At 45.8% G+C, this 72,089-nt stretch overlaps 1 protein-coding gene across 1 annotated transcript; it reads right to left on the reverse strand.

The window, feature by feature from the left end:
* Positions 1–28,033: 28,033 nt before the first annotated feature.
* On the reverse strand, positions 28,034–29,512 carry LOC127333271 (thiamine thiazole synthase, chloroplastic). Its single transcript, XM_051359648.2, has 2 exons — positions 28,557–29,512; positions 28,034–28,459 (listed from the first exon to the last, which is right to left on the reverse strand). The coding sequence occupies exons 1-2, from the start codon at positions 29,439–29,441 to the stop codon at positions 28,289–28,291; spliced, it is 1,056 nt and encodes a 351-aa protein (XP_051215608.1). The 5' UTR covers positions 29,442–29,512; the 3' UTR covers positions 28,034–28,288.
* Between the last annotated feature and the right edge of the window lie 42,577 nt (positions 29,513–72,089).

Consider the following 72,089-nt stretch of genomic DNA (forward strand, 5'->3'; position numbering starts at 1 on the left):
GAAGAAAGAGTCGTACCATTTGGGAGAGATCGGCGCTGCTCTCGGCTCTGGTCAGTAATTCCTGATGGTATCCATGGAAGGAGTTCACCGACGCCTGGATCATGGCCCATCGCGTCGACATTGCCTTTTGGCTCCTCTTCATTATCACTTTGTTGTAGTCGCCCTTGATGAGCTTGCGCTCATCGAACTCGGCCTTTATTCTCGCCCAATACTTCCCGTGTTTTGAGAACCAACCTGAGGTTGGGTGGTTAGGAGGGTGGTTGTACCCCCAGCCCACCAGAGTTCAAACCCCAGGTTTGACATCTGTGTGTCTCATAAAGGCGGAATATTCATTCAGTGGGAGGCGACGTTCCCGTCGACAGCGAGGCGCCTGTGGTGACTTCGTCAATTTCAAGATCTAATCCGCCGACTCAGTCTTCCGGAGGTGCTCATAGGGGTAGGGTGTGCGTGTGTGCGTTCATAGGGCTGAGTGTATGCGCGTGTATGTGAGCGTCTGCGTTTGTACTGTGTTTCTCAAAAAAAATACTTCCCGTGTTTTTGGTTGGCGCCGATGATGGAGTCATGGCTCACCGTCGCCCATGACTCGCACAGACAATGATCCCCCAAAGCCGTCCACTTGGGGCCTCGTGTGCCCGACGCCTTCTTCTTCTTTTTCTTCTTCACGCCGTCCGCGTCGACCTCCACGAGATCATCATCACCGGCACCCTCCTCGTCTTCTTCCTCGCCGCCCTCTTCGTCCTCCTCGTCGTCCTCGTCCTCCACCCCCTCCTCTTCATCGTCCTCCTCGTCGTCCTCGTCCTCCACCCCCTCCTCTTCATCGTCCTCCTCTTCCTCAGCACCCTCAGCACCGGCGCCGTCGAATTCGAGCGCCCCCCTGCGGCCAGTGAAAGGGTCGCCGTCCGCACTGGGTCCTGGCTCGCGCTGCTCGTACGCCGGGGAGTAGAGGTTGTTGGGGTTGAAGCCGCCATGCGGCAGCGCATCCTGGTAGTGCGGCGACAAGTTAGGCGTCACGCACCCGGGAGTGCCGGAGGGGGCGTCGTTGTAGAAGGCGGATGACGACGGAGAGAAGACTCCCGGAACGTACACCGGCATGTTTGTACTATATGGGCTCGTGTTGGTGGCGGCGAGACACCCGGCCATTAAGTGCTGGTGCTGGCGCGCCGCCAGAGCCTTCTTCTCCTGCTCCGCCGCCCTCCGCCCTTTCCGCTCCGCCGTCGACATCAGACAGTCTTCATGCCACTGATCATCGGTCAATCCTTCCGGCCTCTTCTTCGGGGCCGGCGCCTTCCGCGGCTTCGCGAACGGCGCTTTCGCCCCTTTCGTCGCATTGCCCAGCGGCTTCTTGGCCGCTTTCTTGGTCATCTTCTTGGGGGCTACCGGCGGCGTCATGGAATGGGGAGAAGGTAGCGGCGGCGGGTGGACGGCGGGAGGGAGAAACGAATCAGTGGGGAAAGGAGAAATGAATCGGCGGCGGGGAAAGGAGAAATGAATCGGCGGCGGGGGAGGCCAGAAATGCGCGGCGGGATAGGCGCGATATGGCGGGAGGGGCGGGATTTGGCGGGAGTGGGAGACGATTTTTCACTGAGCCGCTGACGCGCCGGGCCCGCGTCGGTTCGCCTCGCTTTTCGGTGTGTCCGGCGTCCCCGGTGCGTCCCCTGTGGGACGGGGACGGGCTCGGGGCGCCGGACACCGTATCGGGCCGCGCCGGACAAAAATGGGCTTTGGGGGACGCGGCTGGAAAGCATTTTTTATCCGGCGCGCCCCAAATCCCTTTGGGGGACGCGGCTGGAGATGCTCTTAGTGCGCCGGAGCGGTGCGTCGCTTGAAGCAAACCCGAATGTGCCGACCCATTAGTTTGTTCGATCAACAAAATAGTACTATAAATTTTTATTTCGTCTTGGTACAACAAGTGAGCCACATCGCAGTAGTGTCAACTCCTCCCTTCTATCCGAGACTAGGGATCAAACCCCGGCACCTACATGGATGCACACACTTTTAAAAATCTTAAACATAATTCAAAACCGAGCAAAAATTTAAAAAAATTTCAAAACATAGAAATTAAATCGGAGCAAATTTCAGAACTGACCAAAACTTAAAAAATTGCTCCAACTAAAAAAATATTCGAATTTAAAATTTGCTCAAATTGTAAATTTGTTTGAATTTGAAATTTTCCCAAATTTGAAATTTTCTCGACTGTGAAATTTTCCCGAATTTGAAATTTTCTTGAATTAGAAAAATATTTTCAAAAACTGAAAAAGGAAAACCTGAAAAACCGAAAAAAATGAAAAAAAACGCAGAAAAAACAAAAAACGAAAGACAGAGCAAAGATGGGCCTTGGTCCGCTCGCTTTCCCACGGTGGCGGGCGCTAATCCGCCCTGCTAAGTAGCGGGAAATAAGAGTATTTCGGGAGCTCGTATGCGCCGAGCTGGTCGGTGGGGGCGAACGCACTGCACACCCCACGCGCGCCCCGACATGGCTTACTGGGCCCGGCCCAACAGAAACAGGTAGGATTTTCTTTTTTTCGTTTCTTTTCTGTTTGTTAATTTTTTACTATTTGAATATTTTTGAAAAATAAAAAATTATCAAAATCTGAATACTTCAAAATTTAAAATTGAGCATCTCTGCTTTGAATAATTTTTAAAAGATTTTCGCTTTTTAAAATAAACTTTTGAACAATTTTCAAATTGGAACAAATTTTTAATTTGAACAATTTTAAGTTTTAACAATTTTCTAATTTGGACAATTTTAAGTTTAAACTATTGTCTAATATGAATAATTTTTTAATTCGAACAATTTTCTACTTTGAACAATTTTCGATGTGAACACATTTTAAATTTGAACAAATTTTACATTTGAACATTTTTTAAATTTAAACAAATTTTAAATTTGAACATTTTAAAATTTTAAACAATTTTTGAATTTGAACAAATTTCATATTTGAACGATTTTCAAATTTGAACGGTTTTCAAATTTGAACGGTTTTCAGATTTGAACGGTTTTCAAATTTTGAACACTTTTGAATTTAAACATTTTCTCAATTTGAACAATTTTTAAAAATTAAATTTTTCGTATCTGAACAAATATAAACAAAACCGAAAACAGAAAAAAGAAAAGAAACCAGAAAAGAAAAAAGAAAAAGCAAAAACGAACTGCACAGGCTAAACAGACCTAAATGGGCCTGGCCCATACCCGACCAGAGGGTGTGCGGTGGCCGGGAGCCACCGACCTGGTCGGTGTATAGGTTTTGCCATTATTTCCGGCACATACCTAGCGGCCAGCCCCGCACATACCTGGTCTGTATTGGGCCAGACGCATTATTTGTTATTTTGGTTGCTTTTCTTTCCGTTTTCTATATGGTTTTTTGTCAATTTTTTCGCCCACCTTTTCATTTTCTTTCACCGTAATTTGTTTAGATTTTGGAAAGTTCTCATTTTTAAAAAACATATAAAATTTAAACGTTCAGATTTTAAAAGTATTTAGATTTTTAAAATGCCAAAAAGAAATAGAAAAGAATCAACAAAAAAGAAAAAGAAAAAATCGAAATAAGGAAGAGAAAAAGGTTGTGTGGCCCAACACACCTACTTCGGGTCGCCCAAACGTGGTGCAAAATTGGCCAGCCCCTCTTATATTTTATTTCCCTTTTTGTTTTTTCCATATTTTGTTATATTTTTTATTTCTATTCATTTCCTTTTTCATTATAGTTTATTTGATATTCATTTATTTATTGTCATGTTTTATTGTTGGTTTTCCAAAAAATAAAGATAATTGGGGTGCAAATGAATATTTTAAAAATTATTTGTTATTATTTGCACGTTATTTAACTTAGAAGAATAATTTCTGAAACTCGGGAACAAAAATTTTAACTATACAATTCTGTTAAAAAACTGGTGATTATTTGTATCATGTTGAATAGCTTTTAGAATTATACGAACTTTTATGGACTCGTTCGATCAAAATTTTATAGCTCCAATAATTTGTTTAAACTTCATTAACATTTTTTTCTCAAGTTTATAAGTTTTTTTAAAAAAATATACGACTTATGATAGAAGAACTAGTACAATCTGTCGCACTTGAGCGGTTTGTCTAGAAAATCTTTCACATGACGAGACCTAAACAGATGCCAGCTTCGTGTAGATGCGCTTGTATATATCGTTGTTCGACTTATAATGAGCGTGTCCTAATTTTGTGTAAGTTGGGCCATCTGGTCATGCACTGCAATCCTTTTTTTTGAACAACCAAATATATTTCTATAACTGAGTCAGCAGGCCGCCTCATTAAAAACCTTCCAGTCCCCTTAGGTACCCTGGAAGGAAAAGAGTGCGTCAAGTACCTGCTGCTCCTTAACAAGATTACATCAGAGAATGGTTACATCATCCACCAGCTGTGGATAGAGAAAAAGGGGAGGATCATCTATCCAAAAACTATACTCAGAATCAACTACTGATCTAGCTATAGCATCTGCTGCTTTGTTCACCTCCCTAGCACAATGGTTTAGACGTGTCGAAGCAAACCCTGCCACGATCTCCCGACACTCATCCAGATACGGCATACCTGCAATTCTATACTGATCTGGCTCCTTTATCGCATCCACCACCTCCTCAGAATCAGTCTCAATATACAAATGATTGCACCCAATTCTCTCCGCTAGGCGCAGCCCATCACGTAATGCTTGGGCTTCCGCCGTCACCACATCCAAGACCCCTTCAATCTGAGCTCTACAGGCCGCTAAAAATTGACCAGAGGAATCCCTAATTATGCACCCTGTAGACGCTACTCTTGAATCCAGATCCACCGCTGCATCTGTATTTACCTTTACATAACCTGCCGGCGGTTTAGTCCATCCCTGCTTCATAGTCCCATGTCTGTTGATCTTTGTTCTGGCACAGTTAGCCACCATGGCTTTTATTGAGAGCGCCGATCTGCTAGCTAGCGGTACAGTGCCCCCAAATTTCTTTTCCCTCCGTCTCCACCAAATAAACCACCCCGCAGTTGCTATTATTTCATGTACTGGTAGGGTTCCTAGACTAGGCACTTGATATTTCCTCGTCAGAATATGTTCCAACACTGTCGACCCCGATCGATCAACTCGAGCCGCCTCACGTACTACGTGCTCCAGCCCCTGTGCTTGCCAGACTTCTCGTGCTTTATCACATGTGAAAAGCATATGCTTTATATCTTCTGCCGCAATCTCACACAATGGGCACTGTCCCGATGATTCAATATGTCTATTAGCCAAAATGCACATACAGGGAATGATCCCATGTAGCGCCCTCCACGTGAATATCTTCACTTTTGCCGGCACACTTAGCTTCCAGACTTTTCCCCACACAGGATTTATCATAGAGCTACTTTGTTGATCATTCCTCCTTGACCGACTCCCATATTGATGTTGCCACTCCAAATGATAGGCTGACTTTACTGTAAACATACCGTTCTTGTTATAGTACCAAGCCACCATATCCTCTGACTCCCAATTCGATAATGGGATCGCCACTATTCTTCTTACATCACTGATGATAAAATTGTCTTCCAGTAATTGCACATCCCATGTACCCGTAATAGGGTTTATCAGGTCCTCCACCTTTGTCAATAGCACACCTCCCCTTGGAGTAAAAATCTTCCTTGTTGGACTATTTGGTAACCAGGGATCAGACCAAATATTGATATTAGATCCATTCCCTATCCGCCAAATAAATCCCCTCTTAAAAGTCTCCATACCCGCCATTAAACTTTGCCATGTAAATGAGGCTCCCTTCTTCCTCGTGGCCTGCATCACATCGCCACTAGGATAATATTTTGCACTCAAAACCTGTGCACAAAGAGAGGTTGGATCATTAGCTAATCTCCAAATTTGCTTTGACAACATTGCAAGATTGAAGCAGTGCAGGTCCCTAAATCCCATGCCACCCTCCTTTTTTGGAGTGCACATCTTCCACCATGAGTACCAGTGCATACTCTTCTTTCCATCCTTTTCACCCCACCAGAACCTAGCAATGGCTGCCGAGATCGCCTTGATGATTCCTTTTGGAATTTTAAACACTGACATTGCATAGGTTGGTATAGCTTGAGCAATTGCCTTCAGTAGAATTTCCTTACCTCCTACAGAGAGATTCTTTTCATTCCACCCACTAATAATTTTACATATGCGGTCTACTAGGTATTCGAAGCAATCGGATCTTTCCAACCCCACATGAGATGGTAATCCCAAGTATTTTTCCGTGAGAGCTTCAGAATCAATATTCATAGCTGTACAAACAGCCTCCTTATTCTGTACTGATGTATTTGTGCTAAAAAATATGCTTGACTTCGGATCACTCACCAACTGTCCCGAACTAGCTAAGTAGGTATTCAACACATTTCGAAGAGAGGTTGCATTAGCCATGTCAGCCTTCATCAAGATCAGAGAATCATCGGCAAAGAGTAAGTGAGATACCGATGGTGCCCCCCGGCACACTCTGACACCCTGTAAGCGACCAGCCTCTTCTTCATATGTCAACAGACTTGAGAGTCCCTCAGCACAAAGCAAAAAAAGATACGGCGAGAGCGGATCCCCTTGCCGCAAGCCCCTTGTCGGTGTAAAACTTTCTGTTTCATCCGAGTTAAACCACACTCGATAATTGACTGTCGAAACACATGACATGATCAGATCCACCCATTGACTAGCAAAACCCAGCCTCATCATCATATCTCTCAAAAAACCCCACTCCACTCTATCATAAGCCTTGTGCATGTCAAGCTTGACTGCACAAAAACATGTTTTGCCTTGCTTTCTTCCTTTTATAGCATGAACACATTCATAAGCAACCAACACGTTGTCTGTAATCATCCTTCCTGGCACAAAAGCACTTTGCTCAATACTGATTATTTCTGGTAGAATAACTTTCAATCTGTTGGCCAAGACCTTTGAGATGATCTTATAGAGGACATTGCACAAACTGATAGGCCTAAATTGGGTTATCAGTTCTGGTTCATTCACCTTCGGAATCAAAACAATAGCCGTTTCGTTCCAACTGACTGGTACCGTTCCTGCATTCAGCGCCGCCAAGACCTCGGTTGTCACTGAATTGCCAATTACAGCCCAGAACTTTTTAAAAAAGATCGCGTGCATCCCATCCGTACCCGGGGCCTTGAAATCCCCAATCGCAAATAAAGCTTTTTTAACTTCTTCCTCTGTAAAGGGAGCCGTCAGACGATCATTCATCTCCATTGTTACCCGTGGCTTCACCTTCTGTAACAAGTTTACATCGGTTGCATCTACTTCTGATGAAAAAAGACCGGAGAAATAATTAGCAATAATTTCTTTCAGTTGATTATTTTCCTCCCTCAGGACTCCCTGTGAATCCTTAAGCTTCATAATCAGATTACGCTTCTTCCTTGCACGAGCATAGTTGTGGAAGTAGGTCGTATTTCGATCGCCATTGGCCATCCAATTAACCCTACTCCTTTGCATCTTATAAATCTCCTCCTGCTCTAAAACTTTCTCAATCTCCTCAGTTAATTCTTCCTGGCGTCTCACATTTTCTTCCGACATCTCTCTGCGCAACACCTCTTCTAATTGTCTTGCCAGAGTTCGTAATTTCACTCTTGGCTTTTTGAGAATGGTTTGGTCCCACGTATGGAGAGCGTTCTGAACATTTTCTATCGCTGTAGCCACTCCCCCCTCACCATTAAGCAACCCCGTCTCCCAAGCCGATTGCACTACTTCACTGACCCCATCCTCTTTCAGCCATTTGCCTTCAAAACGTTTTCTTTTAATTCTTCCCGAATTTGCAGCATTACGATAAAAATCCGTGTCCATCAGGATCGGTCTATGGTCCGACCGTAACATGTCGAGATTTGCAAGGCTCGCATAGGGATGCAACTGAGCCCATGCTTCATTCGCACACGCTCTATCCAGTCTTTCCCTTATACCAGGACCCTGCCTGGTTCTTTTTCTTCTCCACGTGAAAATATCTCCTGTATACCCCAAATCTTCAAGAGCACAATCTGTGAGGGCTTCTCGGAACGCTTGCATGAACTGAAGCGGTCGAGGATTCCCCCCTCCTTCTCATGACTGTACAGAATCTCATTCCAATCCCCAATCACCATCCATCTCGAGTTTATCTGACCATGGAGCTCTCTAAGGCGCTCCCATGTTTTGTACTTTTCACTCCAAGATGGTTCACCATAAATTCCAGTCAGTCTCCAGTTTGTTGCTGCATCATTACCATTAATCATCACATCAATATAGTTTGGTCTAATCGCTCTTAACTGAACATCTATTTCCCTTTTCCAAAACATTATCAGGCCTCCACTTCTCCCATCACTCTCCGCAACCAACGCCCCAAACATCCTCATTTGGACTCTCAATTTCTCCGCTCCCACCTTGTCGAGATGAGTTTCAGAGAGGAACACAATGTCTGGGTCACACCGCCCCTGGACCTCCAGGAGCGCACGAACTGCCGGGCCACACCTTGCACCCCGGCAGTTGTATGCTAATGTTTTCATTGCGTCTGGCGGCACCCCTCGAGGGAGCCCGCCAATATCTCGTTTGGGTTTAACTCACCATTATTGGTTTTCTTTGCTCTTTTGTTACCTTGACTATCGACAGATGTTGTATCACTCTCCTCCTCTTCCATTATCCCCAGAGAACTACCATCCGTCAGCCTCAGCAGCCCATCTTTACCTAAGTCTTGGCCATCCATATTAAGCCTCTTCCGTACTCCTATCTCTCCTACCTTATCAAGCACCATGTCTGCTACTTTGTTAGGACTCGTCCCTGTATCCTTCAATTCTTCACTCTCCTCGTCTGATCGCCCATTACCTCGGTAGAATACCGAGCCCCTGCTCCTACCAGACCCCCTACCTCTGTTCCCCCGTCCACCACGAGCAGCACCATAGTCACCTCTCCCTGACGGCCGTGGTGGATCAGCATAGAGCCACTCTCTGAACTTGTGATCTTTCTCCTCATAAACCCCACGCCCACACTCCTTAAACTCATGACCAAGCAATCCACAAACTGAGCAGAAACCAGCCAGCTTCTCATATCTGAGGGCAAAAACTTGACGTTTTCCGTCCCTAATAAACGACACAAACCTAAGCAATGGTTTGCGCACATCATATCGGATCCTTACACGCACATAATTACCCCAGTTCCCAGTGATCTTTACTTCCATAGCCTTCTCCCCCGCCTTCTCTATTAATTGCCTCACCACCTTTTTCTTACAGTAAGCCTCTGGCAGTTCATGTATTTGTGTCCAGATAGGCATGAAGAACAGCTCAATATCTTCAGCTCTCGAAAATCCATCATATGGTTCTAGTATCACAGCTTGATTTCGAAATATCCAGGGTCCTCGCTCCATTATCCTCTCCCAATCACCTAAACATTGCACTTGGACAACAAACAGATTTTGCCCAATCGCCCTAAACCTGACCTCCTGTGCCAGATTCCACGCCGCTCTCATCTCGCCATAAAACGCCGCCTGGCTAAAACCTCGCTCCGTTTTCACTCTTGCGAGAGCAAGCCATTGGGTACTCTCCTTGATCTCATCCTCGACTTCATCCAGACAAACATCATTGAAATCCTCCTCCTGCAAGTCAAGCTGCCCCAGCATCTCATCGGTCGTCTTTGCTCCCTTCCCCTTTGGTCCTCCACTCGTCCTAGATTGAGCATCGGAAGTCGCCGCCATTATCGATCCGAAACAGCAAACCTCGCTTCCACGGAACCCTAAACTTCCCCCACGCCCCTGAGACTACAACCAAGGCCGGGCAGGAGACCAGGTCTCCCCCTTATTCAGCCCGAGAAGGAACCCAAGGTGCGGCGGCGTTGGGTGATAGATCGGAATCAGACTCGCCGCCGGGAACGCCAGCGGGAGGACAAAACCCTAGCCGTCTAGGGGAAAAAACTGAGTAGGACTGGTTTTTTATGCACTGCAATCCTAATCACGATGGTGCTAACAAAGGAGGTAACACAAAACTACTTTAGTGGCAACAAACCTTATTTATCGCTCATTGCGGGACGATTTGTTCCCACCTGAAGCGATCAGCGGGGTGGGCTGGCCTATTGATGGGGAGTTTCAACGAAACTTGTTCTTCGTTTTGCTGGCTTCTTCGTTTTTTCTGGTTTAAAAAATTGTTTAGATTTGAAACTTGTTCTAATTTGAAGTTTGTACAAACTTAAAATTTGTACAAACTTTAAAAAGAATTAAATAAAAAATTATTCCAATTTGAAATTGTTTATATTTGAAATTTTAAGAGCTTGAAATTTCTCAAATCTGAAAATATTCTGATTAAAAAAGAAACAATAGAAAAAAGAAAAGGAAAAGGTAAGAAAAGAAAAGAAAAGAAAAAATAGCTGTACATGTTTTTCGGCCCAATACGAGCGGGCCATGGTGATCTTCCCACAGGCGGACTAACACTCGCTCCTGCCAAGAGTGGGGAATACGCCTCCTAGAAATGTTATGAGCAACTAGGCCAGCCCCAACAAGAGGCTTTTAGTGTGTTTTTCTTGATATATGGTAAATTTTAGACACAATACCTCAGTGCATTGTATCTTACATATACTAGGTATATTTTTGTGAAAATTCTGCCAACCTAGTAATACTCATCAATAGCAGTACAAATAGACCAAAAAGTAATAAAAATTACAAGTAGGTCTTTCGACTTGTAGCTAATCCCATTTTTTATATTTCTTGAAATAATATAAGATTTGGTATTCATTGTGTATAGAGATGATTTAGTAAATAAAATCAGATTTGGTATTGCACTCTCTCAATCCACAAAAACTATGTGCCACTTAGATAATAGTCAAATGTAGTATGCTAAGAGCTGACACATTTGCAGAGCGCTGGAAGAGGAATAAGTATTGACTACCATATCTTCATATCTTGTTCTCTTGAAAAACATTGTTGGGTCGTAATAAAGTTTTAAAAGTGAAGGAGGCAGAGCTTGAGTGTTTGCTTCATCGTTGATCCGGCAGGCGGCCATAGGCGGAGCCTTGATCACTACATGGATGTATAAATGTACATCCATTATCTTTTGGCTGCAGCTTGTACTCCATTGTCTAACTTAAATACAGAGCAATACACATTAAATAAATATAAAAAATATGAGTAAACATATATCTTCCTTCAGGTGCACTATGCACACTCATTATTCGTACGCTTGCTTCGCCCCTGAGGCGGCTAGCCACCTTCCAGCCTCAATGGTGTCTTTAGCAGTTTTCTCACATCCTTGCAAAAGTGTTTGTTGTGACCGAACATGGATTCCTTGAAGATCAGCTCCCACCACTTCACGGAATTAAGGATCAAGCTCCATCCTTATTTAGAATCAATCCATGTTAGACCATCAAAGATCATCCCCTTTCTAATCTTCCATAAACTCCATAAAGCGCAAGCACTAACTAAATTTAAACCTGCATGTTTAGAGTTGGCATAAGGTTTCAAAATCAAGTCCTGCGTTAACTTGAAAGTAGCAGCTTCTTACCAAATTTTTTTTTGAGAAACACGGTACAAACGCAGATGATCACATACACGCGTATACACTCACCCCTATAAACGCACACGCGCACACCCTACTTCTATGAGCATCTTGTTAAATTAGGTCTAGTAGGCATATAATCTGTCATGTATATGTACGCGTATATGCGCATGTATTTGTATGATCACCCTTATATATAGAAGAGATGTGCTTGCATTGCACCCACGAAAATCCTAAACCCTTTCTTGACTTGGTATCAGAGCCGCCTAGCTCCTTCCGCCGCCGCCGCTAGCAAACCCTAGCTAGCCGCCACCGCGATCTCGCTCGCCGCCACCGCTTCGATGGCCCAACAGGATTCCAGCCTCGCGCTGACGAGATCCTCCAGCGCCAGCCTCTCCACCGCCGTGGCTGGCCCTGTCATCGCACCGCCATCTGACATGGCGGCAGACCCGGTTCTCCCGGCCATCACCGTCCGCTTGAACGGCAGCAACTTCATGCTGTGGAAGGCGCTCGCCCTTCCCAACTTCGCAGGAGCACGTCTTCACGGTTTCCTCGACGGCTCGGCTCCGGCGCCGCCGCGCACCATCCGGGAAGGCACCGGTGACGCCGCGCGCGACATCGCTAACCCCGTGTACGCGCTGTGGTGGACCTTCGACCAGCGCGTCCTCGGCCACCTCCTCGGGTCGATGCACGAGGATGTCTCGGCCCAGCTCATCGGCTGCACAATGGCTGCAGCGGCCTGAAGCGCCGTCCACGCCATGTTCTCCGCCGAAAACCACGCCGACATCCGTGCTCTTCGGCGCGAGATCCAAGGACCGAAGAAGGGAGACAAGTCCGCCGGCGAGTATATGCAGAAGGTGAAGGCCCTCACCGACGCCATGGCCGTCGCTGGGTCCCCTCTCCGCGATGACGAGATCATCGACTACATGCTCACCGGGTTGGGATCCTCGTTCAACCCGATCACGGCATCTATGGACTTTGCGACTACGCCTGTCACGATGGCCATGTTCTACAAGAACGTCCTCAACTATGAGGGTCTTCAGAAGTAGCAGCAGGCAGATCCCAAGGACTGGACGTCCTCGGCTAACGCCGCATCTCGCCCCTACACCAACAACTCTGGGCAAAGCGAGCAACTCGTCTCGCCCTAGCGGCGGTCGTCCCGCGGGTGGTTGTTCGCAGGGGCAGCACGTCCCTGCCCAAGGAGGCTACGGACAGGGGTCTGGCAGTCACGGTTGTGGTGGCCAAGACAGTCGTCGCAACGACGGCAATGGCGGCAACAACGGCCGCAATGGAGGAGGACGTCGCAGGTGGCGCCCCCAGTGTCAGATCTGTGATATTTGGGGGCATGACACGAGTGACTGCCGCCAGCGCTATGATCAAAAGCAGCAGCGCACCGGCGACTCTGCATCGACATCCTCCAACGACCAGTACTGGCACCTCGACTCCGATACCTCCGATCACCTGACGAGTGATCTCGAGCGTCTCCACGTTCATGACCGCTACCACGGGAAGGACCAAGTTCAGGTGGCCAACGGTTCAGGTTTGTCTATTTCGCATATTGGTCATTCGTCCTTTCCTGGTTCATCTTTGAAACTGAAAAATATTCTTCATGTTCCACATATTCATAATCACCTTCTTTCAGTTTATCACAATAAAGTTTTTGCCGAGTTTCATAAGTTATTTTTCCTTGTAAAGGACAATGTCACGAAGAAAATTCTTCTACACGGTAGAAGCAAAGACAGACTGTACCCCATCCCGTTTGGTCGAGTTCTTCCTCCATCGTCGCGTCGGGCGTCCTCCGGCGTGAAGACCTCTTCGGCTCATTGGCATCGTCGCCTCGGTCATCCCACAAATAATATCGTTCAAACCATTGTTAGGCAAAATGATTTAGTGTGTTCTTCCAATAATCAGACTTCAGTTTCTGATGCTTGTCAATGTGCCAAAAGTCGACAATTGTCTTATAATAATTATCATCGTGTTTCTACTGCACCTCTTGAGTTAATTCATTTGGATGTATGGGGTCCAGCTATTGCATCCTCGGGAGGGTATAAATATTATGTTAGCTTTGTCGATGATTATTCCCGTTCCTGTTGGATTTATCTCCTCAAGCATAAGTCTGATGTTGAGAATGTCTTTTATACCTTCCAGGCGCATGTGGAGCATCTGCTGAACACTAAAATCAAGGCCGTTCAGTCAGATTGGGGTGGCGAGTATCATAAGTTGCATCGGTACTTCCAGCGCCTTGGCATCTCCCATCGCGTCTCGTGTCCTCACACATCGCAGCAAAATGGGATTGCTGAACGCAAGCATCGCCATCTCGTGGAAACCGGTCTTGCTTTGCTTGCGCACTCTTCCCTTCCACTTCGGTATTGGGATGGAGCTTTTCTCACTGCGTGCTATCTCATAAATCGCATGCCTACACCTGTGCTCCAGCAAGATACACCTCTTTTTCGGCTTCTTAAAGTCCAACCCAACTACACTTTTTTCCGTGTTTTTGGATGCGCTTGCTGGCCTAGCTTGCGGAAGTACGATGCTCGCAAGTTGTCTTTCCGATCCACAATGTGCGTCTTTTTGGGTTATATTCGATGCACAAGGGGTGCACGTGCCTAGATCGTTCCACGGGCCGTATTTATATTTCCCGTGATGTCGTGTTCGATGAGTCCGTCTTTCCTTACTCCACTCCCGGTGTTACGTCGATGTCTCCACTTTGAAACAAGCAATTTCGTTTCCCTCCGATGAACCGGTTACGAGTGACTGTATGCGCAAATATGACTTATCTCATTTGCCGATTGATGTGCCTGGTAGTTCTTCTTGTGTGCAGGAAATCGTGCCGGAGTGCTCTTCCTCCGTGATCGATGTGCATGGGGCGGCCATGCATGGCGCGTGCTCCAAGGTGCCCCCGTCGCCAGCCACGGGCTCCACCCCCGCCACGCCTTTTGCTGGGCTGTGTTAGCCCGCAGCTGGGCCGTGCACGTTGACAGCCGTGTTCGCTCGCAGCTGGGCCTCCATCGCCTGCACCATCATCAGTTGGGACAGCGTCGCCCGCATCGCCCGCGGCGCCCTCTCCTGATCAGCCCGCGTCGCCTCCCGTCGAGAGCACTGTCGCTCCCTCGACCGTGATACCTTCGGCTGTGCCTGCACACACCTTGGTGACTCGTACGCATGATCACACTCGATGTGCCAAGGAATACACGGATGGCACCATTCGCTATGATGCATCTCGTCGGGCTTTCTTTGCGACCCCGGCTGACGTGGGCATTACCCTTCGGGTAACCGACATTGTCCTATCCCGTATTGTTTAGTTGGAGGCCCATGAAGGCACTTGGAGGCAAGACGGGCCACTTGGATGGCGCACCAGAAGATTCCTTGACGGGCAAGACGAAGAAGCGGCCGAACAAGGAAAGATTAGATTTAAAACTACTGTAAACCTAGTCGTACTCGGTTAGACCTCTTGAGACCTGGCCTCCTATAAAAAGTCCAGGAGAGGGGCTACCGAGGGGCAGAATCAATCTTAGCAATCTTAGCCACCAAAAAGTCCGGAGCTAGGTCGCAGCAGCACTTAGCATCTCGACGAGATCTCAGCCAAACTATTCGGCACCCCATTGTAACCCAATATCTTCATAATCAAGAACAGACATGCAGGACATAAGGGTTTTACCTCATCGAGGGCCCCGAACCTGGGTAAATCCTCTCCCCGCTTGTCTGTGAACCGATGTCTCGTATCAGCTTGCAGGATTCCGTCAATCCTAAGCCCCAATCGGAGGGCATTGCCGAGGAGTACCCTCGACAATTGGCGCCGTCTGTGGGAACCCTATCGGCACAATATCGGACATCGGCAGAGCCCGTCATGTCATCAGCGACTTCATCAACACCATCATCGCCAAAACTGGGAAGCCCGATTCGCTTCGGCTCCTATGAATTCACCCCGCACAGCGACTCGTCTCGCTCGACCTTCTCCGATCTGCAAGGCAACATGGAGATGACCTTCGGGAGCGTCTACTACAACGTCAACTCAGAAGGAATCCTTCGGCTGCTGGAATCGCCCACTTCCAGATCGACGAGTCCAAGCGCGTCATCATCACTCGACCTTTCGGCTGGTCTGACAGGCTCGACGAGTTCGCCTGCGCCCTCGACTCCCCGTTCAGCGTCTTTCATGTCGGTTGGATCCGACAATCCCGCATCTTCGGAGTTAACCTCGTACTACTGCTTGAACTGCGACACCAGGCACGGGCTGGGATCGAGCGACACACCGTTCATCTGCAATGCCCACTATTCATCGGGAGAGGACAGTGTCGACAGCATCGTCCAAGGTGTCACCCGAGCAGCGGCGCACCACCAAGTTTATGTTGCTAACAGGGGAGACGGAGATCGCACCCCCCGTTCCAGCATGCGAGCTAGTTTTGAGAACAACGCCAACAACAACAACAGCGACCACACCATCGCAGAGGAGGAGTGGGCAGCAGCCAAGGCAGCCGTGCTTAACAACACGCCGCTCCCGGCAGGAACCACGGTTGGCACCCTCAACGCTTACCGCTCCATATTGGAGAAAAATCGGGAACGACTATCCAAAGAACAAGCCACCCTCGAGAGACGCCTATCTGCGGCAGACCGATCCAGCGAACGACGAAGAGGCTCGCAAGGAAGCGCCTCTCGAAGTACTCAGGGGGCAGGCAAGCACCGATCAAGACTATCCAGGCTTTCGGAAGATGACGCTAGAGAAATAACGTCGAATCTGACCAAGTCCTTTATGACCACGGACACCGCGGGCATGCCACGGCCAAACACCATCGCGGGAGCAACCGCCAACCTCACTGCATACCTCATCAATCAGCGCCCTGAAGGTTCCATGGCTCAAGCCCACCGAGGCGCCCTAGAAAGTCTCGCGATATTGGGAGATAATCTAGTTCCGCGAAAGGAAAAGACCACGTTGCAGGCTAGTGGCTCAAAGCATCATGCGAGAGATGCTCGGGATGAAATCACCAAGAGCAGGATCGACAAAGCAAGGCGACGACGCGCCGCTAGGGAGGAGTATGACAGTGATTCTTCGGATGAGAGTCAGGAGAACGACGGCGAGCTCAGGGGAGCTATAAAATCCGTGAGGCGATGCCACCAGAAAGTTCAAACCCACCCCTACTGACGCTGCCAAATACGATGGGCAGCAGGAGCCAAGGTCCTGGATAGACGACTATCTGCAGACTGTGATTCTGCATAAGGGGAACCATATAGCAGCAATGCAGTGCTTGCAGCTTTACCTAAAGGATTCAGCGCGAGCCTGGTTAAGGGGTCTGCCGAAGGGTTCCATCAAATCATGGGACGACCTAGTAGATGCTTTCGTTGCCAATTTCCAAGCAACGTACAAAAGGCCCGTCGGGATTGAAGAGTTACGGCATTGCCAGCAAAAGCAGAAGGAATCGATGCGCTCATACATCGGGAGATTCACCAAGCTCCTAAACGCTGCCGAAGATGTATCTGTCGACAGAGCAATCGACGCCTTCAGCGATGGCATCCGACGTGAAAGCTACATAGAAGAACTCGGACGCAAAAATCCAAAAACCATAACCAAGTTAATGGAAATCGCCAACAGCTGGGCTGATGGCGAGGACAACGTGCGAAAGCCGCGACAATAGTTGACGATTTAAGACGACGACCAGCCGAAGCACGACTCGGGTGGTCGAAGGGATCGTCACAAGAGAAGGAAGAACCGCAGCTATGACGACAACAACCTGGTAGCCGTAGGGTACTCCGATCGGCAGGACGATCGATATGACGATAGAAGTGACGATCGACAGGACGGTAATCGGAACAACTCTGGAAATCGTGGCAATTATAAACCACGGCAGCAGAGGACTCCCGAACTGCCCTACGCTGAGCAGATCAACGCTCCCTGTTACTTGCACTCGTATGTCGATTCTAAGGACGGCAAAACGAAGTCAAGCCACTTGCTTAGGGACTGTCGGCAGTTTATTGACATGCACAAACTCATCCAGCAGGCAGGCCAGCAACCGCCACCACCACCACCACCACCTCCACCACAGCATCAAGTCCAGCAGACTCAACCTCATCAACCCAACGAGGCATTTCCACCACCACGTGGGCAGATGAGCATGATCCACAGGACATGTGTTTCAAGAAGAGAAATGAAGAAGCTCACTCGAGAAATCAACCTAGCAGAAAGCATCATGGCGAACATCCCTGAATATGTCGAGTGGTCATCTCAGAATATTACATTCAACCGAGCAGATCACCCGATGACCATACCGAAACCAGGACACGCTGCCCTAGTAGTCGAGGCGCAGGTCGGGGGATTCAAGATGAGAAAAGTCTTCATGGATGGTGGAAGTGGACTAAACCTGATATTTCTCGACACGATCAAGAGTATGGGGATCACCATGAGAATGCTAGAAGAATCGGACACCCGCTTTCATGGGATTCTCCCCACTTCACCGGCGTACTCTCTTGGCAAAGTTTACCTGAACGTCATCTTTGGCAAACCCGACAACTTCAGGGAGGAAAAGATCAAGTTCGAAGTCGTGAACTGGGAGTCGCAGTATCACGCTATACTCGGGAGGCCAGCCTATGCCAAGTTCATGGCTGTACCGCACTACGCATACCTCAAGCTGAAAATGCTTGGGAGCAACGGGACAAACATTACTGTCTATGGAAGTTTCTCACGCTCGGAAAATTGTGATCGAGACTTTCAGAGGATTGCTGCAAAGTTTGGACTGCGGCAGGAAATTACTGACCTTCCTTCGAAGTCATCGTCACGCGATAATAAGGAAGAAGAACGCGTCAGAGGAGCAAAGAAGAAGGCAGCAGACCTCGCCCTTGAAGCTTCGGCAGCACAAACTTCTGCAGCCCAAGCTTCGGCAGCAAAAGTTTCGGCAGCTGATGGTGCAGAAGACATAGGAGACATCAAAACACTGACAATCACCGCCCAGACCTCTGGTGAAATCAACGACGCTTCGAAAAACACCGACACGGTGAACAAGCCAGAAGATGAGAAGAACCCTTTCCATGCGTAAGCAATCTACTAGTGTTTAATTTTCCCTCTCTTTTTAAACAGGGCTCTCCCTTTTTCGCCCTTTAGTCCTATGTTTTTTTATTATTAATGAGAACTTAAGTTTCGATTCCTTGAAAAGCATTGCAGTAAATCGGAGCACCTACACCGCATCACCGAACACACTGTTTACGCCACCCTGGCAAACAACGGTGCAGCATAGCGCGCGGCAAAAGATCTGCTCCGAAAAAAGCCTCTATGAGAGCTACAGGATGCAAAATAAACAAGGACATTAATTCTTCTCTCTGCTATAGATGCCTCTACGAGCGCCGTAAATAGCAAGAGTTCGGAAATACATATAAACACAACCCACGTTCGATATTTTACTTATGGAAATATCAAAGAACAACGGGCTCATTGGCAGAATCATTGCACCCGAAATATTCGGGAGTGGCTGTCGAAACATACATCGGTTGAAAGCAAAGTTGCGCATACAACAGGTTTAGCAAAACCTGCAACACGAGCTGATCACTCAAATGATTTGCTGACCAACGAGTACACATACATCTAAACGGGCAATTAAGATTTGCTCCCTCAAAATTTGCCAACGGAATTAACACGGTAAAAGTACATATACATGTATCTACCGAATAAAAAGTCTCGGCTAAACAATCCTAACACTTGGATGAAGTAGCCAAAATAACCTATTTACAAAACAACCTTAATCCCTGAAATCACCCTTGCGGAGTTTCTCTTTCCTCAGGTACCTTTGAATCCTTCTCAAGCTTGTCGAAAATTATATTGGCGGGCAGCAATACCTTCAGATACAGAGTCTCCAAGTCACCAACCGCATTGGCGATAATGAGCAGATTTGCTGAGGGGTAACGTGCAAGGACAAGGGCAAGTGTAAACCTGGCCCCTGCAAAAACCTGAGCTCGCACCAAGTCTCGAATCTTCTTGGTATTCCCAAACTCAGACATCAGAGTCAACAGCGTAGGAGGGACCGCGTTCAAAGGGAACATAGTCCTCCAAATTACCCTCAGGGCTTTGTAGCACTTGTCGAAGAAATGGTGGACTTGTTGGACCCGATCCTGAAATTGTGCGACAGCCGAAGCCTTCGAGTGTTCCCGCCAAAAAAATTCTTCGGCTGATGACAACTAGGTCAATGCGTGCACACGATCGTGAATCCGCTTGTTCTCTTCCTCACGGTTCAAAGCTATGACTGGCAGAGAAATCAATAGAAGATCAGGCAATGCATTCTCAACAAAAGAGTAATGAACTCAAAAACCAGGGAACTTACAGTTTAAACTTTCAGTGGCCTTATGCAGTTCAGTAAGAGCATAGCGCTCTACGTCGGCTGCAATCTCGCCCTTCTTCTTGATAATGGAGGCCAAGGCATAGGTGCTGCGCAGATCCTTTTCCAACTGTGTGATCCGATCCTTCATACGTTGCACTCGATCATCTTCAGAAAGAGCACCCGAAGAATCGTCAACAAATGCAGGCACTGGGAACACCTGCAAGGAAAGGCGTCAAAGGCATGACAGATCGATTCAGCTCAACATCAGAAGGTACTCCCATCGGGAGAATGCAAGTGAAAATATCATAACAAAGAGTGTGCTAGCAACATTGCTAGCACAAAGTTTATTACAAATAGAAGTTATCCGACAGAACATTGTTTCACATCAGCTCAAAGAAAAGTTTGCTACAAAAATCAAAGGGCTTGGGTCTGAGTCGATAAACTAGGGCCAGCCGATGTCTTCCTTGATGACACCAGCTCAAGGAGCTGGCGTGCACACTTAAGAGCCGATGTCTTGAAGATGCTTAAATCAACAAACCGCCCATCCCGCTCTTTCGGTAGCTCCTTAGACATTTCTTCGATGTCAGCCTTAAAGCCGTGACCCATCATAAGTTGGAAGGCAAGGAGGGCACCATAGGTACGCGAAGTGCGTTTGAATACTTCGATAACCTCCTTGGTGTCAACCGCGAAGGCGTCAATCAACTGCCCCAGAGTTTTGTCTTGATTGATCTTGGGGAAGATCATCGAGTGCATCCGCGCCATGGCACCTTTTCCCTTTTCAAGAAGCTCCCGCGTAAGCTGGTGGGAGGCGAGAGTCATCGACACACCATTTGCCGGAGAGTTGTTTGGAACTTTGTCCAAGGCATCGGCAGGGATGTTGGCGGCTTCTGCAAGAGAATGAAATGGAAAAGGTCGCTGACAAAGGATCGAATCCATAAGTGCAATAATCGACAGAGGTGTACAAAAGAGATTACCAAGTAAAGCCAAGGAAGACTGACGAAGGAGTTCATCCTTTTCAGCTGCTCGAGCCTCGGCAGTCAGCCTGGATGCCTCCTCTTCTTTTAGCTTCTCCTTTAGCTTCCCCAGTTCCTCCTTCAGGGAGTCGACTTCTTGGCGAGCTTCGGCAGCTATCTTGACTGCGCCATCCAACTTCGAGGAGGAAGATTTAACTTCCTTTTGCAGCCGAGCCTTGTCTGCCTCCAGAGAAGTGAATTGGGAGGCGAAGGCCTCCAAAGAGGAGATAACACCCCGCAGGTTCTAAAGGAAAGAGGATATTTGACGAAGAATCATTAAACAAGGTACGCACCAGGAAAATTCGCGTTGTAATCAAAAAAGGACTTACAGAAGGAGGAGTCACGGCGGCGGCAGTTGAAGGAACATCTTTCCCCTTAGAAAGGGAGGAAGCTGTCGATACCTGAGCCGCGGGGGCTGCCTTAGGAGCCGAAGCTTCGGAAGCCGCAACGTCCGGTGGAGCAGCGCCAGATTTGGCTTTCTTAGACGGAGGCTCAATGAAACCTTCGTCACTGCAAAAGGAAATGATTGACAGAAGTTATGAAAGGAATGCGAGAAATAAAAGGACAAAATATGGCTTCAGGGAAGAAGGTGCTTACATATCGAAGAGATAGTCTTCATCGGCAAAGCCGCCGGTTGATCTCTTCACGGGTGAAGCCCTGGTCTCCTCCACAGCTGCATTAACAAAGGCATCACGATCAGCATCATCATCACGCACTGATCCCTCTATGTCGCAAGCATCATCGGCTGAGGAAGGAAGATCGGTGTGAACAACTTCAGAATCTATCGGATCATCGTGTTCGCTCTCTGGGCCTGTGTGCTCGACAGTGTGAAAATCAACAGGGACTGAGGAGCCTCTTCCCTCAGAAGTATCATTCGGCGAATCATGCAAGTTTCCAGAAACTATGGGGATCTGTCGAAGAGAAGAACAAATAAGAATAATAGTAATTATGTTGACTAAGTGGAAGCAGCGTAATAAGAATATGAGAAGGAAAGATACCTCTGATGGTGGATGATCGACATCAAGGGGAGTATAAGAAGATATCAACGGAATTGAGTCTTCCTGACTAAAGAGAGTAAGGCGACGGACTTCGTCAAGCAGCTCCTTTTCCGACAGTTCAGCGATATTTATCCTGGTTCATCCTTTGCACCCGAATACAACCACATCGGGTGGATTCTGGCCATGACTGGTTCGACTCGACGCTTCAAGAACACCGCTGCTACCTCTGTACCGATCATAGTTTGACCATCGGCCTCTTTGATCCGAAGGACTTTGGCGAATAATTCGTCGGCCGCTGTCTTTTCGTCGGGAGAGAGAATGTTCTTCCAAGAATCCTTCGGCTTGGCTTCAAGGACATCGACAAAGCAAGGAAGCTGGGACTCGGTTGTTGAAGAGTTCTTGACATAAAACCATTTCAGTCTCCATCCTTGCACGGATTCTCTCATTGGGAAACTGAAATAGTTAACCTCTGAACGAGCCACAAACCCCACTCCCCCGATGACAAAGGATCCATTACTACTGCTGTACCTCTTAACATAAAAGATCTTTTTCCACAACCCAAAATGGAGCTCAATGCCCAAGAACGCCTCACAGAGGGTGATGAACACAGCAACGTGAAGGATTGAGTTAGGGGTGAGTTGCCACAGTTGGATTTCGTAAGTCCGTAGAAGATGGTGAAGAAATTCATGGGCAGGAAGCGAGAGACCCCGATACAGGAATGACAGGAACACCAGGAAAAACCAGCAGGGGGATTGGGTTGAGAAATCGCACCTGGAAGAATCACGTTCCCCTCGTCGGAGGAGACTAACCCAAGGCTTCGGGCCCTCTTCTCATCACGCTTCGTGATGGAGGATGCTAGCCAATCCCCAGGTTTGGCTATCGAGCCTGGCGGCGCTGGCGGCACCGGAGCTGGAGGAGGAGCATCTGGAGCGCTCCTCTTCGGAAGATTCGAGGAGGATTTGGCGGCGGCACCACCGCTAGTAGAACTGGCGGCGGCAGTGAGGCTCTTCTTCTTCACCATTGCGAGATCTGGGGAAGATCGGAAAAGCGGTGGTGGCGGCGCAGCAGTTGCAAAGGAAGGAAGAAGAAGAAGGGCGAGGAGATGCTACTGCAAGTGTGAAGAAGATTAGAGATTTTCGTCTTTTGGAGATTTTAAGAAAGGGAGAACTCGAGGGCTTTGTAGGCACGTGTCATTGCTACCAGTTCATTAAGGAGATCTTTTTCCATTGATGGCTGCGGGAATCGAGGGGGCGTCTTGGTAACCGTACAAGAAGGGCGGATATTGCTTAAAAATAGGGCCAGACAGAGAAAGGAAGGGCCCAGCGGGTCGCGTCTTATCAGTCAAAATCAAGATGTCACTAAAACGTCATCAATGACGTCGTGAAGAATGCTCGAAGCATTCGAATGAATAAGAAGGTATCGGATGGTGAACTTGAGTCTATGCACAGATTGCGAAGCATCTGCACTTAGACTCGGGGGCTACTCCCATCGGGAGCGCTGACGCGCACCCGACCGAATGAGGAGTCGAAGGAAAAAAGGATTGAAGAAAAATTGGCTAATCAGCTCGAGTCTGCACTCGGTTGCAAGCACCCGCGCTCAGACTCGGGTGCTACTCCCATCGGGAGCGCGTGACGCGCACCCGACAAAACTTTTTTGCACTCCAGGATCATGCCCGGGGACTTGATTCTGTGTAGAGTAACGTTGTTTTGCCATCAGTAGTTAACCAGCAAAAGTTGGGCACGTTACTCATTATCCCTTGCATGCGGAAAATATATCGGATGACCTATGAAGACTTGCAGAAAAACTTCGGCAGAGCAAAATGTTCGAGTGATACAACTTGAGTCTACGCACGGATTGCAAGCATCCGTACCTAGACTCGGGGGCTACTCCCATCGGGAGCGCTGATGCGCACCCGACAGAAGAAGATGATACTGATTCAAGATGAACAAGGACAATCAAGGAGAAGAACATCAGAAGGAGACATGCTTCAGTCTCCACCCGAACTATGTTCGGCTAGACACTCGGGGGCTACTGACGTGGGCATTACCCTTCGGGTAACCGACATTGCCCTATCCCGTATTGTTTAGTTGGAGGCCCATGAAGGCACTTGGAGGCAAGACGGGCCAATTGGATGGCGCACCAGAAGATTCCTTGACGGGCAAGACGAAAAAGCAGCCGAAAAAGGAAAGATTAGATTTAAAACTACTGTAAACCTAGTCGTACTCGGTTAGACCTCTTGAGACCTGGCCTCCTATATAAAGGCCAGGAGAGGGGCTGCCGAGGGACAGAATCAATCTTAGCAATCTTAGCCACCAAAAAGTCCGGAGCTAGGTCGCAGCAGCACTTAGCATCTCGACGAGATCTCAGCCGAACTATTCGGCACCCCATTGTAACCCAATATCTTCATAATCAAGAACAGACAGGCAGGACGTAAGGATTTTACCTCATCGAGGGCCCCGAACCTGGGTAAATCGCTCTCCCCGCTTGTCTGTGAACCGATGTCTCGTATCAGCTTGCATGATTCCGTCAACCCTAAGCCCCAATCGGAGGGCATTGCCGAGGAGTACCCTCGACACCGGCGTCTCACCGTAATGCACTTCATGACTCAGCATGGTGTGCTGCTATGACTGAGGAATTCACTGCCTTGCAGCAGACACATACCTGGAAGCTTGTCCCTCGTCCTCCCGATATTAATATTGTCGGCAGTAAGTGGGTCTTCAAGACCAAGCAGCTACCAGATGGCTCCGTTGACAAGTACAAGGCGCGCCTCGTTGCACGTGGCTTCACTCAGCAGCACAATATCGATTATGGCGACACTTTTATCCCGGCCGTGAAGCCAGCCACAGTTCGTCTGGTTCTCTCTCTCTCGCTGTGTCCAGAGGATGGAGTCTTCGACAGATTGATGTCAGTAATGCCTCCCTTCATGGCTTTCTTTCGGAGGATGTGTATATGCAACAGCCGCCTGGTTTTGAGGATGATCGGTATCCCTCTCATGTGTGCAAGTTGCAATGGGCTCTCTATGGTCTTAAACAGTCGCCTCGCGCCTGGTACGCTCGTTTGAGTGCTCTACTTCTGGATCTTGGTTTCGCCTCCTCCAAGTCTGATATTTCGCTGTTCATTTTCTCTCGGGGAGGTGTTCGCATCTACATGCTCGTGTACGTGGATGATATTGTTATTGCTGGGTCTACCCCTGGAGCGGTTGATCGACTGGTTCGTGCTCTTTCCGCTCATTTTCCCATCAAGGATCTTGGAGTTTTGGATTATTTTTTGGGTTTGGAAGCGTCTTTCCATTCAGGGGGGATGACAGTGACTCAGCGCAAATATGCACTAGACTTTTTGCGCCGTGTGAATATGGAGAATTGCAAAGCCACTTCTACTCCATTATCCGCAGTTGATCCCTGTCTTGGGTGTCTAGCACTCCTCTTGGTACTGAGGATTCTTTCCGGTACCGAAGTATTGTGGGCGGCTTTCAGTATTTGACTCTCACTCGCCCGGATATTTCGTTGCGGTAAACAAAGTATGTCAGTTTTTGTCTCAGCCCACTGATGTTCATTGGGAAGCAGTGAAACGCATTCTGCCTTATGTCAAAGGGACACTACATACTGGACTGTGTTTTCGCAGGTCTAACTATATGGGTAGAGTCGCTACTCAAGGAGTTGGGTGTTTCTCAGCAGCGCACACCCGTTTTATGGTGTGATAATTTAGGGGCTACATACCTGACTGCCAACCCAGTTTTCTACGTACGGATGAAGCACATTGAGATTGATTTCCATTTTATTTTGTGCGAGAGCGTGTTGCAGCTGGAGCTTTACAAGTCAAGTTTATCTCTCCTGGTGATCAATTAGCTGATGTATTTACTAAACCAGCTACTCGACAGATGCTAGACCGTTTCAAGACTAATCTGAATCTTGTTCATAGTAGAAGTTCAGATTGAGGGGGAGTGTTAAATTAGGTCTAGTAGGCATATAATTGTATATGTACATGTATATACACATGTATTTGTATGATCACCCTTATATATAGAAGAGATGTGCATGCATTGCACCCACGAAAATCCTAATGCTGTGTTTGGAGGCGCTGAATTGAGCTCCGAATTGAATTGGCAATGGAATACCAAATCAACCAATTCAATGGAATACCACAATTGTTGTTTGGATGCGCATATTATTCATCTGTATAATCAGAAGAGCAATGGAATTCTAAATCCTGTTTGGATGCACATTGTGTGAAATTGAATTGTTTTTAGCTTTGAACAATATAAATGGTGTAATATGAATGAAATATACAAAATGCTATTTTTTCACATAATAATCTTTTTCTTATTTCCTTTTTTCTTTTCTCCTTTTATTTCTTTCCTTTTTCTTTGCTTGGAAGGAACCAGAGGGATGGCCTACGGGAGGTTGGCGGAGCTAGGAGCGGAACCGGAGGGCCGCGCCGGCCGCATCCAGCGAGCAGCAGAGGGGGCACCGATTCAGAGCTCGGTGGCGAGGAGGAGGCTGTCGCGGAGCTCAGGGCGAGGAGAAGGAGGCGGCGGAGCTCGGGGGCGAGGAGGAGGCGGCGGAGCTCGGGGCGAGGAGGAGGCGGCGGCGGAGCTCGGGGGCGAGGAGGAGGCGGCGGAGCTCGGGGGCGAGGAGGAGGCGGCGGAGCTCGGGGGCGGCGGCGGAACTCGGGGGCGAGGAGCTCGGGGGCGAGGAGGAGGCGGCGATAGAGCTCGGGGGCGGGTGGCCTGGCGGTGACGCCCTACGGGACGGACCCGAGCTGGCATGCGGGACGGAGCGAAGCATTATGCTTCAATTCAGAGCCAATACGGAGGTCCTGACCTTTGAATTGGGGAAGGGATAAGTTACACACGAGCGGGGGTGAGCTCGGAATTGGGCCCGAATTCCAAGATCCAATTCCTAGCGCAACCAAATAGCAGAATTGGCCTTTTTGGCTCTCAATTCCAATTCCGAGCCCCAATTCAGCGCATCCAAACAGGGCATAAACCCTTTCTTGACTGACCTCCGCAAGACTGAGCTATCAGATTGGATCTTGAAATTGACGAAGTCACCACATTTGTCTTGTTATCGACGGGAACGTCGCCCTCCCACTGAATGAATATTTCACTGGGGTTTGAACTCTGGTAACAATGCAATCAAAGAAAAATGATGCTGCACTGACTCATCCTATCGACAAAAAATGCAAACTTCAGATTTATGGATGTTTCTTTTCTTTAGATTCTCTCTAGTCATTAGCATGTTTTGTGATAGAAGCCAAGAAAAGTAGAATTCTTTTTTGAGAACACAGTACAACGTAGACGTTCACAAACACGCACGTACAAACACCCCTATGAACGCACGCACCACACCCTACCCCTATGAGCACCTTCAAGGATCTGACCCGGCATATCTTGAGGTTGACGAAGTCACCACCGCCGCCTCACTGTTGACGGGCACGTCACCTACCACTGAAAGCATAGCGCCGGTTAAATCCTGAAATAAATCCAGGTAAATGCAAACACCCATGCCAAGTCTAGGATTTGAACCCAGGTGGGCTGGTTTCACCACAAGAGACCTAACCACCAGAGCAAGCTCTGTTTGCAGAAAAATAGAATTCTTGGTGGTACATGGATCGTGTTATCTGCATACTCACAAGCTGATCCACTTTGGGCGTGATCCTACAAGCTAACACCTTCCTCCCTCCCTAATCTTGTCCATGATGACCGAAGGCAAAGAGGAGCATTGTCACTGGGTAACATTCTACTCTCTCAAATCAATATTAGCGTCGCCCTCTCGCAATGAGAGCAAGCACGAACGTTGCCGTGCAATCGTAGTTGAAGGGATGATATGCCTAGGATCTTCTTCTCAAGTTCTCTTCTTAACCACAGCTCATATTTCTTCAGAAACCTTTGTATCAAGCTGAGGTGTTTTAGTCCTTCAGAGCTCACAGCTTATTGTGTGATAAAGAAATGCGGAATACGAGTAATGCTAATATTTAGCTATACCGTCCGTTGCATAAGGGAATTGTTGACTCATTACATGTTGGCAATACTCCTAGATAAGTTGCTTCGTTGTTTTTGTAAATCATCGCTCGTACTGGTACTAGCTCAATGACTAGCTCGTGAGGATAATTTATGAGCTCCTGTCCCGTTGTTCTGGGGTGGAGAGGCCGATCTGAGCGCGCACGCTGGGGCAGGAAGAAGGGGAATGGAGTAGGAGAAAGGAGCTGTAAGGTTGGGGACTGTCAGTCCTGAGCTCTGTCCATGGCGTAAAGAAAGCGCACACACCAGCATGGAACTCAACATTTTTATTCCCTCCCCTTGTTCCACAAGGATCCATGGAGTTTGCCGTCGCGACGCAGAGCACACGCGGCAGCGCTACGAACAAGACGCTAACATCGTCACGAAACTAAACAACAAACAGAGGAATTAAACACGAGTCGACAAATCACAGAGGAAGTCCTCGTCTCCTCGTCCCACAGGCTGGCTCCTCTGTTTCACCAAGCCATCTTATTGATTGCTGACCCAAACACCATGGTGTCTGTCGTTCAGGCGTCCACGATGTCGCCGTTGTCTGCCGACGCGAGGACCATCTCCGGGTGCAGCGCCGGTGTCACGTTCTTGAGGGTTCCGTCGATGCCGTTCGGCCGGCCGAGCGCCTTGAGCGCCAGGTGCGCCGCCTTCTGGCCGGAGATCATCATGGCGCCGAACGTTGGGCCCTGCAGTGACCACCACGAGACAAAACAAATCTTCAGTCCAAGAACCAGGACCAGGAAGTCTCGTAAGAAAAGGGGTCAAAAGTTACTGATTTCTCACCATTCTTGGGGCGCCGTCGATCTCAGCGACCTCCATGCCGGTGACGATCATGCCTGGGACGACCTCACGGGTCAGGCGCACGATTGCGTCCTCGGCCGTGTTCATGTCGAGCGCCTTCATCCCGGGCACCGTCTCGATCATGCCGATGTCCTGGAGCCGCTTGACTCCGGTGGCTCCGAACGGCCCGTCGTGGCCGCAGGAGCTCACCACGACCTTGGCCTCCATGACGTTGGGGTCCATGCAGGACTGTGTGTCGTGGTTCATCGACACGAGCGCCCAGTTGGTGACCACGCCGGCGACGCGGCTGTCCTTGACGATCAGGTCCTCGACGGCGACGGCGTTGAAGAGCTTCACGTTGGGCCGCGCCAGCAGGCGGCTCATCACGGTGGAGGTGAAGAGCGCGGCGTGCTTGATGACGACGTAGTCCTCCTGCTCGTCGTACTCGATGTTGAGCTCGTCCAGGAAGAGGTGCGCCGGCTTGCGCACGACCATGGCGGAGAAGAGCTGGCCGCCGAGCCATGCGCCGCCTCCGGGGGAGACGGACTGCTCGATGATGGCGATGCTGATGGACGGGTCCTTGGAGAGCTCGTACGCGCAGGACAGCCCTGCGGAGCCGGCTCCGACGATGACGACGTCGGTGTCGGCGTATGTGATCATGTCGGTCATGTACCTGCGGGTCATCTCGCGGGAGACGATGGATTCCTTGATGGGGCTGAACTTGAAGGCGTTGAGGTCATAGGGAGGGGTGGAGGAGGAGATGGAGTTGCAGATGGCGCCGGCACGCGGGACGGCGACGCAGGAAGGGGTGCGTGTGGCCGCCGGGAGGTGAGCACCGGCGAAGGAGGTCTTGAGGAGGCTGGAGGCGGTGGTGGCCATGGCTGCCATGAGGAAGTGAATTCTGCGCTAGATCTGGAGACGAATGGAAGCTGTGATGAGAGTGTGAGGGGATAAGGCGCAGTGGCAGGGTATAAGAAGAGGAGGAGGGAGCAAATATCTGGAGACTGTGGGTACGTGCCGTCAGATCTGAGGATGTCAGCCTGCTTTGGATTCATTCGGGATATTTTGCCAAGCCTTTCGGATCCAAATGTTTCTGAAAAAAATAAGCTGGCAGTCAATTGGCACATAGCTGCCCAAAGTTTTAGTTTCCAATTATAGTTTGCTTATTTCGATTTTAGTGGTGCTATGTATGGGCAGGGACATAATGGTCATTTCAGGGGAGCTAAAAACAGGCTTCGGACACCGGACACTACTTCCAAACACGAAAAGGGTTACGCCAGGGAGATCCGCTATCTCCGATGTTATTTAACATCGTAGCGGATATGTTGGCGGTACTCATAGAGAGAGCCAAGTCTGATGGTCAGATTGAAGGTGTGATTCCACATCTGGTTGATGGTGGCTTATCTATCCTTCAATACGCTGATGATACAATTCTGTTTATGGATCATGATCTTGAAAAAGCTCGAAATCTGAAATTAATTTTAGCAGCTTTTGAGCAATTATCAGGATTGAAAATTAACTTCCATAAAAGTGAATTGTTCTGCTTCGGTGATGCCCAAGACGATGTAGCTCTGTATACAGAGTTATTTGGTTGTGGGCAAGGCCAATTTCCGATTCGCTATTTGGGTATTCCGATTCACTATCGGAGACTGACAATTGCGGAATGGAAATTAGTGGAAGAAAGATTACAAAAACGCCTCAGTAGTTGGAAAGGTAAATTGTTGTCCCTGGGTGGAAGATTGGTACTCATTAATTCAGTACTAACTAATATGGTACTGTATATGTTATCTTTCTTCATCCTACCAAAAGGAATTCTGCATAAACTCGATTATTATCGATCCAGATTCTTTTGGCAAGGGGACAACGAGAAAAAGAAATATCGGCTGGTTAAATGGAGTATAGTTTGTAGTCCCAAAGATCAAGGAGGGCTTGGAGTTCATGACCTGGAGGTCAAGAATTCAGCTCTCCTGGGTAAATGGCTTTTTAAGCTACTTACTGAGAATGGGATTTGGCAAACTATACTTCGGAGAAAATACATCGGCTCGAAGACATTATCTCAGGTGGTTTGGAAACCTGGGGATTCACACTTCTGGGCTGGTCTTATGGCGACAAAAAATGTTTTTTTTCGACATGGGACTTTCTCCATTAAGAATGGAGCGCAGATACGTTTCTGGGAAGATGCTTGGCTCGACAATGCACCCCTATGTGAACAGTATCCCGCTTTGTATAGAATTGCGCGTCGCCAAGGTGATACCATTGCAACCGTAATGGCTACCTCACCCCCGAATGTGACGTTCGTACGGGTTTTACTAGGACAAAGGCTCGTGGCATGGAACAATCTAATTCGTAGGCTTGGAGATATTCAGTTATCACCGTAACTGCATGAATTTCGATGGAACCTCCACGTAGATGGTTCTTTTTCTGTAAAATCTTTATACAATGCGATGCTACTTTCTGATTTACCAGTTGATAATAATAAGAAAATTTGGAAGATGAAGATACCATTAAAAATTAAAATTTTTGGATGGTATCTTCGTCGAGGGGTTATTCTCACCAAAGACAATCTTGTTAAGAGGAATTGGCACGGAAGTACACGATGTGTTTTTTGTCATCATGATGAAACCATCAATCATTTATTCTTCCAGTGCCAATTTGCGAGATCTATATAGTCAGTCATCCAAGTAGCGTCTACCTTGTATCCTCCGACTAGTGTCGCTAATGTCTTTGGCAATTGGCTTCATGGTATCAGCTCAAGGTTTAAAATGCTTCTTAGGATGGGGGCGCTAGCAGTTATCTGGGCGCTCTGGCTATGTAGAAATGACAAGATCTTTAACGATAAAAATTGCTCTTTGTTGCAGGTTATCTACAGATGCACAGGTATTCTCCGTTCGTGGTTACCTCTTCAGCGTGTGGAGAACCGAGACCTGTTTACGGAGGTCTGTACACGGTTGGAGGATACGGCGAGGGATACTTTTTCCCTACATGGGTGGCAGCATAGTCTACGGATAGTTGCTCCACCTAGCTCTTAGGCGTTATATGATTCATCGTTCCGATATGTATTTCGCCTATTTTTCGTTTTTCTGTAACTTTGATCACTTGAGACAACAAACGGCTGTGTGCATCCTGGTTATGCAGAGGCTGGATGTAATTGCTTTTTGAAGTAATAAAGCATCCTTTATCGAAGAAAAAAAACAGGCTTCGGATGGTGAATAAATGCCAAAAGACACATTCACAAATGATTTTATTAGAGATAGCAAATCTCAAAATCGAGCCATTGCTTTTCATGAAATTTCTAATGGCATACCTCTAGAAAGACTGGAGATATGCCATTAAAGAGGCCATTAAAGTCTCCTAGTAGTTGCTTGTAATATGTACACCACATGATTTAGTTGGAGGTACTCCTTTAAGGAGGCAGTTAAAGTTTCCAGCTATTAGGCTGGCTATAGTGGGTAGTATCATATAGTAGTATCATGTATATGATAATTTTCTATGATCCTCCTAGATCCATAATGCATTGTATCATAGACTAGTATTGTATCATAGTTTTGCTATATTAATTGCTTTGTAGAATTCCAATACAAATTTATGTACAAGATTTATTTGATACTAACTTTTCTCGTGATGTGCGCTATGATATAGTATGTACCTATGATATTCTAATCTCCTCTCTCATCCATAATTACTTGCCACATCAGTATTTTTGGTGGGGCTAGGATGCATGATACTAGCTATGATACTAGCACTATGGCTAGCCTTAGTTGCTTGTAATATGTACGTCACCCCATTGAGATTCGCCGACTTTTCTTGACTAATTTTTGTATCACTGACATGTGGAACCCACATCTAATGGGGTCTACCTGTCACTAACGCAAAGTCAGGTGACTTTGAGTCCCACAAAGTCAGCTAATCCTTGCCTTGCACAACCACACCGTGGCTCGATTGTCCATTTTCTTTAATTCACCATTGTTTCTTTTTAGCCGGTGAATGTAGATCGAATGCTGCATGGATCCTCTTGTTTTCACCCATCTTCCTCCACCGAGTCATTAGTTGCTCGTAAAACTGTAAGTCTAAGGGGTGACCTTGCAAAGAAAGAGAGCAGGGATGGGCAGAGGGTGCAATAACACTAGATTGTTTTTCTTAGATAATTGTAGTTGTTTCTTAGAGATATGTTGCCAGACATCTTATATTTGATATCTATACTCCGATTGCTACAACATGGAAATATTTTAATTACACTTCTCATTAGTTTCAATTTCATAATATATTTGTACAACATACTCACATGAAAGTATTACGTATAATGGAAGTTGTGTTGCTATGTTTCCCATCTAACCAATGAAATACGGGCCTTCTTTGGATTCTAGGAATTTCATGTTTTTTCATAGGATTAAATTCTTAGAATTTTTTTGTATGGATTGTTTTTGGATCAAACAAATGCTGCTAGACAAAGTCCTATAGATTTGATTCCCGTGCCCCAATTCCATAGGAAGTTGAACTTCCACTTCAACCTCTTTTTAAGACTCGGCCTCTTTTCCAGTGTTCAAATCAGAAGAATATTTCCTATAATTTTCTAAAAGAAATAAAGATTGAAAATCATAAAAAGGTCATTTGTTCTACTTGGCATGTAACTCCACTGGAATGTTTTCCTTAGATCGATCCTCTTGGAAAAAATTGCGTCCATGAAATTCATGGCATGCACTCAATGCGATAGAAAGTTCATGGTTTTTCCCTGAAGGGAAACAAGAAACAAAACTGCTTCCATTACCGATTCTTATATTATTTATGTTGTTTCATGTGTTTCATAATCATTTGTTTTGCACTAGAAAATCTATCAAATTACTATGTTTTGCTATTCATATGTTTCACAATCATGAGTTCCAGTTAGATCCTTACCTGGATCTTTATGTGATAAGATAGTTTATGTTGAAATAAAAATTATCTAGGACTAAAAACAAAAGCCTGAAGAAAGGTGGAGATAATATAAAATATTTAATGTGAGATGTTCTCCGTACTGGACGCCAACATTACTCATGTTGACCACGAACGGAGAATAGCGGTGCATCTATATATAACATGTAAAAAGAAACAATTCTTATCATTACAAACTTTGTCATTTCTGCATAGCCATAGCGACCATATAACAACAAGCGCTTCCACCCTAATAAGCGTTCTAAACCTGTGATCATACTATGAAGCCAATTACCAAAGATATTTGCTACACTAGTCAAGGGATACAGATCCGAAGCTAATTGGATGCATGACCATAGAGATCTAGCAAAGCGGCACTAGAAGAACAAGTGTTTAATCCTCTCATTGTGATGACATAATACACACTGAGTACTCCCAAGCGAATTTCGTTTCACAAGATTATATTTGGTTAGGATTACCCCTCGACGTAAATATCAGCCAATTTTTTTAATTTTTAGCGGTATTTTCATCTTCCAGATCTTCTTGTTCTTATCAACGGGTATATCAGGTTGGATAATTGCATTGTATAACAAACTTACTGTAAACTTTTCATTTGATTGTAAGTTCCAACAAAAATCATCCGACCCCGTAGACAAATGAATGGATTCCAAACGAATAAGTAAGGCGTTCTCGCATGAAGCCTATGGCCGTATAAGTCTCGTCTAAACATCATTGACGGATGTGAGGACGCCATTACTAAAACAATGGTATCACTTTTTCGAAGAACAATGTTATATAACGCCGGATATTGTTCAGAGAGAGGTCTATTCCCTAACAAAGAGTCCTCCCATAACCGTATCTGCGATCCATCCTTAATGGGAAAAAGTACCATATTTGAAGAAAAACTTCTTCGTTGCCATTAGGCCGGCCCAGAAGTGCGAGTCCCCAGATTTCCAAATGATTTGGGATAACGCTTCTCGCCAATGTACTTTCTCTTAACGAGGTTCTTCCATACACCATCCTCAGTAAGAAAGTTGAAAATACACTTTCCAAGTAAGGCTGAGTTTTTGACTTTAAGGTCATGAACACCAAACCCCCCATATCCTTGGGACGGCATACAACATTCCACTTAACCAGTCGATATTTATTTTTCTCTCTATCCCCTTGCCAAAAAATCTTGATCGATAATAATCGAGCTTGTATAAAACACATTTTGGCAAAAGGAAGAAGGATAGCATATACAGTCTTCCTCATAGGGATAACACTTTACCTTTCCAACTACTAAGACGCTTCTGAAGTCTCTCCTCCACTAGTTTCCACTCAACAATTGTTAATCTCCAATAATGAATCGGGATCCCAAATAGTTGACAGGAAACTGGCCTTACCCACAACCGAACAACTCCGTGTAAGTGGCAACCGAGTCCTGGGCTCCACCGAAGCAGAACAATTCACTTTTATAGAAATTAATTTTAAGGCCCGATAATTGCTCAAAAGCAGCCAAGATTAGCTTTAGATTCTGAGCTTTATCGAGGTCATGTTCCATAAATAAAATTGTATCTTCAGCGTATTGAAGGATTGATAAGCTCCCATCAACTAGATGAGGGATCACCCCTTCAATAAGACCATCAGACTTAGCATATTTGATCAAGATAGCGAGCATATTAGCCACAATGTTGAACAAAAGTGGTGATAGAGGATCCCCTTGGCGTAAACCTTTTCTAGTCTGAAAGAAATGTACTGTGTCATCATTAACACGGATCAAAACACTTCCTCCAGACACGAAATCATTGATCAAAGCACGCCACTCTGGTTAAAAACCTTTCATACTGAGTGTCTGATGGAGAAAGGACCACTTTACTTCATCGTAGGCCTTCTCGGAATCTAGCTTTAAAACAACTCCATTCATCTTGTTGGTATGAAGCTCATGCAACGTTCCATGTAGGACCACTACCTCTTCTAGGATATTACGTTCTTGCATAAATGTAGTCTGCAACGACCTCACCACATGATCAGCCACTGAATTTAGTCTAACGGCGGCCACTTTCATGAAAATCTTGAAACTTACATTTAAGAGACTGATCGGTCTATACTGCTGAATCCGTTCTGCCTCCATAACCTTAGGTAACAAGATAACCTCACCGAAATTTAGACGAAATAGCTCCAACTGTCCAGCGTGTAAAACGCTAAACATTTGTAGCAGGTCTATTTTAAAGGTGTCCCAAAAAGTCTGATAAAACTCAGCAATGAAATCATCTAGACATGGGGCTTTATTATGTTCCATTTGAAAAATAGCTTTATTAACTTCACCCTCAGAATAAGGAGCCGTTAATAGAGCATTCTCTTCCGGAGATACTTGGGGTATGTCAGCTACTTGGGATTCATCGAGAGAGAAAGAACTCTCCTCCGGTGGACCAAATAGCCATTTATACTAATTAGTGTAAGATTTGAGTTGATCATGGCCTTCAATTAACCCCTCATTCTGTACTAAGGTTCAATACGCTTTTTCGTGTGACGACCATTGATAATCCCATGAAAATATCTAGTATTCGAATCTCCTTCTAGAATGAATTGAGCCTTTAAAACAAGGTACCATTTCAACTCCTCTTCTCGAAGAAGACCCGCTAATTGAGCATTATATTGGCTTTTTAAATCCACTTCCATGCTCGTTAGCGGTCGAACTTCAACGTACGCCCCCAGCTCATCAATTATGGTGGATACGCGTAGCTTCTCTGTTTTGAGAATACCAACTATATGACTGGCCCATCCAGAAAGGTGTTTGCGTAGAGCATGCATCTTATGATTCCACCTTAATATCAGGGTGTTACCAGGCACTGGTCTTTCCCATACATTATCAATCATCTCGTGAAAACCATTCCGCTGTAGCCATCCAAGTTCAAACTTGAACGGTCGTTTAGACGACGGTCTTGATATCCCATTAGTCAAAAGTATGGGAGCATGGTCCGACAATTTTTCAATACGTTCCAGAGCGCGTACAGACACCATAGGGTACTTATCTTCCCAAGTAGTGTCCATTAACATGCGATCTAGTTTCTCGTATGTTGGGTCAGGAAAATTGTTAGCCCAAGTGAACTGTCGGCCTACCATCTCAAGCTCTCTCAGGTCTAAGATATCAATGATAACATTAAACAAGAAAGGCCAGTGGTCATTAAATTGGCCTTTACTTTTCTCATGTCGGAACCTAAGAAAATTGAAATCCCCCCTATGAGAATGGGATGTGGATCGTCCTTTGCAAGATTAACGAGCTCACGTAAAAAGTCGGCCTTAAACTGATTCTGGGCTGCTTGATGGCTGTGAAATACGCCATATTTTATCTTGTTTAAACCATTAGCTAAGTCAAGAAATTGACTAAGTTTACCTCTCAACTTGCCACTAATGACTAATCAATGCAAATATGTGCAATCTCTTTTATTTTTGGATGATGTGTAGGAAATCACGTCATAATGACAAATGGGCCTGTAATTACTGTAGAAAATCACGTCAGGAGCATGGAAGAGTTGACTACACTCGAAAAGGCGTTTCCAGGAGCTTTAACGGGCACCGGTACAGGCAAGCTCCGCCCATACTATGCGCCCGTTTGTACCATGCACCGCTGCGTTCTCGAGGTCAAATCCTATAAGTTTCGTGAAGGGACCGACGCTGAAAAGAGAGCCATTCGTCGCCAAATAGAGCCGCCATCCACCAGATCCATCTCCACCACACCGAAGGAGATCCATCATCATAGTTCATCCATCCCATCTCCCATCTCCTCCGTAGCCATAGCCATCACCATTTTAATAGAGATCTTTAGAATTCACGACCATTGTAAGAATATTGTGATTTCAATCTAAGTATTTTACACAATGATTTCTATCTTTGTATTTGATCTTGATATTATGTGTGAGTTGTCCTCACGGACTGCGGGTTGGGTGAATCCTCGCAGTGTTTATGTGCATCTAATCTTATTATTATGTGTAAGGATTGAATATGAGTGTTGCAATCTTGTATCCTTGTCTCTTTGCCTCGTCTTGATGATCTGCATGTACCCATATCATTTGAGTCGATCAAGGGAAGAGGTGGGATGAGTGGAGAACGGCGTGCTACTGTGAAACCTCAGTAATAGAAAGGGTAAAGTAACAGTACATGTGTGGGGCCCTGGACTTACCAGTCCGAAACTCCTGTTATGCATACAATTTCACAATCCCAAGATTATTCCATCGTGAATACATAACCGAACTGATACCAGATTACATCATCCATTATAGTACCGAATTAACATTAATACGGAAGTCTTACATCATAGGCCATCAAGGCCGTAGTTTAGGAAACAGCAGCGGAAACAACTTGACTCCAAAACCGGTGGAACCCAAGTCAGGCCTTTACCCTACAAGCGACTGACTGGGAGAGCGTCCTAGTTCGCGTCTTCGGTGTCGTACTCCTCTTCTTCATAATACTCCTCTTCACAGTATGGCCAAGTAAAGAGCCAGGACAACAATGCCAATGAGTATGTTTGAAGGTACTCACAAACCACCTTAGAGAGAAATAAAGGATATGCAATATGGCAGTAGCAAGGAATAGGCACTAACTAGGGCTACAAGGAGCGAGAGATAGTTTCCCTCGAGAGTATGACATCTCTATATCTTTGTTGAAAAACCTTTTTGGAAACAAGTTTTCTTTTGAAGACTAATAGGTAAGGAAGACCCATTTTCATTTCCAGCCATCGGAATGACCAAAACAATTTCAGCTTTCCACCGTCCCTCCCAGGTACATCTCCACCAGTCCCACTGGTATCGTTCCATACCTCCCAGGTACATTTCCAAAACCTTTTTGGAAAACACCTTTATAAAACCAAACTCCTTCAATGCCAAGAAACCGACTTTCCCATGTCCATAACCGCGGACACGGCTATTCGAATAGATTTACACTCTGCAGAGGTTGTACACTTTCCCCACAACATCTGAATACTTATTGTGTGGGCATCATCCCTGCATAACAACATATGCCACGACAAGTACCCGATCGTAGTTTTTCGCCTGTTCGCCTTAGCCTAAGACATGCCGAATGAGTTGTACCTCCCAACACCAGAGGCCGAGGGCTGTCCAGGAGTAGCAAGGTCCCCAGCACACTCGACCCTCCGGAATGCCATTCAACCACTTATGCATCTTTCAATGGGAGCTCATAAGTTGTACTCAGCGTACCTAAACAGGCAAATGGGTTGCGTCCCTTCTCATGGGAAGAACCCCGGTCGAAGCGTCCATGGTCGGACTGCCACTACACTTGCAGGACTCAAACTAAGGCGAGACAAGCTACTACTCTACGCCATGTCACACTTAAGGGTAATGTGGTTGTACTGGCTAGGTCGGTTAGGTACTCAGTCACCAAAGGATTTCGAAAAAAATTCTCCACTTGCCTCCAACAACTTTCTTCCCAAAAACCTTTTCCTTTTCACAAACTCACACTTGGACAGGGCTACCCCACTCCAAGGTTTTCGAAACACTTCTTTTCTTGAAAACATTTTCACAAACCTTTTTAAAGAGGGTTCCCAACCTATAGTCCGACCTTTCTTTGAAAAGCGACGACAAGGATGATAAGACTCTAAGCACCACATCACTAGTAAGTGTGTGATCAGTGGGTAACACGAGGGCTGCACCCGTATGGGTGGAATAGTAAAACTTCGAGTGGTGGAACCACTCACATAAATAAATAAAAACCATGCAATTTATAAAAAGTTGTAATAATGCAAGCGCAAGATATTTAGGACAAGGTATGCATCAAGAGGTGGGTTGCCTTGATCATCAAAGTGTCCCTGGCCTTCTTCCTCAAATCCTCCAAATTCACCACCTCCTTTGTTTCCGGCGGCGTTCGAATCTAGCATCGCAAAATAAAATAAAAAACAATCAACACACCAAATCAACAAACCACTCCAGAATAGTTCACACAGAAATTTGGTAAAATCACAGTATGTAAAGGTTCACAAACACCAGCTACTGAAAGTGGTTTAACTAATTTATGGTTTTTAAAACAGAAGATGTGATTTTTTACAATTCCAGAAATGACTTAGGAACCATTTAAATGGTCTAAATCTTTCCGTGAGTCACAAAAATGCATGCAGCATACCTACTGAAAGCTAACAACATGTAGACACACGTACACAAGAATCACATGGAAATAATTTTTTAAATAACCTAGGAAATTTAAATAAGACAGGAACCAAAGCACACAATTAGCTAGGCACTCCAGTATCGGAGCATCACCAACCAGAGCCAAGCATACCCGTGGATAGCTGATGCTAAATGTGATCTAGCCCCACTGGTTTGGCATTTTTCTGATTTGTAAAAGAATTTACAAAAATCAGATATTGAAAAGGTGTCATGTTTCAATAATATAATCCTCAGGCATAAACTACCACTCTGAGAATTATTTCCTTTGGCACAGAAGTACCCTAGCATGATATCTACCAGTAGCACTTGGGTTTGCTCCAAAATCATTTGTATATTTCAAACTAAAATTCACAGAAAAGCTCTCTGGTTACTATTTGATTTGCAAAGAAAACAACAACCAGGAATCTCCTGCATGTGGAACCAGTGCCAAAAGATGTGTATTTACATCTACAACACAACAAAATTGACCACATGCATAAAGGATCAATACAACTATCATACCAAATAAAATATCCATACAATAACTTTACAGAAAAAGATTTATCTACACAGATCTACAACCAAACAACACATGTACGCAATTTTTAGTGGTTAAGATTTTGTTTATGAGAAACCAGAAATTTGAATCAGAAAATTTGGGCCTTCGAGGAATAAAAGGAATTTCAAAACCTACAGAAGATCTACCCAAATTTTAACAGGAAAAGGAAATGGGCTGAGGGTGGCGATGCGGCCCAGATCGGCTCAGATTTGCCGCTGGGCGGCCCAGCTTCATCCGCACAGGCGGGGGAATTGGTGGGCCCAAACCGCTGACTGGGAAGGCCACGCTGGCGCGCGGGCCAGGAGCTGGAGTGCATGCGTCCATTGGATTTCCATCCAACGACGCTTGCCTCGTCCTCTACCTCACGGCGCGGACGGAGAGCCAGGGTAAACCTTAGAAGAGCAGAAGCTTCGGGTGATCACCACAGTTAATAGAAATCGTTGAGGATAGGCGGGTTGGAAACAACGGAGCCGGGCCTACCGAGCGGTGGTTGAGGCGGCGGAAACAGCTACGGTCGGCGATGGTCGACGGCGACGGGCGGCCTCCTTTCTATTCACGGACACGTCACTGTCGGGCCAACCTGCATATCAAGAGGGGGCGCATCAGATTCAGGGTGGATAGAGGTTTACAGAGAGACGGAGAAGAAGGGAAACAGTGACGCGAGGTGACGGCAACCTTCACCGTCCCACGACGGATTTCAACGACGAGCACGGGCTTTGCAGAGGTAGGATCTCTCCGCTTGGGGAAAGTTGGTGGAGTGAAGGGGGAGGATGGTGGCGAAACGGTCTGGAAAAGGAGGGTTGTGCCCCTTTTTAATCCCGCCGTGCGGTGCACGGTGAGCCGGGTGCGGGCATGGTGGAGGGAGAGAGCGTCATCGTCCCATTGGATAGGAGGGGCGGCGAGGCTGCGAGTCAGAGCTGCAGAGCTCGACTTGGAATGAGGTGGTTTTCGGGTAGGCGAGGGTTTCCTGTGTGCACGGACAGGTCGCGTCTGCCTGTAGCCTGCTCGACGCAACACCACGGAAAATTCGGGCTCGATGGAGGGCAAGCCAGGGCAGGGCCGCAGTTGTCCTGGCGTGGGGGGGAGGTGGTGACCTTGCTGTCCTCCACCGCACCATGGTATCCGCGACAGGGGAAAGACGTGGGGTCGCCATCGCGGCCTGATACGTCTCCGACGTATCGATAATTTCTTATGTTTCATGCCACATTATTGATGATATCTACATGTTTTATGCATACTTTATGTCATATTTATGCATTTTCCGGCACTAACCTATTAACGAGATGCCGAAGAGCCGATTCTTTGTTTCTGCTGTTTTTGGTTTCAGAAATCCTAGTAAGGAAATATTCTCGGAATTGGACGAAATCAACGCCCAGGGGCCTATTTTCACACGAAGCTTCCAGAAGACCGAAGGAGTCACGAAGTGGGGCCACGGGGCGCCGCCACACTAGGGCGGCGCAGCCCAAGGGGGGCCCGCGCGGCCCTAGCGTGTGGGGCCCCCGTGACGCCCCCTGACCTATCTCCTCCGTCTACTTAAAGCCTTCGTCTCGAAACCCCCAGTACCGAGAGCCACGATATGGAAAACCTTCCAGAGACGCCGCCGCCGCCAATCCCATCACGGGGGATTCAGGAGATCGCCTCCGGCACCCTACCGGAGAGGGGAATCATCTCCCGGAGGACTCTTCACCGCCATGGTCGCCTCCGGAGTGATGAGTGAGTAGTTCATCCCTGGACTATGGGTCCATAGCAGTAGCTAGATGGTCATCTTCTCCTAATTGTGCTTCATTGTCGGGTCTTGTGAGCTGCCTAACATGATCAAGATCATCTATCTGTAATGCTATATGTTGTGTTTGTTGGGATCCGATGGATAGAGAATACTATGCTATGTTGATTATCAATCTATTACCTATGTGTTGTTTATGATCTTGCATGCTCTCCGTTATTAGTAGAGGCTCTGGCCAAGTTTTTACTCTTAACTCCAAGAGGGAGTATTTATGCTCGATAGTGGGTTCATGCCTCCATTAAATCTGGGATAGTGACAGAAAGTTCTAAGGTTGTGGATGTGCTGTTGCCACTAGGGATAAAACATCGATGCTATGTCCGAGGATGTAGTTGTTGATTACATTACGCACCATACTTAATGCAATTGTCTGTTGTTTGCAACTTAATATCGAAGGGTTCGGATAATAACCTGAAGGTGGACTTTTTAGGCATAGATGCATGCTGGATAGCGGTCTATGTACTTTGTCGTAATGCCCAATTAAATCTCACAATACTCATCATATCATGTATGTGCATGGTCATGCCCTCTTTATTTGTCAATTGCCCAACTGTAATTTGTTCACCCAACATGCTATTTATCTTATGGGAGAGACACCTCTAGTGAACTGTGGACCCCGGTCCATTCTTTTAATCGAATACAATCTACTGCAATACTCGTTCTACTGTTTTCTACAAACAATCATCATCCACACTATACATCTAATCCTTTGTTACAGCAAGCCGGTGAGATTGACAACCTCACTGTTTCGTTGGGGAAAAGTACTTTGGTTGTGTTGTGCAGGTTCCACGTTGGCGCCGGAATCCCTGGTGTTGCGCCGCACTACATCTCGCCGCCATCAACCTTCACGTGCTTCTTGGCTCCTACTGGTTCGATAAACCTTGGTTTCTTACCGAGGGAAAACTTGCCGCTGTATGCATCACACCTTCCTCTTGGGGTTCTGTTATCACCAGATTTTGGACAAATCCAGAGGTGGGTGATGCGCGTGGTTGACGTATTGTCTTTTCGTTCGACACGCGTCCGTTGGGAACCCCAAGAGGAAGGTGTGATGCGCACAGCGGCAAGTTTCCCTCAGTAAGAAACCAAGGTTTAATCGGACCAGTAGGAGTCAAGAAGCACGTTGAAGGTTGATGGCGGCGAGATGTAGTGCGGCGCAACACCAGGGATTCCGGCGCCAACGTGGAACCTGCACAACACAACCAAGATACTTTGCCCCAACGAAATGTTGAGGTTGTCAATCTCACCGGCTTGTCAGTAACAAAGAGTTAACCGTATTGTGTGGAAGATGATTGTTTGCGTAAAAACAGTAGAACAAGTATTGCAAGAGATTGTATTTCAAGAAAGAGAATTGGACTGGGGTCCACAGCTTCACTAGAGGTGTCTCTCCCATAAGACGAACAGCATGTTGGGTGAACAAATTACAGTTGGGCAATTGACAAATAAAGAGAGCATGACCATGCACATACATATCATGATGAGTATAGTGAGATTTAATTGGGCATTACGACAAAGTACATAGACCGCCATCCAACTGCATCTATGCCTAAAAAGTCCACCTTCAGGTTATCATCCGAACCCCTTCCAGTATTAAGTTGCAAAGCAACAGACAATTGCATTAAGTATGGTGCGTAATGTAATCAACAACTACATCCTTAGACATAGCATCAATGTTTTATCCCTAGTGGCAACAGCACAACACAACCTTAGAACTTTCGTCACCGTCCTGTGTCAATGCAGGCATGAACCCACTATCGAGCATAAGTACTCCCTCTTGGAGTTAAAAGCATCTACTTGGCCAGAGCATCTACTAGTAACGGAGAGCATGCAAGATCATAAACAACACATAAGCATAACTTTGATAATCAACATAACAAGTATTCTCTATTCATCGGATCCCAACAAACGCAACATATAGAATTACATATAGATGATCTTGATCATGATAGGCAGCTCACAAGATCCGACAATGATAGCACAATGGGGAGAAGACAACCATCTAGCTACTGCTATGGACCCATAGTCCAGGGGTAGACTACTCACACATCACACCGGAGGCGACCATGGCGGCGTAGAGTCCTCCGGAGATGATTCCCCTCTCGGCAGTGCCGGAGGCGATCTCTGGATCCCCCGAGATGGGATCGGCGGCGACGGCGTCTCGCATGGTTTTCCGTATCGTGGCTCTCAGCATCGGGGGTTTAAATCACGGAGGCTATTTGTAGGCGGAAGGGCAGGTCAAGAGGCGGCACGGAGGCCCCACACCATAGGGCCGCGCGGCCAAGGGGGGGGGCCGCGCCGGCCTATGGTGTGGCCCCTCCGTGGCCCCTCTTCGTCTCTCCTTCGGACTTCTGGAAGCTTCGTGAGAAAATAGGCCTCTGGGCTTTTATTTCGTCCAATTCCGAGAATATTTTGTTACTAGGATTTCTGAAACCAAAAACAGCAGTAACAAAGAATCGGCACTTCGGCATCTTGTTAATAGGTTAGTTCCGTAAAATGCACGAATATGACATAAAGTGTGCATAAAACATGTAGATAACATCAATAATGTGGCATGGAACATAAGAAATTATCGATACGTCGAGACGTATCAGCATCCCCAAGCTTAGTTACGCTCGTCCCGAGCGGGTAAAACGATAAACACGTATAATTTTACGGAGTGACATGCCATCATAATCTTGATCATACTATTTGTAAAGCATATGTAATGAATGCAGCGATCAAAACAATGTGTATGACATGAGTAAACAAGTGAATCATATAGCAAAGACTTTTCATGAATAGCACTTCAAGACCAGCATCAATAAGTCTTGCATAAGAGTTAACTCATAAAGCAATAATTCAAAGTAAAGGTATTGAAGCAACACAAAAGAAGATTAAGTTTCAGCGGTTGCTTTCAACTTGTAACATGTATATCTCATGGATATTGTCAACATAGAGTAATATAATAAGTGCAATAAGCAAGTATGTAGGAATCAATGCACAGTTCACACAAGTGTTTGCTTCTTGAGGTGGAGAGAAATAGGTGAACTGACTCAACATTGAAAGTAAAAGAATGGTCCTCATAGAGGAAAGCATCGATTGCTATATTTGTGCTAGAGCTTTGGTTTTGAAAACATGAAACAATTTTGTCAACGGTAGTAATAAAGCATATGCATCATGTAAATTATATCTTATAAGTTGCAAGCCTCATGCATAGTGTACTAATAGTGCCCGCACCTTGTCCTAATTAGCTTGGACTACCTGGATTATCACCGCAATACATATGCTTTAACCAAGTATCACAAAGGGGTACCTCTATGCCGCCTGTACAAAGGTCTAAGGAGAAAGCTCGCATTTGGATTTCTCGCTTTTGATTATTCTCAACTTAGACATCCATACCGGGACAACATAGACAACAGATAATGGACTCCTCTTTTAATGCTTTAAGCATTCAACAACAATTAATTCTTTTCTCATTAGAGATTTGAGGATGTTTGTCCAAAACTGAAACTTCCACCATGGAACATGGCTTTGGTTAGCGGCCCAATGTTCTTCTCTCACAATATGCATGCTCAAACCATTCAACTCAGAGTAGATCGCCCTTACTTCAGACAAGACGAACATGCATAGCAACTCACATGAAATTCAACAATGAGTTGATGGCGTTCCCCAGTAAACATGGTTATCGCACAACAAGCAACTTAATAAGAGATAAAGTGCATAATTACATATTCAATACCACAATAGTTTTTAAGCTATTTGTCCCATGAGCTATATATTACAAAGGTGAATGATGGAATTTTAAAGGTAGCACTCAAGCAATTTACTTTGGAATGGCTGGAAAATACCATGTAGTATAGGTAGGTATGGTGGACACAAATGGCATAGTGGTTGGCTCAAGTATTTTGGATGCATGAGAAGTATTCCCTCTCGATACAATGGTTTAGGCTAGCAAGGCTTATTTGAAACAAACACAAGGATGAACCGGTGCAGCAAAACTCACATAAAAGACATATTGAAAACATTATAAGACTCTACACCGTCTTCCTTGTTGTTCAAACTCAATACTAGAAATTATCTAGACCTTAGAGAAACCAAATATGCAAACCAAATTTTAGCATGCTCTATGTATTTCTTCATTAATGGGTGCAAAGCATATGATGCAAGAGCTTAAACATGAGCACAACAATTGCCAAGTATCACATTACCCAAGACATTTATAGCAATTACTACATGTATCATTTTCCAATTCCAACCATATAACAATTTAACGAAGGAGAACTTCGCCATGAATACTATGAGTAGAAACCAAGGACATACTTGTCCATATGCTACAGCGGAGCGTGTCTCTCTCCCATAAAGTGAATGCTAGGATCCATTTTATTCAAACAAAACAAAAAACAAAAACAAACCGACGCTCCAAGAAAAAGCACATAAGATGTGATGGAATAAAAATATAGTTTCAGGGGAGGAACCTGATAATGTTGTCGATGAAGAAGGGGATGCCTTGGGCATCCCCAAGCTTAGACGCTTGAGTCTTCTTGATATATGCAGGGGTGAACCACCGGGTGCATCCCCAGGCTTAGAGCTTTCACTCTCCTTGATCATGTTGCATCATACTCCTCTCTTGATCCTTGAAAACTTCCTCCACACCAAACTCGAAACAACTCATTAGAGGGTTAGTGCACAATATAAATTGACATATTCAGAGGTGACACAATCATTCTTAACACTTCTGGACATTGCATAATGCTACTGGACATTAGTGGATCAAAGAAATTCATCCAACATAGCGAAAGAGGCAATGCGAAATAAAAGGCAGAATCTGTCAAAACAGAACAGTTCGTATTGACGAATTTTAAAATGGCACCAGACTTGCTCAAATGAAAATGCTCAAATTGAATGAAAGTTGCGTACATATCTGAGGATCATGCTCGTAAATTGGCATAATTTTCTGAGCTTCCTGCAGGGCAGTGGGCTCAGATTCGTGATAGCAAAGAAATCTGGAACTGCGCAGTAATCCAAATCTAGTACTTACTTTTCTATCAACGGCTTAACTTGGCACAACAAAACACAAAACTAAGATAAGGATAGGTTGCTACAGTAGTAAACAACTTCCAAGACACAAAATAAAAACAAAGTACTGTAGATAAAAACATGGGTTGTCTCCCATAAGCGCTTTTCTTTAACGCCTTTCAGCTAGGCGCAGAAAGTGTGTATCAAGTATTATCGAGAGATGAAGCATCAACATCATAATTTGTTCTAATAATAGAATCATAAGGTACCTTCATTCTCTTTCTAGGGAAGTGTTCCATACCTTTCTTGAGAGGAAATTGATATTTTATATTACCTTCCTTCATATCAATAATAGCACCAACAGTTCGAAGAAAAGGTCTTCCCAATATAATGGGACAAGATGCATTGCATTCAATATCCAAGACAACAAAATCAACGGGAACAAGATTATTATTAACGGTAATGCGAACATTATCAACTTTACCCAAAGGTTTCTTTGTAGAATGATCAGCAAGATTAACATCCAAATAACAATTTTTCAGCGGTGGCAAGTCAAGCATATTATAAATTTTCTTAGGCATAACAGAAATACTTGCACCAAGATCACATAAAGCATTACAATCAAAATCTTTAACCTTCATCTTAATGATGGGCTCCCAACCATCCTCTAGCTTTTTAGGAATAGAGGCTTCACGCTCTAGTTTCTCTTCTCTAGCTTTTATGAGAGCATTTGTAATATGATGCGTGAAAGCCAAATTTATAGCACTAGCATTAGGACTTTTAGCAAGTTTTTGCAAGAACTTTATAACTTCAGAGATGTGGCAATCATCAAAATTCAAACCATTATAATCTAAAGCAATGGGATCATCATCCCCAATGTTGGAAAAAATTTCAGCAGCTTTATCACAGGCAATTTCAGCAGTTTTAACAGTTTCAGGCAGTTTTTCGCGCTTTGCATTAGAAGTGGAAACATCGCTAACACCAATTCTTTTATTAGTATGAGTAAGAGGTGCAGCAACATGTGTAGCATTAGCATTACTAGTGGTGGTAATAGTCCAAACTTTAGCTACATTCTTCTCTTTAGCTAGTTTTTCATTTTCTTCTCTATCCCACCTAGCACGCAGCTCAGCCATTAATCTTATATTCTCATTAATTCTAACTTGAATGGCATTTGCTGTAGTAACAATCTTATTATGATGATTCTCATTAGGCATAACTTTCGATTTCAAAAGATCAACATCAGCAGCAAGACTATCGACTTTAGAAGCAAGTATATCAATTTTCCCAAGCTTTTCTTCAACAGATTTGTTAAAAGCAGTTTGCGTACTAATAAATTCTTTAAGCATGGCTTCAAGTCCAGGGGGTGAATTCCTATTATTGTTGTAAGAATTACCATAAGAATTACCATAGCCGTTGCCATTATTATAAGGATATGGCCTATAGTTGTTACTAGAATTGTTCCGGTAAGCATTGTTGTTGAAATTATTATTTTTAATGAAGTTTACATCAACATGCTCTTCTTGTGCAACCAATGAAGCTAATGGAACATTATTAGGATCAAAATTAGTCCTATCATTCACAAGCATAGACATAATAGCATCAACCTTATCATTCAAGGAAGAGGATTCTTCGACAGAATTTACCTTCTTACCTTGTGGAGCTCTTTCCGTGTGCCATTCAGAGTAATTGATCATCATATTATCAAGAAGCTTTGTTGCTTCACCAAGAGTGATGGACATAAAGGTACCTCCAGCAGCTGAATCCAATAAATTCCGTGAAGAAAAATTTAGTCCTGCATAGAAGGTTTGGATGATCATCCAAGTAGTCAGTCCATGGGTTGGGCAATTTTTAACCAGAGATTTCATTCTTTCCCAAGCTTGAGCAACATGTTCAGTATCTAATTGTTTAAAATTCATTATGCTACTCCTCAAAGATATAATTTTAGCAGGGGGATAATATCTACCAATAAAAGCATCCTTGCATTTAGTCCATGAATCAATACTATTCTTAGGCAGAGATAGCAACCAATCTTTAGCTCTTCCTCTTAATGAGAAAGGGAACAATTTTAGTTTAATAATATCACCATCTACATCTTTATATTTTTGCATTTCACATAGTTCAACAAAATTATTAAGATGTGCAGCAGCATCATCAGAACTAACACCGGAAAATTGATCTTTCATGACAAGATTAAGTAAAGCAGGTTTAATTTCAAAGAATTCTGCTGTAGTAGCAGGTGGAGCAATAGGTGTGCATAAGAAATCATTATTATTTGTGGTTGTGAAGTCACACAACTTAGTATTTTCAGCGTTGGCCATTTTAGCAACAGTAAATAAAACAAACTAGATAAAGTAAATGCAAGTAAACTAATTTTTTTTGTGTTTTCGATATAGCAAACAAGATAGCAAGTAAAGTAAAACTAGCAACTAATTTTTTTGTATTTTGATTTAGTGCAGCAAACAAAGTAGTAAATAAAACTAAGCAAGACAAAAACAAAGTAAAGAGATTGAGAAGTGGAGACTCCCCTTGCAGCGTGTCTTGATCTCCCCAGCAACGGCGCCAGAAATTTGCTTGATGCGCGTGGTTGACGTATTGTCTTTTCGTTCGACACGCGTCCGTTGGGAACCCCAAGAGGAAGGTGTGATGCGCACAGCGGCAAGTTTCCCTCAGTAAGAAACCAAGGTTTAATCGGACCAGTAGGAGTCAAGAAGCACGTTGAAGGTTGATGGCGGCGAGATGTAGTGCGGCGCAACACCAGGGATTCCGGCGCCAACGTGGAACCTGCACAACACAACCAAGATACTTTGCCCCAACGAAACAGTGAGGTTGTCAATCTCACCGGCTTGCTGTAACAAAGAGTTAACCGTATTGTGTGGAAGATGATTGTTTGCGTAAAAACAGTAGAACAAGTATTGCGAAGAGATTGTATTTCAAGAAAGAGAATTGGACTGGGGTCCACAGTTCACTAGAGGTGTCTCTCCCATAAGACGAACAAGATGTTGGGTGAACAAATTACAGTTGGGCAATTTACAAATAAAGAGAGCATTACAATGCACATACATATCATGATGAGTATAGTGAGATTTAATTGGGCATTACGACAAAGTACATAGACCGCCATCCAACTGCATCTATGCCTAAAAAGTCCACCTTCAGGTTATCATCCGAACCCCTTCCAGTATTAAGTTGCAAAGCAACAGACAATTGCATTAAGTATGGTGCGTAATGTAATCAACAACTACATCCTTAGACATAGCATCAATGTTTTATCCCTAGTGGCAACAGCACAACACAACCTTAGAACTTTCACACGTCCCAGTGTCAATGCAGGCATGAACCCACTATCGAGCATAAGTACTCCCTCTTGGAGTTAAAAGCATCTACTTGGCCAGAGCATCTACTAGTAACGGAGAGCATGCAAGATCATAAACAACACATAAGCATAACTTTGATAATCAACATAACAAGTATTCTCTATTCATCGGATCCCAACAAACGCAACATATAGAATTACATATAGATGATCTTGATCATGATAGGCAGCTCACAAGATCCGACAATGATAGCACAATGGGGAGAAGACAACCATCTAGCTACTGCTATGGACCCATAGTCCAGGGGTAGACTACTCACACATCACACCGGAGGCGACCATGGCGGCGTAGAGTCCTCCGGGAGATGATTCCCCTCTCCGGCAGGGTGCCGGAGGCGATCTCCTGGATCCCCCGAGATGGGATCGGCGGCGACGGCGTCTCAGTATGGTTTTCCGTATCGTGGCTCTCGGTACTGGGGGTTTCGTCACGGAGGCTATTTGTAGGCGGAAGGGCAGGTCAAGAGGCGGCACGGGGGCCCCACACCACAGGGCCGCGCGGCCAAGGGGGGGGGGGCCGCGCCGGCCTATGGTGTGGCCCCTCCGTGGCCCCTCTTCGTCTCTCCTTCGGACTTCTGGAAGCTTCGTGAGAAAATAGGCCTCTGGGCTTTTATTTCGTCCAATTCCGAGAATATTTTGTTACTAGGATTTCTGAAACCAAAAACAGCAGAAAACAGCAACTGGCACTTCGGCATCTTGTTAATAGGTTAGTTCCAGAAAATGCACGAATATGACATAAAGTGTGCATAAAACATGTAGATAACATCAATAATGTGGCATGGAACATAAGAAATTATCGATACGTCGGAGACGTATCAGTGGGCCGTAAGAGAGATGGGCTTGGAAGGTTATGCGTGGAGGATCTCTGAACCGGCCTTGCACGGAGAGTTTGGGCTAGTTTGCCCGTGTATCTTTAATTATAATAGTTTAGAAAGTAGAATCTTATTCGTGCACGGTTTGGTGCACGCCCACATTAGAAAGTCCGCTGGACTATAAATATGTACCTAGGGTTTATGGAATAAACAACAACTCACGTTCAACCCAAAACAAACCAATCTCGGCGCATCGCCAACTCCTTCAACTCGAGGGTTTCTATCAGGTAAGCGACATGCTGCCTAGATCGCATCTTGCGATCTAGGCAGCACAAGCCCCACGTTGTTCATGCGTTGCTCGTACTGAAGCGCTTTTGATGGCGAGCAACGTAGTTATCATAGATGTGTTAGGGTTAGCATTGTTCTTCGTTTGAGCATGCTTACGTAGTGCAACCCTCGCATATCTAGCCGCCCTCACACCTATCTCAGGTGTGGGGGCGGCACCCCGCTTGATCATTATTTAGTAGATCTGATCCGTTACGATTGCTCCTTGTTCTACAGGGATTAGTTTAATATCTGCAATAGTTAGGCCTTACAAAGGGGGGGAGGATCCAGTGGCACGTAGGGTGGCGTTCGCAAGTCCTAAACGGGATGTTCCGAGGATCAACTTCATGTTGGTTTTTTGGCCTTGTTTAGGATCGGCTTACGAGCACCGTGCGTGGCCGCGAGGCCCAACCTGGAGTAGGATGATCCGATTATGCGGTGAAAACCCTAAATCGTCGTAGATCTCATTAGCTATATCTTGATCAAGCAGGACCACCAAGTATTCGTGCACCCCGCACGAATCATGGGTGAATCGGCTCTTTGAGCCGATTCACAGGATAACCTGAGAGCCGATCGAGGCTCGTATTTAATGTTTACGTGTATGCCATGCAGGAACTAAGCGAGGCATCCCCATCACCTTCCTGACCAGGTATAGGTCAGGTGGCACGCCCTTGCACTTCGCAACGCCGCGTGTGACCAGAAGAGCATTGCGGGCCGTCGCTCGGAGGGGTCTCAGCCAGCCGCAGCTCTAGGCTCTTCCCGGCTCTAGTAGTGTTGACAAAGCCGCTGCCCGCCGATGGGTTTTGGCAGTCAACACATTCTGGCACGCCCGGTGGGACAATCGTCTACATCAACCACATCGCCGTCTACATCTGAGATGGCGGACGGCACGCCAGTCACCTACGAGGAGCTGCCTGACGACCTCAAGAAGCAATACAACGAGATCAAGGCCACCCTCGAAGCCGACCTCATCGGCTCTTTTCAGAGAACCCGTACGCATGGCGTCAGATGGAAAGGGTTCTCGCCTCAAGGTGCACTTGATGGGTTGGATCTCTCTACCCCGTCGGAGGAACGCACCAGGGGCCTGCGGCAGGAGATCAACTACTTGGTGGCTCACTCGCTACATCGCCACTCTGAAAACTTGGTTAACGTGTTGGAGCGTCTCGCTCTGCGCGTGATCCAAGAGATCATGAGCCACCAATACTCGCCGTCAGGACCAGCTCTCGGGACGCATCAAGGAGAGTTACCACTCCAGTCCCGTCCACCGCTGCCATTTGCGTTGGCAGCACCAGCTGAAATGCCGACGACACCGGCATACGTCGTCTACAAGATTGGTGGTGACCCTAGTGACCACCAGTTCTTGCCTGAGATGCCTAAGGAGATCCCTCAAGGCTACGCGTGCACGTATGTGCCAGATTGTGGTAACTGGGCACTCACAAACCAGGCCACAACATCAGGGACTCTGGCAAAGACAGGAGGAACATCAGCAGTAGAGCTTGAGAAGCAAACGTGGCTAACTAACTACGCCACCCCGACGAAACTCCCGGGCCCAACTCCTGCAGTTGGCCCAGAGCTGGAAAAGCAAACATGGCTGGCTAAGTACGCCACCCCGGCGAATCTTCAGAGTGCATCTCCTGCAGCCAGCACAGCGGATCAAATCAGTACCATACTGAGAGATCAGTTCGGCATGGTGCCGAAAAGAAGGGCAGTCGGCTATTCCAAGCCGTACCCCGACGATTACGAGATGATCCCGCTGCCACCTAAATATCGGCTCCCTGACTTCTCCAAATTCAGTGGATCAGATGGCTCCAGCTCCATCGAGCACGTCGGCCGATATTTGGCCCAACTAGGACCGGCTTCAGTGTCGGATCAGCTACGCGTGAGGCTCTTTTCACAGTCCCTCACGGGATCGGCTTTTGGATGGTACACCTCTTTGCCAACAAACTCCATCCAGTCTTGGAAGCAATTGGAAGAACAATTCCATATGCAATACCATTCAGAAGCTTCCGAGTCTAGCATTGCCGATCTAGCACAACTACGACAGAAGCGCGGGGAAACAGTGACAGAGTATATCCAGCGCTTCAGGAATCTTAGGAACCGATGTTATTCGGTCCGTATAACTGAAAAGGAAGCAGTCGAGTTGGCAGTAGCAGGCCTTGCAACACAGCTCAAGGACATGGCCTCCCAAGCAGATTATCCCTCGCTGGCGCACATGGTTCAGAAACTATCAGCATACGAACAGCGCCACCCGAACCTGTACCAAGACAAGTTCAAGCGTGCAGTAGTCATGGTCGATACAGAGGAAGATGAAGTGCCTGCGGGAGACCAAGAAATAGCAGTGGCTGAGTGGACTCGGGGAGGAACCCCCGTGTCCTGCAAATGGGTAAAGCCACCAGGGCCGCCCAGGGGATTTGATTTTGACGTGACCAAGACTGAACAAATCTTCGACCTCCTGCTCAAGGAGAAACAGTTGACGATTCCTGAAGGTCTCAAGTTCCCCACGGCGAAAGAGCTAAACGGAAAGCCGTACTGCAAATTCCACAACTCGCTCTCCCATGCCACCAACGACTGCAGGGTGTGGCGTCAACACATCCAAGCGGCGATAGAGAAGGGGCGGCTAATTTTCAACCAGTACGCCATGAAGGTCGACACCCAACCCTTCCCCGCCGTTAATATGGTGGAGGTCACCTACCCTGAGGGTTGCCAGCCAAGTCCCTCGTTCAGCATCAACATGGTAGGACCTGGGAACCACTCTGGCAAAGATGGAGATGAGGGCAGCTGCTCTCACAGCAAGGACACAGAGGAGGCCGCTCCACGCGATCGGCTCCGTCATGATGGCAAGCGCTACGTCACAGAGGGAGAGGTGAAGAACATTAGATATCAACGGCCTCTCTCTGATCACCTCCTCAACAAATATGTGAGTCAGTATGACCAACGCCGACGGTCCAATTATGATGATGAAAGAGATCGTCTGGCTAGAGAAGCCAGAAGACATCGTCGGCAGGATCACGATGAGGAGGAGCACGAGCGCCGTGCCACGGAAACATCAAGGGAGCAAGATGACAACGCCAAGCACTGGGACTGCCCTTTCTTCAGACACTGCTGGGATTCAGGAATGAGCCGATTGCCTACAATCGGCAGTTGCCCAGAATGCAACAAGAAGAAGAAGGAGGCAGCCAACGTGTCTGTGTTCGAGCGCCTAGGGCCTCTCCCACCACAAAGCAAACGCGCTGAGTCACCTCGTTGGACGGATCTCGAAGATTCAGAAGACGAGGGAGAAGTAGAAGAAGACAGGTACCACCGTCCAAGGTGGTGCCCTGATGGACTCAGCCGTTCCCAAAAGCGCAGGGTTCAGCGATTGCGCGGCCTGGAGGAAGCTGAAAGGTTATACCTGCACTCACTAAGGAAGGCACGGCCTGATCTGGCTGCAAAGGTTCAGCGAACCCTGGATGAAGAGGGACGTCCACGGAAAATGGAGTGGCGCCCCAAACAGAGGAAAGCCGATGATGAAACATCGGCTGGCACAAACATGGTACTCGTCTTGCCGACAGAGCTTAATGCTCCACGAGTCTACAATGCACTCAAGGAGGATGACAGCAGGCGCATCAAATCAGAGGTTGGGTTGGTTTTTTCCAGCCTGACCGGGTAGCAAGGTTGGACCAATGAGCAATCCAGGCAAGGCTGATCCTTGTGATCGGCCCCAAAAAATTTATGGAGGGACATTACAAATCCTTCATCGAACAAGCAATGTGGAGGCCGATTCCGGCAATCGGCCAAAATTACCTTCATCACATGTTTTGCGTGCATTCAGCACCAATCTTCTGAGCAGCGGCCACGTCGGCAGATGAAAGTCAGCATGGATCTTTGCGAAGCCGACGTGCAGGTGCAGTGCCCTGGCTAACCATACAAGCCGATATCTGCAGTCATCCAGCAGGTATCGGCTCGGGGGGCATATAATCAGATGAACATGAGCAGATAAACATGTGAGAACATACGTGCAATGAAACATTGGGGGCCGATTAAGAAAATCGGCCATAAAAAAAATTTAACAGCCGATGCGTAGCCATCGACTCTAGTCGATTTGTGCGATTTTTATCAAGCCTCCACCAGGTCCAGGCCAGCGATAGCTGCTTCGAGCCGATCCGGGTTCCTGAACCTTTTTTGTCGAGGATTTCCAATCTGTGGGGCTTTTTTTATCTGAAACGGAAGATTATCGGCTATCAGAGGAAGAAAAAGGATCGGCTGTAGCGCATTCTCTCTGACATTCTCGCCTCGAGCAAGGCTCGGGGGGCAGCTCACCTGGAAGGCTCTCTGCATAAGAAGCTCCCTCAAACATGATCAGGCCCAGGCTCATACAGCTAATTTGCGTATCCTCATCTCTGACGCGCCTTGGCTGAGACTCGGGGGGGGGGGCAACAAACCTGGTGGATACCCTATTTTTAAGAGCCGATTGGAGTTATTTCGGCCGCGGCTGCATCATGATCGTCCCAGGGAGGAAATGGGAAGGAGAAGTCGTCGTCTGATACGAGGCTTGGACCGCGCTGGGGCTGTAAGAGAAGGAAATGGATTCTAAAAAATAGCCGATGGGTTGTCATCGGTTAAGGGATTGCGAAGAATTTTGGTCAGATAACCAAATCGCAGCCTACAGATTGAGAAGTTCCTGGCCTACAAGCTAATTAGAATCCAGCTTCATCGGCGTCCGAAAGAGAAGAAATCCGACGCGTTGCTATCGGTCTTTTGCATTACAGGCGGAAGGAATGAAATTGGAGGAGTTAAAGGATGAATGGAAAGAACAATTTCATTAATTCCAAGGAGCGGCTTTACAAGAAAGAGCCGATGGTTCTCAAAAGAGGGATCTGGTGCCTAGTGCACTGCTACTACTAGTCCTATTCTACTAGTTGTCGCTGTCCTCGTCATCGCCGCCGTCGACGTCGTCGGCGCTGCTCTCAGGGAGCTCCTCGTCGCTGCTGCCCCAGCCCTTGGCCGGAGCCTCTTCCTCCTCGTCATCATCATCATCCTCGCTGTCCGCCCAGGAGCGGAAGCGCTTGGTCGGCGGATACCCGATGGAGGAGGAGGATTCATCCTCCTCCTCTTCTTCTTCTTCTTCTTCGTCATCGTCTTCATCCTCGCTGTCCGCCCACATGCGGGGGTGCTTCTTCGGCGGGAGCTTGGCGGAGGGGGAGGCCTTGGCCTTCGCTGCTTCGCCTTCTTTCTCCTCCTTATCAGAGGAGAAGGGGTTTGCTACGGGGGGAAGGCTGTCCTCGTTCTTCTTCTTCGGTGAAGATTGGGGGAAGAGTTTTGAGAAGGAGGAGGAAGAGGAAGACATTGCTACAGGAGGAGAGGGTTTTTTGGTGCCGATGGCTGGGATAGAACAGAGGATAAAGGGAGCTAAACAGTCGGCACGGTTAAATAATGAGAAATTTGGTGAAGGTTTAAAGCCATTACAGTTTCCAAGGAATCTACACCAAAGCTGTCAGGGTTTGTGGAGAAGCTGAGAAGACAGGGCATAATGATAACAGATGCTGTAACGGCTCTGTTCTGCCGCGACATGACCCTTCGAAAGGGGAACATAATGATTTTGGAAATGTTATTTCCAAAACCAGGGGGCATGTGTTATCACCAGATTTTGGACAAATCCAGAGGTGGGCCGTAAGAGAGATGGGCTTGGAAGGTTATGCGTGGAGGATCTCTGAACCGGCCTTGCACGGAGAGTTTGGGCTAGTTTGCCCGTGTATCTTTAATTATAATAGTTTAGAAAGTAGAATCTTATTCGTGCACAGTTTGGTGCACGCCCACATTAGAAAGTCCGCTGGACTATAAATATGTACCTAGGGTTTATGGAATAAACAACAACTCACATTCAACCCAAAACAAACCAATCTCGGCGCATCGCCAACTCCTTCAACTCGAGGGTTTCTATCAGGTACGCGACATGCTGCCTAGATCGCATCTTGCGATCTAGGCAGCACAAGCCCCACGTTGTTCATGCGTTGCTCGTACTGAAGCGCTTTTGATGGCGAGCAACGTAGTTATCATAGATGTGTTAGGGTTAGCATTGTTCTTCGTTTGAGCATGCTTACGTAGTGCAACCCTCGCATATCTAGCCGCCCTCACACCTATCTCAGGTGTGGGGGCGGCACCCCGCTTGATCATTATTTAGTAGATCTGATCCGTTACGATTGCTCCTTGTTCTACAGGGATTAGTTTAATATCTGCAATAGTTAGGCCTTACAAAGGGGGGGAGGATCCAGTGGCACGTAGGGTGGCGTTCGCAAGTCCTAAATGGGATGTTCCGAGGATCAACTTCATGTTGGTTTTTTGGCCTTGTTTAGGATCGGCTTACGAGCACCGTGCGTGGCCGCGAGGCCCAACCTGGAGTAGGATGATCCGATGCGGTGAAAACCCTAAATCGTCGTAGATCTCATTAGCTATATCTTGATCAAGCAGGACCACCAAGTATTCGTGCACCCCGCACGAATCATGGGTGAATCGGCTCTTTGAGCCGATTCACAGGATAACCTGAGAGCCGATCGAGGCTCGTATTTAATGTTTACGTGTATGCCATGCAGGAACTAAGCGAGGCATCCCCATCACCTTCCTGACCAGGTATAGGTCAGGTGGCACGCCCTTGCACTTCGCAACGCCGCGTGTGACCAAAAAGTCCACCTTCAGGTTATCATCCGAACCCCCTCCAGTATTAAGTTGCTAACAACAGACAATTGCATTAAGTATTGCGCGTAATGTAATCAGTAACTACATCCTCGAACATAGCACCAATGTTTTATCCCTAGTGGCAACAGCACATCCATAATCTTAGAGATTTCTGTCACTTCCCCAGATTCACGGAGACATGAACCCACTATCGAGCATAAATACTCCCTCTTGGAGTTACAAGCATCTACTTGGCCAGAGCATCTACTAGTAACGGAGAGCATGCAAGATCATAAACAACACATAGATATAAATTGATAATCAACATAACATAGTATTCTCTATTCATCGGATCCCAACAAACGCAACATATAGAATTACAGATAGATGATCTTGATCATGTTCGGCAGCTCACAAGACCCGACAATTAAGCACAATGGGGAGAAGACAACCATCTAGCTACTGCTATGGACCCATAGTCCAGGGGTAGACTACTCACACATCACTCCGGAGGCGACCATGGCGGCGTAGAGTCCTCCGGGAGATGATTCCCCTCTCCGGCAGGGTGCCGGAGGCGATCTCCTGAATCCCCCGAGATGGGATTGGCGGCGGCGGCGTCTCCGGGAAGGTTTTCCGTATCGTGGCTCTCGGTGCGGGGGTTTCGCGACGAAGGCTATTTGTAGGCGGAAGGGCAGGTCAGGGGGCCACACGAGGGGCCCACACTATAGGTCGGCGCGGCCAAGACCTGGGCCGCGCCGCCCTATAGTCTGGCCACCTCGTGGCCCCACTTCGTCTCCTCTTCGGTCTTCTGGAAGCTTCGTGGCAAAATAGGACCCACGGGCGTTGATTTCGTCCAATTCGAGAATATTTCCTTACTAGGATTTCTGAAACCAAAAACAGCAGAACAAAGAATCGGCACTTCGGCATCTTGTTAATAGGTTAGTTCCAGAAAATGCACGAATATGACATAAAGTGTGCATAAAACATGTAGATATCATCAATAATGTGGCATGGAACATAAGAAATTATCGATACGTCGGAGATGTATCAGCATCCCCAAGCTTAGTTCTGCTCGTCCGAGCAGTAAACGATAAACAAAGATAATTTCTGGAGTGACATGCCATCATAATCTTGATCATACTATTTGTAAAGCATATGTAGTGAATGCAGCGATCGAAACAATGTATATGACATGAGTAAACAAATGAATCATATAGCAAAGACTTTTCATGAATAGTACTTCAAGACAAGCATCAATAAGTCTTGCATAAGAGTTAACTCATAAAGCAATAATTCATAGTAAAAGCATTGAAGCAACACAAAGGAAGATTAAGTTTCAGCGGTTGCTTTCAACTTGTAACATGTATATCTCATGGATATTGTCAACATAGAGTAATATAATAAGTGCAATATGCAAGTATGTAGGAATCAATGCACAGTTCACACAAGTGTTTGCTTCTTGAGGTGGAGAGAAATAGGTGAACTGACTCAACAATAAAAGTAAAAGAATGGTCCTTCAAAGAGGAAAGCATCGATTGCTATATTTGTGCTAGAGCTTTGATTTTGAAAACAAGAAACAATTTTGTCAACGGTAGTAATAAAGCATATGTATCATGTAAATTATATCTTACAAGTTGCAAGCCTCATGCATAGTATACTAATAGTGCCCGCACCTTGTCCTAATTAGCTTGGACTACCGGGATCATCGCAATGCACATGTTTTAACCAAGTGTCACAAAGGGGTACTTCTATGCCACCTGTACAAAGGTCTAAGGAGAAAGCTCGCATTGGATTTCTCGCTATTGATTATTCTCAACTTAGACATCCATACCGGGACAACATAGACAACAGATAATGGACTCCTCTTTAATGCATAAGCATGTAACAACAATTAATTTTCTCATATGAGATTGAGGATATTGTCCAAAACTGAAACTTCCACCATGGATCATGGCTTTAGTTAGCGGCCCAATGTTCTTCTCTAACAATATGCATGCTCTAACCATAAGGTGGTAGATCGCTCTTACTTCAGACAAGACGAACATACATAGCAACTCACATGAAATTCAACAAAGAGTAGTTGATGGCGTCCCCAGTGAACATGGTTATCGCACAACGAGAAACTTAATAAGAGATAAAGTGCATAAGTACATATTCAATACCACAATAGTTTTTAAGCTATTTGTCCCATGAGCTATATATTGTAAAGGTGAAGAATGGAAATTTAAAGGTAGCACTCAAGCAATTTACTTTGGAATGGCGGAGAAATACCATGTAGTAGGTAGGTATGGTGGACACAAATGGCATAGTGGTTGGCTCAAGTATTTTGGATGCATGAGAAGTATTCCCTCTCAATACAAGGTTTAGGCTAGCAAGGCTTATTTGAAACAAACACAAGGATGAAGCGGTGCAGCAAAACTCACATAAAAGACATATTGAAAACATTATAAGACTCTACACCGTCTTCCTTGTTGTTCAAACTCAATACTAGAAATTATCTAGACCTTAGAGAGACCAAATATGCAAACCAAATTTAAGCATGCTCTATGTATTTCTTCATTAATGAGTGCAAAGTATATGATGCAAGAGCTTAAACATGAGCACAACAATTTCCAAGTATCACATTATCCAAGACATTATAGCAAATTACTACATGTATCATTTTCCAATTCCAACCATATAACAATTTAATGAAGAAGAAACTTCGCCATGAACATTATGAGTAAAGCCTAAGGACATCTTTGTCCATATGCTACAGCGGAGCGTGTCTCTCTCCCACACAAAGAATGCTAGGATCCATTTTATTCAAACAAAACAAAAACAACAACAAACCGACGCTCCAAGAAAAGTACATAAGCTGTGATGGAATAAAAATATAGTTTCATGGGAGGAACCTGATAATGTTGTCGATGAAGAAGGGGATGCCTTGGGCATCCCCAAGCTTAGACGCTTGAGTCTTCTTGATATATGCAGGGGTGAACCACCGGGGCATCCCCAAGCTTAGAGCTTTCACTCTCCTTGATCATGTTGTATCATCTCCCTCTCTTGATCCTTGAAAACTTCCTCCACACCAAACTTAGAACAACTCATTAGAGGGTTAGTGCACAATCAAAATATACATGTCCAGAGGTGAAATAATCATTCTTAACACTTCTGGACATTGCACAAAGCTACTGAAAGTCAATGGAATCGAAATATCCATCGAACATAACAAAACTGGCAATGTGAAATAAAAGGCAGAATCTGTCAAAACAGAACAGTTCGTATTGACGAATTTTATCGAGGCACCAGACTTGCTCAAATGAAAATGCTCAAATTGAATGAAAGTTGCATACATATCTGAGGATCACTCACGTAAATTGGCATAATTTTCTGAGTTACCTACAGAGAAAACAACCCATATTCGTGACAGCAAAGAAATCTGTTTCTGCGCAGTAATCCAAATCTAGTATGAACTTTACTATCAACGACTTTACTTGGCACAACAAAACACTAAACTAAGATAAGGAGAGGTTGCTACAGTAGTAAACAACTTCCAAGACACAAAATAAAAATAAAGTACTGTAGTAAAAACACATGGGTTGTCTCCCATAAGCGCTTTTCTTTAACGCCTTTCAGCTAGGCGCAGAAAGTGTGTATCAAGTATTATCAAGAGACGAAGTGTCAACATCATAATTTGTTCTAATAATAGAATCAAAAGGTAACTTCATTCTCTTTCTAGGGAAGTGTTCCATACCTTTCTTGAGAGGAAATTGATATTTTATATTACCTTCCTTCATATCAATGATAGCACCAACAGTTCGAAGAAAAGGTCTTCCCAATATAGGGGACAAGATGCATTGCATTCAATATCCAAGACAACAAAATCAACGGGGACAAGGTTATTGTTAACGGTAATGCGAACATTATCAACTTTTCCCAAAGGTTTCTTTGTAGAATGATCAGCAAGATTAACATCCAAATAACAATTTTTCAACGGTGGCAAGTCAAGCATATTATAAATTTTCTTAGGCATAACGGAAATACTTGCACCAAGATCACATAAAGCATTACAATCAAAATCTTTAACCTTCATCTTAATGATGAGCTCCCAACCATCCTCTAGCTTTCTAGGAATAGAGGCTTCGCGCTCTAGTTTCTCTTCTCTAGCTTTTATGAGAGCATTTGTAATATGTATCGTGAAAGCCAAATTTATAGCACTAGCATTAGGACTTTTAGCAAGTTTTTGTAAGAACTTTATAACTTCAGAGATGTGGCAATCATCAAAATTCAAACTATTATAATCTAAAGCAATGGGATCATCATCCCCAATGTTGGAAAAAATTTCAGCAGTTTTATCACAGGCAGTTTCAGCAGTTTTAGCAGTTTCAGGCAGTTTCTCACGCTTTGCATTAGAAGTGGAAACATTGCTAACACCAATTCTTTTGTTATTATTAGTAGGAGGTGCAGCAACATGTGTAGCATTAGCATTACTAGTGGTGGTGATAGTCCAAACTTTAGCTATATTCTCTTCTTTTTCATTTTCTTCTCTTTCCCACCTAGCACGCAATTCGGCCATCAATCTTATATTCTCATTAATTCTAACTTGGATGGCATTTGCTGTAGTAAAAAATTTATTATTAAGATTTTCATTAGGCATAACTTTCGATTTCAAAAGATCAACATCAGCAGCAAGACTATCGACTTTAGAAGCAAGTATATCAATTTTCCCAAGCTTTTCTTCAACAGATTTGTTAAAAGCAGTTTGTGTACTAATAAATTCTTTAAGCATGGCTTCAAGTCCAGGGGGTGAATTCCTATTATTGTTGTAAGAATTTCTCATAAGAATTACCATAGCCGTTGCCATTATTATAAGGATATGGCCTATAGTTGTTACTAGAATTGTTCCGGTAAGCATTGTTGTTGAAATTATTATTTTTAATGAAGTTGACATCAACATGTTCTTCTTGTGCAACCAATGAAGCTAACGGAACATTATTAGGATCAATATTAGTCCTATCATTCACAAGCATAGACATAATAGCATCAATCTTATCACTCAAGGAAGAGGTTTCTTCAACAGAATTTACCTTCTTACCTTGTGGACCTCTTTCCGTGTGCCATTCAGAGTAGTTGATCATCATATTATCAAGAAGTTTTGTTGCTTCACCAAGAGTGATGGACATAAAGGTACCTCCAGCAGCTGAATCCAATAGGTTCCGCGAAGAAAAATTCAGTCCTGCATAAAAGGTTTGGATGATCATCCAAGTAGTCAGTCCATGGGTTGGGCAATTTTTAACCAGAGATTTCATTCTTTCCCATGCTTGTGCAACATGCTCAGTATCTAATTGTTGAAAATTCATTATGCTACTCCTCAAAGATATAATTTTAGCAAGGGGATAATATCTACCAATAAAAGCATCCTTGCATTTAGTCCATGAATCAATACTATTCTTAGGCAGAGATAGCAACCAATCTTTAGCTCTTCCTCTTAATGAGAAAGGGAACAATTTTAATTTTATAATGTCACCATCTACATCCTTATATTTTGCATTTCACACAATTCAACAAAATTATTAAGATGGGCAGCAGCATCATCAGAACTAACACCAGAAAATTGCTCTCGCATAACAAGATTCAGTAAAGCAGGTTTAATTTCAAAGAATTCTGTTGTAGTAGTAGGTGGAGCAATAGGTGTGCATAAGAAATCATTATTATTTGTGTTTGTGAAGTCACACAACTTAGTATTTTCAGGAGTACCCATTTTAGCAGTAGTAAATAAAGCAAACTAGATAAAGTAAATGCAAGTAACTAATTTTTTTGTGTTTTCGATATAGCAAACAAGATAGCAAGTAAAGTAAAACTAGCAACTAATTTTTTTGTATTTTGATTTAGTGCAGCAAACAAAGTAGTAAATAAAACTAAGCAAGACAAAAACAAAGTAAAGAGATTGCGATGTGGAGACTCCCCTTGCAGCGTATCTTGATCTCCCCGGCAACGGCGCCAGAAATTTAGCTTGACACGCGTACAGCACGCGACCGTTGGGAACCCCAAGTGGAAGGTGTGATGCGTACAACAGTAAGTTTCTCTTAGTTAGAAACCAAGGTTTATCGAACTAGTAGGAGTCAAGAAGCACGTTGAAGGTTGATGGCGGCGAGATGTAGTGCGGCGCAACACCAGGGATTCCGGCGCCAACGTGGAACCGGCACAACACAAACCAAGTACTTTGCCCCAACGAAACAGCGAGGTTGTCAATCTCACCGGCTTGCTGTAACAAAGGATTAGATGTATAGTGTGGATGATGATTGTTTGCAGAAAACAGTAGAAACGATTGCAGTAGATTGTATTTCAGTATAGAGAATTGGACCGGGGTCCACAGTTCACTAGAGGTGTCTCTCCCATAAGATAAACAGCATGTTGGGTGAACAAATTACAGTTGGGCAATTGACAAATAAAGAGGGCATGACCATGCACATACATATTATGATGAGTATAGTGAGATTTAATTGGGCATTACGACAAAGTACATAGACCGCTATCCAGCATGCATCTATGCCTAAAAAGTCCACCTTCAGGTTATCATTCGAACCCCCTCCAGTATTAAGTTGCTAACAACAGACAATTGCATTAAGTATTGCGCATAATGTAATCAGTAACTACATCCTCGAACATAGCACCAATGTTTTATCCCTAGTGGCAACAGCACATCCATAATCTTAGAGATTTCTGTCACTTCCCCAGATTCACGGAGACATGAACCCACTATCGAGCATAAATACTCCCTCTTGGAGTTACAAGCATCTACTTGGCCAGAGCATCTACTAGTAACGGAGAGCATGCAAGATCATAAACAACACATAGATATAAATTGATAATCAACATAACATAGTATTCTCTATTCATCGGATCCCAACAAACGCAACATATAGAATTACAGATAGATGATCTTGATCATGTTCGGCAGCTCACAAGACCCGACAATTAAGCACAATGGGGAGAAGACAACCATCTAGCTACTGCTATGGACCCATAGTCCAGGGGTAGACTACTCACACATCACTCCGGAGGCGACCATGGCGGCGTAGAGTCCTCCGGGAGATTATTCCCCTCTCCGGCAGGGTGCCGGAGGCGATCTCCTGAATCCCCCGAGATGGGATTGGCGGCGGCGGCGTCTCTGGAAGGTTTTCCGTATCGTGGCTCTCGGTACTGGGGGTTTCGCGACGAAGGCTATTTGTAGGCGGAAGGGCAGGTCAGGGGGCCACACGAGGGGCCCACACTACAGGTCGGCGTGGCCAAGACCTGGGCCGCGCCGCCCTATAGTCTGGCCACCTCGTGGCCCCACTTCGTCTCCTCTTCGGTCTTCTGGAAGCTTCGTGGCAAAATAGGACCCTGGGCGTTGATTTCGTCCAATTCCGAGAATATTTCCTTACTAGGATTTCTGAAACCAAAAACAGCAGAAAACAGCAACTGGCACTTCGGCATCTTGTTAATAGGTTAGTTCCAGAAAATGCACGAATATGACATAAAGTGTGTATAAAACATGTAGATATCATCAATAATGTGGCATGGAACATAAGAAATTATCGATACGTCGGAGACGTATCATCAAGCACATGCCATAACCGGCCACTCTCTCCTCTCAACCTCTCTCTTACTCAGATCGATGGAAAAATAAATAGGGCAAGCATGCACACATGTGCTAAGGTGAGGGGAGTGAGGGAATTGAGAGGGAAGGAAGAAACATAAATTGAAACTAACACAAGAGGGAGGAGAAGTCGTCTAGATCATGGCCTAAATGACCATTCTCCATCTTATGCCCAATTTCATCATCTTGGCATAAATAGTCTCCTTAGACTTTGGGCAAGTTAAGGACAAATTTGGGATGAGGTCAATCACACAAGACTAAGGAAATTTTAAAATAAAAATTTGTTAGGAAAAATGGAAGGAAAAGTCAAGAACAAAAAGAAGTATGAATTGATCTTGGAAGATCCAATCCAACACTAGTAGTAAGTCAAGTCCTAGGGTTTTAGCAAGGATTACTTAAAGGAAACCAAAAAAATAATAATGAGGATCCAAAGCTAAAAAGGGTCTTAGGTTTTCGGGGTTTTAGGGTAAGTAACAAGGTGGAGATTTTCACAAGAAATCATACACACACATCAACTAATGGTAAAATCAATCATTCCTTTAAAATTTTAAAGACATAAAAGTTTTTGTTGGCCCTAAATCTTGCATTCCAAAAATTTAAACCTAAGTGCAAAAGTTGGGTTGTTACAAACCTTCCCCCCCTTAAAATGAATCTTGTCCTCGAGATTCGGTGGCTACTGAAGAGTGCGGGGAAATCCTTCCGAAGTTGATCTTCTCGTTCCCAGGTGGCTTCCTCTTCTGAGTGGTTACTCCACTGGACCTTACAAAATTTAATCTTCCTTCTCCGGGTGAGACGAACAGCTTCTTCCAAAATCTGAAGGGGTACTTCACGATAGGTTAAGTCGGTGTTGAGGTCGAGGGTGCGATAATCTATGTTCTTGAAGACTTCGGGCTTGTTGGGCACTTGGAGACATCGTCGAAGTAGAGAGATATGGAACACATCGTGGAAATCCGCTAACTCAGCGGGCAGTTCCAATTGATATGATACTTCACCTTGACGAGCGAGAATCTTGAAAGGCCCAATATATCTGGGGCCAAGCTTCCCTTTGACGTGAAACCTCTGCATTCCCTTGAGTGGAGTGACACGAAGATAGACATGATCTCCAACCTTGAAGGTTAGTTCGCGACGCTTGGAATCAGCATAACTCTTCTGGCGGGACTGAGCGGCTTTGAGGCGATCACAGATCAGTTAAACTTGTTCTTCAACTTCACAAAGATGGTCAGGTCCAAAAATTTGACTATCTCCTGTCTCCGACCAGTTGAGAGGGGTTCGGCAACGGAGACCATATAAGGCTTCGAAGGGGGCCACCTGCAGACTAGCTTGGTAGCTATTGTTGTAAGAGAATTCCGAGAAGGGTAGAAAATCTTCCCATTTTGCTCCATAGGAGAGGACACAAGCACGAAGCATGTCTTCAAGAATCTGATTTACTCTTTCGGTCTGGCCACCGGTCTGCGGGTGATAGGCGGTGCTAAAGGATAAATTGGTTCCTAGGGTTTCATGAAAGCTCTTCCAAAATCTTTACGTAAACTGCATGCCACGATCGGAAACTATTCTCTTAGGAACTCCATGAAGACTCACTATTCGGGACATGTAGCAGCCAACTTGGTTCCGTGGTAACTGACTTTGATGGGGATGAAATGTGCAACCTTGGTAAGTCGATCGACAATAACCCAGATGGACTCATGAACACGCTGAGATTTAGGAAGTCCAATAATGAAACCCATTCCAACTTCTTCTCATTTCCATTCAAGGACCTTGAGGGGTTGGAGTAGTCCAGCTGGTCGCTGATGTTCAGCCTTCACCTTCTGGCATACATCACACCGGGCAATGAAAAAGGCTACCTCGCGCTTCATACCGTGCCACCAGAATTGCTTCTTGAGATCTTGATACATCTTGGTCCCTCCGGGGTGGATTGAGTAGGGGGTGTCGTGGGCTTCATTCATGTTGAGTTACTTCAGGTCTTCAACATTAGGCACACACAGGCATCCTTTGTACCACAAAACTCCTTTGGCATCAATCGTGAAACCAGGAACTTCCTCCCTATCCATTCTACGCTTGATTCCTTCAATACTTTCATGTCCCACTTGAGCTTCTTTGATTTGATCGAATAAAGTAGGCTTCAACTCAAGATTGGCCAGAAAGCCATGGCTAACCAACTCGAGGCCGAAATCCTCCAGTTCTTCATACAGCTTGGGTTGAGCAAACTTGATCAGGGCGTTCAACGAACATGGCTCTCGACTAAGGGCATCAGCTACGACATTGGCTTTACCGGGGTGATAATGAATGCCGAGGTCGTAATCCTTGATTAGCTCCATCCATCTTCTTTGTCGCATGTTCAACTCCTACTGGGTGAAGATGTATTCAAGCTCTTGTGGTCTGTATAGATCTCGCAACGATTTCCAACCAAATAATGGCACCAGGTCTTCAGAGCGTGAACCACCGCAACAAGCTCTAACTCATGTGTGGGGTAATTCATCTTGTGCGGTCAAAGTTGTCTTGATAAACAGGCTATGACCTTGCCTTCTTGCATCAGTACACTTCCCAGACCAAGTTTCGGTGCATCGCAGTACACATCAAAATCCTTGGTGATATCCCGCATTGTCAAGACGGGGGCTGTAACTAATCTCTTCTTGAGTTCCTGAAAACTGGCCTCACATTTGTCGATCCATTCAAACTTCTTATCCTTCTTCAACAACTGCGTTAATGGTCTCACAATGCTAGAGAATCTTTCAACAAACTTATGATAATAACCCGCCAATCCTAAAAATGCGCGGGCTTCGGTCTGGTTGGTTGGGGCTTTCTTCTCCATGATGGACTGAATTTTGGATGGGTCGACAGATACTCATCCGACAGATTCATGAAATAGGCAGGGGCATTGGTCAGTCCAAATGACATCACGGTATATTCAAATAATCCATACCGTGTGGTGAAGGCAGTCTTGGAAATGTCTGACTCTCGAACCTTGAGTTGATGATAACCAGTTCGGAGATCAATCTTGGAGAAAACTCTGGCTCCATTCATCCAGTCAAACAGATCTTCAATCTTTGGGAGAGGGTATTTGTTCTTGATGGTGACATCGCTCAGTTTCCGGTAATCCACACACATGCAGATAGTACCATCCCGCTTATCCACAAACATAACGGGAGATCCCCAGGGTGATGCGCTAGGATGAATCAACCCTTTCCTCAACATGTCATCGAACTGTTTCTTTAACTCGACTAATTCTTGGGGGTTCATCCGATAGGGTCGCTGGGCGATGGGGGTAGTTCCGGGAACTAGCTCGATGATAAACTCGATATCCCGATCAGGGGGCATACTGGGCAACTCATCGGGGAAAACCTCAGGGTACTCACAAACTATGGGTACTTCATGCAGGGCTGGACTGGCGACACTCTTTTTTCATAAGGCCTTGGAGGATGGCATGGTGGCTACATGTTCAACTATTTTCCCGTCTTCAACAATGAGGGTTATAGCTCGGCGAGCATAGTCGCCTCGGGGAGATTTGTCAACCACGCACGATCCGACTCGCCCAAGGCCATGATGAACCAATGGGCCATGGTAAGGTGGTCTCCACAAGTGGCGAGGATGGCCATGGAGTAGAGTTGCAGGAAGCCCAGCGGGTCGGTGAAGCTTCTAGGCCAGGCGACGTAGCGCATGCTCTCGCGAAGGAATGGGTAGGCGGTGTTGTAGACCCGTCGACCCTTGACGTGGATGCCACGTCCGGCCGTCACGACGTTCTTGATGGCGCGCTCTCGGTGCCTTCGCTTGTACTCTAGGATCGACCGAGCGTGCTTCAGTGGCCATGCGGATCCTCGCAGGCCGCCACCCGGGGTGGACGGATTTACCATCGACCTGGGGCCCAACACCCCCTGACGCTTTCCCCTTGTCAACGAAGGGGGCGTGCACCAATACGCGAATGGGCTGGAGTTGATGAATACGGTATGCTCGTTGACGCATGCCATACAAATATCGTGGTTGGTGTCGAGCGGCCCCCCTCGGAGTAGTCCAACCACCGCATAGAGGGGGGGTGGTGCGCGGAGAGCCCCATGAGCCCTCTTGCTCGGCCGGAGGGTGGTGGGAGATGTCGAGGACGAGGTCGATCCAACGCTCGGGCTGGGGTTCCAGGGTGCTGTCGTGCCCAACGTGTTGGCTCCGAGCGTCAGCCATGTCGATGTAGAAGCTAAGGTGCGCTTTACCCCCTACCTGGCGGGCCAGGTGTCAGGGTTTTGGTATCACAAAGGAACACGGGTACCTTCGCAAGACCCTTGAGGTTATCAAACCATATGGGGCTAGAAGCAACGCTCCAAACTCCACAAAGCCATGACGATGCTAGAGGGATGCACGAGCAGCAGGAGAGAGATACAGACTTACTCAGGTTCAAGGCCCTCGTGGTGAGGTAAAACCCCTACGTCCTGCCTTGGCGTGGTATTGATATCTCTCCGAGACGGAGTATGGTGTTTATAAGGTGGAGAATCGGTGAGTTCCTTCCTAGATCTAGATGGGATCTACTCTATGTAGAAGACGATGGTATCTATGTGGTATCTCCAGAAGATCAAAAGCTGATCCTCTCCGGGGTCTGAAAAGAGAGAGAGAGTGTGTGCCCTTCTACTAGGAAGCCGCGCCTCCTTTTATAGCGGCATCAACTCTCCTCTCCAAGGAAACTTGGCAAAGAGGTAACCACGTGCATGCCTAAGGAAGAGGAAAGTTGTCCCTAGCTAAGCCCATGGACTTGGTCCATGGCCACACCAAGCAACTTGGTCCACAGGGGGTGGTTGTGGACGATGTTGACACCCGACCCCTGCTATACTTGCACCGTCCACCCCGAACCTTTAGGGAAAGCGGGAAACATTCAGTATGCTTTATGGAGGCAAACTTGGAGCTTATCTTATCTTCTGGGTACTTCACTGCTTGCGTCACGGCCTCTTGGCTTCATCCCTGCAGAACTGGCCTACGGAGGGGTCTTGTACGGCATCTTCTGGTCTTGTACGGCATCTTGCATTCAGTTGATAATGTTTATAAAGCGTACCAAAATCCTCATTGCATTTGAAATAAAAATTATTTTGTAAATTACAAATTGAGTGTTATCGACCAAAAGTCGTGTACTCTATAGGGTGGGAAATGGAACCATGGTTGAGGGCAAAGCCCTATGATGGAGGTTCCATTGTAATTACAACATCTTATATATTAAACAACAAATGTAGTCATTCATCCTAGCGCCGTTTAGACAGCGCTGACTACAGATCTTGTAGTGGGACCGCAAAATCAGTTGTAACTTGTTTCCTTTCACATTCCTAGGTATTTAGTTGGGTTGTTTATGTGGTGGAACTCATCAGGGTGGGATCCCGAAACGTCCCTTTCCGTGCTGTGGAATGACAATTATGTTATCGTGGAAGGCATGGTAATTGAGCGTAGGTTTCTCAACCGAAACTCATTATACTGGGTGGAATACGGGGTTACGGAGAAGGGCAGTGATTGACTTGTCTTTTAGTTGGGACACACACCATTTTGGATTATGTGAACGTGGACATACTCCTGATTGAGCACCAAGGCATAAGTCGTTTGTAGGGAAAATAGTGCACATCTCAAGAGTGTATAGAAAGTGTCATGATACTCCATGTTTTTGGGTAAAGAACTATGATTGCGACGGAAAAGGAACTCCATGAAATTCTCATAACCCTTGGAACTGACAGACTGTTATCACCAGAATTTAACCGGATCAGAGGTGGGCCGTGATTGAGATGGGCTTGGAGAATATACATAGAAAATATACATGAATCGGCCTTGTACAAGGAGTTTGTGCTAGATTGCTCGTGTATCTGTAAATATAGTAGGATACCTGTCGGTTAGGATTAAAGGAGTTTAGCTCGTGCACTGTTGGGATTATTCCCACGTTAGAAAGTCTACAGACTATAAATATGTATCTAGGGTTATTGAGAAAGAGGACAATCACGTTCACAACAAATCAATCTAGGCGCATCGCCACCCCTTGTTTCGAGGGTTTCTTCCGGGTAAGCACCATGCTGCCTAGATCGCATCTCGCGATCTAGGCAGTATCAAGTTTATTCGTTGTTCATGCGTTGCTCGTACTGAAGCCTTGTTGATGGCGAGCAACGTAGTTATCGTGGATATGTTAGGGTTAGCATTAGTACTTTCTAGATGTATTTGATTAGCTATGCTATCCCTAGATATCTAGCCACCCTTGTACCGATCTGAGGTGCAAGGGTGGCACCCTGCTTAGTCATTGTTCGGTAGATCCGATCCGTTACGATTGCTCCTTGTTCTTCAAGGATTAGTTTAATATCTGCATAGTTAGGCCTTACAAACGGGTTGAAGGATCCAGTAGTACGTAGGGTGTAGTTTGCTAGCCCTAGAGAAGATG

The sequence above is a fragment of the Lolium perenne genome, chromosome 2 (assembly GCF_019359855.2).
Source record: "Lolium perenne isolate Kyuss_39 chromosome 2, Kyuss_2.0, whole genome shotgun sequence".
Lineage (NCBI taxonomy): Eukaryota > Viridiplantae > Streptophyta > Magnoliopsida > Poales > Poaceae > Lolium > Lolium perenne.

What these genes read in the sequence shown, in the direction of transcription:
- LOC127333271 (XM_051359648.2), bottom strand. Translation starts at nt 29,441, where the DNA reads ATGGCAGCCATGGCCACCACCGCCTCCAGCCTCCTCAAGACCTCCTTC. An exon ending in TCGACGGCGCCCCAAGAATG is followed by an intron (nt 28,460 to 28,556) that starts GTGAGAAATCAG and finishes TGGTCACTGCAG; the next exon opens with GGCCCAACGTTCGGCGCCAT.